At 42.0% G+C, this 72,089-nt stretch overlaps 2 protein-coding genes and 1 pseudogene across 2 annotated transcripts; 1 reads left to right on the top strand and 2 right to left on the bottom strand.

The window, feature by feature from the left end:
• Positions 1 to 16,985: 16,985 nt before the first annotated feature.
• Positions 16,986 to 19,567, top strand: LOC147896083 (putative sugar phosphate/phosphate translocator At3g11320). Its single transcript, XM_087382464.1, has 4 exons — positions 16,986 to 18,099; positions 18,207 to 18,310; positions 18,433 to 18,661; positions 18,965 to 19,567. Exons 1-4 carry the CDS (start codon positions 17,488 to 17,490, stop codon positions 19,109 to 19,111), a joined length of 1,092 nt encoding a protein of 363 aa, XP_087238590.1. The 5' UTR covers positions 16,986 to 17,487; the 3' UTR covers positions 19,112 to 19,567.
• A 4,928-nt stretch (positions 19,568 to 24,495) lies between these two features.
• On the bottom strand, positions 24,496 to 31,654 carry LOC147896082 (uncharacterized; annotated as a pseudogene).
• Positions 31,655 to 51,488: 19,834 nt separating this feature from the next.
• On the bottom strand, positions 51,489 to 53,487 carry LOC147896081 (putative sugar phosphate/phosphate translocator At3g11320). Its single transcript, XM_087382405.1, has 4 exons — positions 53,039 to 53,487; positions 52,813 to 52,916; positions 52,500 to 52,728; positions 51,489 to 51,966 (listed from the first exon to the last, which is right to left on the bottom strand). Exons 1-4 carry the CDS (start codon positions 53,348 to 53,350, stop codon positions 51,814 to 51,816), a joined length of 798 nt encoding a protein of 265 aa, XP_087238531.1. The 5' UTR covers positions 53,351 to 53,487; the 3' UTR covers positions 51,489 to 51,813.
• Between the last annotated feature and the right edge of the window lie 18,602 nt (positions 53,488 to 72,089).

The raw sequence follows: 72,089 nt of genomic DNA, 5'->3' as shown, positions 1-72,089 counted from the left end.
CACAAAGAAAAGTTTGTCCCTTCAAACTTTTTAATACTAAAAAGCTCCTTTTCAGACATGGAAGAGGATGTCATGATGTAAATAAAGAAAAATCCCAAATGCTAGTACCTGCAAGAGGGAAATCACACCAAATACCAGGTACACTTCCTTAATGGAGAATAGTGTCACCTAAACTCAAGGCTCAAAGCATCAAAATGCATCTGACTCATGTGCATATACTATGCATCCATATGAGCAAATCTGGCCCAAAAGAAAATGTCAACCTGCAATGACAAGACAATGAAAAACCCAATGCCAATAAGAGCCAAACGCCTCAAGAATAAACACCATCCATGGGCATATGCATCAACAATATCTCATCCAAGAGAGCATAGCACTATTAGTGCATCAACTACAATGTGTCAAAGCTGTCCCTCAACGAGGATCACAATGCATCCAACAAGACTATAAAGCATCCACTACAACCCAATACAAACCACAAATGATCGCACAAGGCTCAGACTACAACCAGAGTGATCTACATAAGGTATATCCACAAAATCATGACCCCATGACAATGACCGCTACTAGCAAAAATAGAAACTCGGATGCCTCAAAACATGGTTGTCACTACATAATTGGAATCAACAAGACAATCTGCAAATATCTCTCTTCTGTTGGAACTCCGAAATCCCAAAACTGATGAATGGAAAATGGGGAGTCAACTCTTGCAATTGACCTATAATCAAAAAATTAAAGGTTTGAACCTTTGAATGGATTTGTTGACAGAGAAACAAAACAATTCGATGTCTCAAAGAGAGGGAACTTCTCCAAATCTCCATGGAATCATGTAAGGGCTGATAGTTAGGGGTTTTTTGGCCTCCAAAACATAATGGAGCAAACAATTTTGGAAACTGTGGTCCCAATCACCGGGTCCAACACACCGACCAAAAAACATTGTTGTAAATAAATTTGTTTGTAAACACCACCAGAGTGCGAATGATGAGCAATACAAAGGTTTTAGGACCTCCTGAGTCCACCAGAACTAACAGATCTGTGAATGGTAGATTCAAACTTGAGTTCCATCATACTTGCCGAAAAATGTTTAAGCATAGATAATGAGTCAAAAATCCAATGAAATGATCCAAATTCAAGAATGAAGGGGTTTTCAAACTCCCAAAGTGCAATGGACACCAAAAGCAAGCAATGGTTGCCTCTGCAAGTCACTTTGGACTCTTAGTTGTCATCAAAAGGAACATAGGAATCAACAAAAATGTCTTTTTTTCCAAAACCACTTAGAGAACTTTTCAAAGGTTTCTGCAAGGTCTTTGCGCATCAAGATGTAGATAAAGTCACCCAACAATTTTTCTCCTTCCTCCCACAGAGCTATAGCAATAGACTTCAGGCTACAGGCACACACATGGGCTCAGCTAAACTACCCACACTCTGATACCAATTGAGGGAATTCAACAAAGGGAAGCAAAATTGGAAGAGGGTGAGAGAAGGAGAGCCACACAACCAGGGTAAGGTATAGTGGCCTTTAACCCCCATAATTTCTTCACCATCTAGTTGATACATGCAGAGGCATAGGCAAAGGCATATCATTCTCAAGGTGTGGGAAGCCAAAGAAGGTGAATGCACTCAACTTCTAGTGCTTAGCGTATTGAGTAACATGGAAGATGGAAAATCATGGACTGTAGGCACTAAGAGATCAAAGCACAAGCACATGGTATTTACATGGCAAAGAGCCTCATCATGGAAATGTCCCTCTATATCTCACAAAGATGTCATTTTGGCGCTTTGTGAAAGGACTCCTTGTAGATTTTTCCTCACACAATGATAGACATGTAAGGCCTCACATGGATGTCACAATAACACAAGCGATGCTCTCAAATGTGATTATCTGAGCATGAGAGATGATGGAGGAGTAGTTATAGAAGATTTGTGATGAAAATGAAGCGCATTTTGAGAAGATTCAATAGTTGAAGAACATAATGATGAATGAAGTGGCACGTTTAATTTGGTCACATCACAAGCTACATAATTAGAGAGCTTAACTGAATTGAACATGCAATAAGGTAAGAATCTATGGACAAAATAGCTGCATTGCAAGGGGCATAGCCACATGATGTTAATTTTCCACCCTGCAAACCAACCGTGCCCCATGCAGCCATTTTTCGAAGATAGCGAAGATGCACTTTTATGTCCAGTTTGTCAGGCTGTGCCTACGGTTTTTGATGTGTCTAATGGATTCTATGTCACATCTTGCAGGCATAGATTTCATCTTATCTACTTATTACAAGCCATGAAGCAAAAAGGCTATGCTCATTTTATTGGATTGAGTTCCTAGCTTCTTTGTATATGATTTTTAGGCTTGGCATTTTGATGCCCCCGCTATAGTTTTAAGCTCTTGAGTTTTGAAACTACAAAGACTTGCATTTGGCATTTGCCATCTACTTGTCAAATATATGACATCCACATATTTTAATATTGGCTCTTGAGCTTTTAGTATTGAAATGTCTACACAACATATTCCAAGTGCTTAATATTGAAATATCCACACAATGTATGTGCACTTGACTCTCAAATTGTTGTTTTCAAGTTATGTATATAATTGTGCAATAAGCAAACCCATTGTAGCAACACATAGAACGTGAAGCAATAAGTAAACCCATTGCAGTAACTCATTCAAAGTGAAGCAATAAGCAAATCCATTGGAGCAACCTATTCAAGATTTTTTATGTTATTCAAATCACGATGTCATGTGTGTATGTGTGACTCGAGTTCTAGATTTATGGGTCTTCCTTTCCATAGGAGCTTCTATTGGCTCTTTGCAGAATGGTTGCAACTCTCTCTACCAATGGCCCCCCACTCTTCTAATATTGCAGCCGTTCATTGCCCAAGAAGTGCCTACGCATTCTTATGACCGATTCACTATATTCTTCCCTATAAATGTTACATCTCCACTTTCCACCAACTAACATCATAGCAAAATACTATGGCTTTGTAGAATTCAACCTCATCCATCAGCCTCACCTTGGGATTTTGGATATGTTGGGTCAACGTTTGCTTGGGTGTACCAATCACAAAACTATTTAGCCATTTTGGGGCCATGACGTGATGCGCTCCTGGGTGAATATTTGAATTTTGCACGGACCCACGCTCTCACCGAAAATTTTTTTGATGTCATGAAGACACACTGGTGTAATAATGAGATGCAATCTATTTGTTCTAAACACTGCATAGCTCAACACACGGCATCTCTGCACTACTTCGCATAGTGCATTCTTTGGCCTACGCCGCCTAATCACTTATCATCGCACAACCTTTTACCGCAGCTTTGCCACCTTCACTGGGCACCACACCCATGCAAATCATAAAAATTAAAGTTTGGCTTGGACAGACCACCGCGCTTCTAAACACCACCACAATGTAGTCTCTAGCATGCTGACCACCTATTATCGTGTAGCCTTTTGCCACATCTTTGCCTGCACCCCATGCAAATCATAGGTTGTCTTGGAGAGACCATCGCACTAGTTTTTGGCATAATAATGAGATGCAATCTATCATTCTAAGCATCACCTTGGCGCTGATGACCTGTCATCGCCCACAATTCAAGGTTGTCTTAGAGAGACCACCGCATTGGTTCTTAGAGTTATAGCTCTGTTACCTTTTTTTACATATTACAAAAGGAAGTCTATGATGACCAACGCACTAGCAAACAAAAGGAGATCTATAAAAGCCACTGTGCTGGTTCTTTGAGTTATATATTTGTGTACCAAGAAAAATGTATTCCATTGTACAACCAAACAAAATGCAATTGACGATATGGCCCTTGAGGGTTCCCCTATAGGGGAAAGGGCCATACCAACATGCCATTTCTGTCAAGTGGCATCCTGGATATTGTATAATGCACATCGATATGGCCTTTGCCCCTAGAGGGGACCCTTCAAGGGCCGTATCGTCAATTGCATTTTTTTAAATTATAATTGTATTTTTCTAGATGTATCTCTATGCAACACAGTGGTGGGGTCGTTGGAGTTATTTTAGCGCTATTTTGGTCATAAACCAAGGAAATTGTAGTCCTTCTTTCCTGGTATTTTAGTCCTTGTTATTGGAGTAAATATAAATGAGGGCAAAAGTACATTTCTCGAGTGAAAATTGAGCAAAAGCGATTAGAATGTACATCTACGTCCAATAACAAGTTATATGAAAATTATCAACTTATACCGAGCAAAAATTGAATAGAGGATATTACATTTATAAAAACTCAGTAATTTTTGAGAGCCTTAAAGGCCAAAAGATTATAGGTAGTGGCCATAACCATTCAAATATAAAAGTTAACAATATTGCATACTGAGAGCCTCAAATTGAACAAAAAGAGATTACATAAATGCCTTAGAGACCAAAACATTACATCCAATGAGCCAAAAGATCGTTGAGAGCCCAAAAGATTACATCTAGCCATTGGTGAGAGCCTTGTCTGAGCAAGAGGAAATTTGTACAACTCAATTTTTTGCCAGTCTAGCTTGTTGCATTAAAAAATTTTAGGGAGCCAAAGGAGGATATGATGGAGAGGCCGAAGACCATGCACATTTCCAGGACTCAAATTACGGCCCACCCAACAAGTCGAGAGTACTCTGCTCTAAAAATATTGAGGTCTTCATCGACATCTAGGGGGAACCCCTACAGCACAGCCATAAGAGGCCCTCTGCGAGCAAGTCATCTAAGGTGGTGACATGTAGATGTATGGGGAATCGACTATGGGAATGAAGGGTCTCCACTAGTGCTTGCATTTCTACTCTAGGTGAGTGGAACACAATCACCTTATATGAGAAGGCAGATAACATTGGGATCACAAAGCATCGAAGGGGGGTGGTAGTAGGCATGCTGAAGATGAGTGGGTGAGCAACAGATGAGTGACAAGAGTTGAAGGAGGGAGCATGGAGCAAAGTAGAGTAGGGGTGAAAAAGAGCTAGAGGAGGGGTGTGAAGCAAAGTAGCAGAGCATGTGGAGCAAAGTAGCAGAGCATGAACGGATCAGAGCAATGTAGTAAAATTCCAAATGCCACGGATTATATATATATTAGAAAGTCACAGCCACCATGGTGGCTGGAGCCCAAGGTTCCATCCATATTAATTGCAGGCCACCGTGGTGGAATCTTAGGCACCACCCTAGACATGGTAGTAATCATTAAGAAGATGTCATGTGGTGCCACTCCAGTGGCTGGTAATAAACTACCAGCTCAGTGGAATCTTAGCCACGACAGATGTGGCTAATGAGAGCCACCATCACCGTGCAATAATTCCCAAAGGTAAATCACGAAGCTCTAATCACTCATTATCATGAACTCTAGTTCTCTACTGAGCATGCGAGCCCGATGACTGGTAATTTTTACTACACTCGTAGTGATCATGCATGCTTAAGTGCGGTGGTGGGTGAGTGATGGCACGGTGGAATCATAGCCACGACAAATGTGGCTGATGTCAGCCACCATCATTGGGCAGTAATTCCCACAAAAGTAAATCATGAAACCTAATCACCTCTAATCCCTCATTACCATGCACTCTAGTAATCTTATGAGCATGCAAGCCTGGTGACTGGTAATTTATTGCACTCATAGTAATCATGCATGCAAGCCTGGTGGTGGTAGCTGGAAGTTGAGTAATTGTGGGCTGCTGTAGTGGCTAGTAATTAACTACCATTTCGATGGGTCTTAGCTACCACCACAGACATGGCTGAGAATCTTAGATGCCACCACCTCTAATCATTCATTACCATGCAAGTCAGTCATTAGGGGAGATTTGGGGTCTCAAAAGGGCCTCTAATTAGTGTTTCCTAATTTCAAGGGATTAGAGAGGGATTTGAGGTGTACCAATGAGAGTTCTCCTTTGTGTGGGACAATGGTACATTGAGGTGTACAAAAGGACATGCTGTGCATTTATGGGTCGGGAGACCTCTCACCCATGGTCTAGACCCATGGTACTCACTCCTAGCCATTGATCTAGTCTCCAATCCCAAGGGTCACATTCAAATTTATGGTAGATCACTCCCAACCATTAGATCAAGGGGTAGATCCAAGGGAGGGGATGAGAGGAAAGTGTGCTACAATCTAAGCCATAGATCAAGGGGTGGATCCAAGGGAGGGGATGAGAGAAAAAACGCTTCAATCTAAGCCATAAATCAAGGGATGGATCCAAGGGAGGGGATGGATGCAAAATGCGCTTCAATATGGGCCATAGATCAAGCATGGATCCAAGGGAGGAGGTGAGAGAAAGAGGTGCTTCAATCTAGGCCATCCAATATGGCACTTCAATCCGGTCCATCCATCTTGATCTTGTGATCTCCACCCTCCATGGAGCTCCTCAATCCTAGCCCTTCATGAAGGATCTCCATCTCCACCATAGATCTTGAATAGATCTAATGGCCTACAATGAAGCACATTATCCCTCTTTATTAGGCCTTCCCCTTGTCAGATTTGGAGGCCACTAAAGTCAACCTTAGCCCCATCCAAGGCATCCTAGGCCCTTGATCCATCCTCCATCTAAGGGCCAAGATGACCCATGTCAGCTTAGTAAATGCTAGGGGTCCCTTATACCCTTGGGTTACCATAGTAGGTCACTTTTTCTCAACTTAATCTATTTCTTCTGAGGCCCTTTTGAGACCTCAAACCTCCCCTAATGATTGCCACCCTGAATTAATACAAATTCAAGCCAACCACCATGGTGGCTCTCACCTTGACAGTAGTCGAGCTACAACCACCGTGGTGGCTCTCACCTTGATAGTGTAGTCAGGCTACAAAATGCTATTCCATTCCCTTAACCATTTCATCTTCTATCCCTCTCGATCATTTTGTTCTCCCTTGCAATCTCAAGCCTCCACTATTCCATTTCCTTCACTGCTTCATCTTCTATCCCTCTCGACAATTTCTTTCTCCCTTGCAATCGGACTGCGAGCTCAAGCCTCCACTATTCCATTTCCTTCATTGTTTCATCTTCTATCCCTCTCGACCATTTCTATCTCCCTTGCACTCTTCCTGCAACTTCTATACCCTCTCGTAATGGGACCCTACATAGTCCTGGAGCTCCTCACACAATCTTTCCTCCCCCTTTGTGGCACAGTGCAAGAGCCCCTCCTCCCCTGATCTTGAAATCGTGACATATGGGAGCTCCTCTCACTCTTCAAAAGCCCAATTTGGATGCTCTCCAAAACTTCACCAGGTTGGTACAGGAGGTGAACGTGAAGAAGGGGCAACTAGTCTATCAAGGTCAGAAGATTACCATCAATGAAAGCGTGATTGAAAATGCTCTAGGAATTTTTGGAGGCAGTTTGCAAGCACACTTTTTCGAGAAGCAGTGGAAGAGACAGGATATTCTAGACATATACCCCAATGCTTAGATTAGTAAAGATGGTGGAGTCAATATTTCAAGCTTACCAACAGACCTCCAAGATGTGCTGAAGAAGACCATTCACTTCTTTCCTGATACGAGAGGAACCTACAAGTTCTAGCAGGTTTAAGCAGTAGTAGAGCAATTGAAAGGATGTGATGCATCTTTTTCAAGGGTGATCTCCAAGAGCGTTTTAACCAACCTGAAGAATTGTATGGATGGAAAATCCCAATTGTCGTCTCAGTCCACTGGAGTTGCAATGCACCTGATGGCATCTACCCTCAAAGGGAATTTTGAGCAATACGATAAGCAGATGTCTCAGAAGGTGACTTTTCTACAAGAGAAAGCCACCGATATAGCAAAGGCAATGCAACTTGAGAAAAGTCTCAAGGAAGGTGTAGAAGCCAACGTAGAGGAGGCACAAGTGAGGGCCTTGCAGGCACAAGAGCAAGCTGAGGCCACTACAAAATTGGTCAACATGGAAAGGCATAGAAGAGAAAAAGCAGAGAAGCCAATGATGGAGCTTCCAGATAGGCTTGAAGAAGTGAGAAATGACAGGGACGTGGCGAACAAGGAGCTAGAAAAGATGCAAAAGGATCTTGAAGATCAGAGAGCCAAAAAGGAGGGTCTTTATAAATAGATCTACAACATGCAGAATGCATTGAACATTGAAAAAGACCAGATGATGGAGGAGCTAAAAAGGGAGAATGCAAAAACCAGAAAGGTGATGCAGGAACTGCGAGAGAGCTTCAAGGCCAAGAAGGATGGGGCAGAGAGCAACCGGGGTGGAGAAGACAACGAGGCATCTCCCCAAGCCAAGAAGGATGTAGAGAGCAGCCACGGTGAGCAAGTTCCAACCTCCACGGTGGAGCAATTTGCAGCATCCATGGTGAGGGTTGTTCAGGATGAAGAGGACCCCTAGCGAAAGGAGGAGTTACTATGGGGGTATAAGTCAGCCAAGTCAAGCAAGCAGTGTGTAATCTGAGTGTGTGTGCAACAGATTGGCCTCAAGAGCTGGGAGATGCTTGCCATAGAGAGGCTGATAAGATAGTTGGGAGTCTGGAATTTCCTTGAAAAAGCAAAATGCCGTCGTGTTTTGAAATAATAAAAATCTTGCGGACATTTCTTGGACTTGTGGATATTCTCATGGTGCTCCTAATACCTAATTTTGTATCGACCTGCTTCCATGTTAGTACTTAAATTTTTTAAGTAGCCCAGTGGTTAAAACAGTTAACGATAACCAATCTAAAGGGCACTAGGGTAAGGGGGCCGGTACTATGGAGGGCTAAACTTTTCGCACTAATCCATGGTGGAAACAGCCTTCCTAAAATTAGAATTCAGATTTAAAGCTATCACAGTCATCGGCTAGTAATAGGGAGCTAGTTTTTATTTTCAAACTTTTCAAAAAAATTGTGGAAGATAGAAATCTATGAGTGCCAGAGCTTAGGTTAGGTGAGGGCTAGTACTAAGGCACTATGTGTCTAAAAAATGCTAAAAGGAGAGCTTGACACATCATCTTTTTCTATGAAGAGCATTGGGTGGGCCCCTGGCCCCTGCCTCCCTATTGGGGGGGTTGATGACATTTTAAAGGCACTGCCTCTTTATTGGCCCCTTTACCCTAGCAATGTGCAACAAATTTTAGGATAGCACGGCAGTAGTGTAGGGATAGCATGGTAGTAGTGCAGGATAAGTCATCGCCAATGCGGTGGTTGGTTGCATTAGGATATGAACAGCCACCAATGTGGTGGTTTGCTTCTATTACTACAAGATGAATGGATTTTTAGGATGTGTGGATTCATTATGGGAAACTAGCACGGTGGTTGTTAGGATATACTAAAAGCAAGCATGGGATGAAATCTAATGGTTAACGAAATGATAAACAATCTAAAGGGCACTGTTTTAGAATAGCAATGTGCAACAAATTTTACAATAGCACAGCAGTAGTGTAGGATTAGTGCAAGATAAGTTATCACCAGCACGGTGGTTGATTTGCACTAGGATATTAACAGCCACCAATGCGGTGGTTTGCTTCTATTATTACAAGATGAATGGATTTGTAGGATGTGTGGATTCGTTATGGGAAACCACTGCAGTGGTTGTTGGGATATACTTTAAAAAATTACGGGATTTATCGTTTGGGATTTACAAAAACAATTTAATAAAACCAGCATGGTGGTTGTTTGGGATATACTAAAAAGAAGCACTCTCAAATACAATTTCAATTTTGTAGGACAAGTAGACATATTGTTTCCTTGCAATGAGACTATGTACATTTTCTTAGTACTATCTCTATCGTCCTGGTCCACCGCTCCAAGACACCCCAAGATGTGCTCATACGTGTCTCAATTTGACGACACTCTTGCCCTTCTTTCGTTGTGGCATAGCTTGCATCTAGAACTTAATAGCTCTTACTAGATGAGAGTACACACTTGTTTGTGGACTCTCATGTAGTAGTTCATAATTGCGGCCTCTCTTGGATGTTTTTTAATACCAAAAAGCTCGGACTACTACATCCCACTTCTCATAGGTTGTTCCCCAATTATCCTTAAATGTTTCCTCAACCTTGTACTTGGGTTTTGTGCATTGCAAGAGAAACTATGGGTCATCTTCCTTGTTCTCCCTAGAATCTGTGACAACTGCAAAGTTATCCCCCTCTTCCAGATAGTCAGTGAGGTCATCGAAACTCTCCCCAAACTATGGCGACTCGTTTGTCTCTCCATTGTTTGTCACTCCATCTGAACGTAGAGGGAAATCTTAAACTCGCTCCCATATCTTCACAGTTGCAATGTTCTCACAATTGTCATAATCCCCTATGATGCACGCACTACAGAAACAAGAAAGTTATCTTGTTTTAATCAGTTGGTTGTTTGAAAAGCCCCATATGCTATGCAGACCATGAACTCCTTTAATTTTCTCGCAATCATGGTGGCTTCTCCTTTGCACTTCATCCACTTTCACTTCATGGAACGCTCTGCATATTACAGTATTTTTAAGGCTTTGTTTAATATTGTATGTTGAATGCATGCCTATGGAGAGGTTGGTTGTAAGCCATGTTACAGCATCATGGGCATCATTGAGTTTTTCTTAAGGGCATGCTAATTGGTGTTTAAACAGATCTTGCTTAATAGCAGCACCGCATCCATCATGTTCACTATTGCCATGGCTAGACCCAAAGAAATTCCACATCATGTCTAGACCAGTTAGGGATTTGAACCTTGAGACGAAGTAGAATCCACGTGCTAATTTAAATTGAGAGGCAGCACCATGTGACCACACCCAATGTTGTTTTAAATTTTCTGCAAGGGGATTTTCCTTTTTCAGCCATTCCCAATGCAGTAGAAAAGCATGCTGCACAAATAGGGTGTCATGTTCCCTATCATCTGAAATGTAGAAATGGTACATGCATTGCATTGACCTAGACTCCTATGAGTCAACAAGAAGATTGGCATCAGGCGTGGAAGAATCAAGCAAATGACTATATGTGATATGCACAAGAACTATTATCTGCTTGTTGTACCAGTGAGCACTTTGTATCTCATCTTGTTCTTGAAAAGAATAATTTTCTGCAAAAATCTATGACAAAGACAATAGTGTCACGGGGAAAATTGGCAAGGCACGTCCTAAATTGCTTATCTTGCCAGCTGGCCTTGAAATTGTGAAGCACATATTTTGGGCTGGATTGAACCACATGACTTACAAGCTCCCTTGGCTGGGTGCTCTTATATGACAGTAGCCATCTCTTTTTATCGGATCCTTCGACATTGACATTTTCAAATCTCCTCCATTTTAGAGAAAATGGTTGTCTTCCCTCATTTCATTTGGACAGACATTGAATGTCTTCTTCTTCAACTTCAAACTGCTGCATGTGCCACAGATGCATTCAATCATGTGCCAATCACGGTCTCCCTTTGGACAAGCCACTGGCTCCCACAAAGACCTTAGGCTACAAAACCTACCCTCCCTCGCAATACATGATGAGGATCCAGGTGGCCTACAGACTGCACATTCATTGGGGAGGCATGGGCATCAATCCCCATGGAGCAATGCTCCAACACGACCAGATCTCAAGTCATTCATAGCTTGCCGAGCCAGGTCAAAGTCTATGTGTGTTTTGCAACAACAAACATTCATGTCTTTGAGTTTCCTGACATTCCAAGGCTTACAATGCTCAAAGCTCCTCTACCCAATTGAAATGTCTGGATTCTGATCCATAAACTTGAGATATAACTCCATCTGCTGACCCAACATGCGGGAGCAACAGAACAATGAGCCCCCTTTTTGCTACTACTAAAAGAATACAAAACACTGTTTAATTAAACTATATAATGAAGAAAAACAATTTTCAACCACCATGCTAGTTTAGGACACATTTAGGATAGTCACAATTTCAACCACCGAGATAGTTTAGGACATTGTCACAGTTTCAACCACTGGGATGGTTTAGCCTGACGGTCTCAACTTCACATATTAGACAATAACAAGTATATTGCTTTTCATTTCTGAATTTCACCATTAGAAAATAACAATATATTGCTTTTCATTTCTGAATGTCACAATTGAACAGTGGTATATGACCCAAATAGTAGGAAATTAAATTTAACAAATTTAAGTGCTAAGAAACACAATAATTTTAACCTCTGGATGTTCAATAACTAATGTCTATTCAACCACGCTGGTTCAGGACAATCACATAACTAGTGATTGAGCTGAAGCAGCCACGATTGTATGATGTTCCAACCACCGGGCTGGTTTAGTAAAATAACAATATATTGTGATATATATTGCTGTTAATTTATGCTCAACAATGCCACTGGGTTGGAAAACAACTAATGTTTGTTCAACCACGCTAGTTCAGGACAATCACATAACCGGCAATTGAGCTAAAACAGCCTATGGTTGCATGATGTTCCAACCATTGGGCTGGTTTAGGACAATCACATTTAGTCCAAGCCTAGTAAACTATCCCAAAGCTCAATCACAAACAACCACCGGGCTGGTTTAGGCACTACTAACTTGCTTGTATCTAGCATGTGTATGATGTGCTCCTCAAACACCTTGTGTCTCGTCCGCTTCTTACAAATGTCCTTTCTATGGGAGAAAGTCTCGTATTTTCGTGCCAAAATATCATCACTTTAGCAATGACTTTTGCACTTAGGCTGTCTGTCCTTTTCTTGTGTTCTGTTGAAGCCCACAGACTTCTCGGATCGGGATGATCGTGCATCGCTTCTACTCTATGTTCAACCGTTGAAGCCACATTGGTCCTTTTGATTGACAACATCTTCGACATTGTGCGCCCAAGCCGTTTCTCCTTAGTTTCAGGGGACACCAACATAACTAATGTCACCCTCTTTGCAGCTAGTTGACCTAAGCTGTGCACCCCTTTCACTTTCTATAGGCCATTTCTCAGGTTAGAGAGCATCACCTCAGGCGTGCATCTCTCGAGGTGTTGGTAGGGTTGTTACTCTACGAACTTTAGGGTGCAAGCTAAAGCTTGTGAATACTCGAGACTGGTATCACCTGAATGGCCTGATGTTGCTGCCTCAAATGCTCCCACCAATCGTGACACCACATCTGGTGTTCTTCGCTCTGATGGCAATGATTGAATGTGTGCATCTGCAACCACTTCTTGCTGTTGCTCTGTAAGGAGTCTTCTTTCTTCTTGTTGTTTCTCCCTTCGCAGATGTTGCAAAAGTGTCTCCCATTGCCGATTCGATACCGTGCCAGCCCTTTCCTCGACCCGCACTCTGTTCCTTGTGCCTTGACCTGGCTTTTTGGCTTTCCTGTCTCGTAGCCTCTGTCTTCTTCTCTTGTAAGCTATGGCGAGCTGCATGTTGCTATTGACGCCATGGCCACAATCAGTCCAGATTAGACCCAAAGAAGCTAGCTGGTGAGGCAAGCAAAGAATAGAAGACAACTTACCCAAAAGAAGGCAATGGAAAACCAAAGTCTACGCAAGGTCACGTCGAGGTGTGTGCGGGTTGCAGGGCATTTGCAGGGTGTTTGTAGGGCGGGGGTAGGTCGCAAGTACTTAATCTTCCAAGATTTGATGGGTGGGAGGCGTGAAAATTCAAAATTTGTAGGAATAGCAAAATTTCAGCCACCAGCTTTCGGCGATACATGTCAGCAAACTTGGATATCCCAAACAAGTGCAATGTGGCCTAAAATGCTTCAAAACACAGATGGGCCAAAGGGCACACTATCGGATTTGATGCTATATATTATTAAATGCAATGACCTTTGGCATGCTTATGAGCCATATAGCAAGCAAGTGCATGGAAAAAGAAACAATTCAAAATTGTAAATAGTGTTGGATTTATTAAAATATCTTTGCACATGCATAAATTGCACTTTTCCAACTTCTTCCATTTTAGGGTGAATCTAGATACCAATACCAACAACTATCAATGTTTTAAGACCACCATGCACTAGTCCCAATAGTTCGAATTCCAAATTTTCAATCCATTTTGGTTTTCAACGAATCAAAAAAAAGTTATGGAGCGTGCCCTCAAATGGGTATGCATCACTTTAGCACAACATTGGAGGCCCGTTAACCCATGCATAATGATCTCATTTAGGTGTGCCCTCCGGTTGAGGAGAAGCTCACGTAGTGTACTTTAGAATGATTACTTGGTTGCATGTATGTATAGAATAAAATTTTGACGTTTTTGAATAAATTGATATATCCTATAGTCTTTAGGATGCATGCTTCATATGCAACATAGCACTTGTAATAATTTAACAGTCTCATTCCAAATCCTTATTCCATAAATTTTTTCTCTCATGTTCAAGTTGAAATGTGTACTACAACATGAAGACAAAGTTTATTGAATTCCATTGAGCAATGCATAAGTTATGGTTCATGCAATATACCTATATACAGAAAAGTCCCTGAACCTCACCAAAAATGGCTACACCCAAGCAAACAAATGACCCTGTTATTCCATCATCTAGGGTGGTTCCTTGTAGAATGTCTTCAATTCTCTTATCACACAGAGCACATATCTTCTCTTATTCTAAGGTAGATTACATGTGCCATGCTTAGTAAATCCTTTCATGACTACACAATCATTCAAACACATATGCATGGGATCTCCTAGTTCCTAATGCATTTTGGTGATGTGAAGCACACAATTGGTACCAACATGTAGAGAGGCGATGACACTTGTGTTGAAGAAGTCACACTATTTCAACAGAGGATATTTCTCCAGCACGGGCCCATGACTTTTAGAGAGTGAGAAGGTGGCCCATGTCAAGAATACAAGAGTGGTAACGTTGCTCCATCCCATAAGAGTGACCATGACATCCCATGAGAATGTAACACATGTCCCCCCCCACCACTAACACACCCACTCAAACACACATGGGTTGCATCCCCACCCCTGGCCTACATTAACAGGTGGGAGCAGGGGGCTTCTTGATAGTTTCGAATGTGACACCTAGCTATTAGAGGGTTTGCTTTGTTAACGAAGTTGTTTTATGTTGAATTGTTCTAGAAACATGTAAACTCGCAATACATGACTACGACAACGATATGACACTTAGAAACAAGACTAGAGATTCAAAGAATAAAAATATTTGGTATGTACAAGCGAACAATCGTTTGCTCATTTGATTCAATCCTCTCTCTCTCTCTCTCTCTCTCTCTCTCTCTGCAATGGATCATCTGATATGACTGAGCATCCATTGATTCAATGGACCAATATGCTCTTGAAAAACACTATCTTATGTCTCTTGGATCCTCACTCAGCAAAGAGTCATCTAAGAATTGGGATGCTAGGTGTATACAAATTAATGAACCTAAACGGCATTACGATGGTGGGGCATGATGATCGGATATGTTCGAATGCACAGTAACACTAGCATAGGTGAGCAAACGCCCAACCATCTCGGGTGCGGGAGCCCATCTTTAACCTAACCATGGACATGACAGAAAAAAAAGAGAGGACACATGGCATCTTAGAGAACAAGAGCTTGCCACATGCCACAAAGAAGGGGCTCCTAGATGGAGGCTTTGAGAACCAGGAGGAGATGGAAAGACAAGAGGTAGGATTTGAGTGGGGAGGAGGTGGAAAGACAGGAGGCAACTTTGGGAGGAAGGAGGATATGGAATGTCAAGGGAATGAAGGAAGGAGATGGAAGGTCTCAAAGCCTTGAGTTAAGACTTAGCCACAATTTCAAAAGCCAATCCAAGTTTCTAATTATTGATAACACGCATCAAAATTTTAAAGGATGTCAATCAATGCAGATGCCAAAAAGAGTTTCAAGTGTTTATAATATGCATTTGTTTCAGCCTTGGCCATTTTTTAATTAATTTTTTGTTGATCCATTTCCTTGATTCCAGCAAAGTAGACAAACGATATCTCTATTTGATCTAGACAAAGGAAGAAAATTGGATGATTTATGATTACATGTCATGTTGTGCATCTTCCCATCCAAAGATGCCGTCCTTATTGCGGTAATTTGCAAGTTGGTCCTTCACTATTCTTCGAGCATCTGGAGTTGATACCATCTTTTGGAGAGTGAGGTTCCAACCATGCACCACCTCTGCATCACTCTGTTGTGAACTTGCCTTGTGTTGAAACTCCGGGTCCAACACAAAGGCAACTGCATGAATCAAAGAGTAATATTGATTCCACCTACTCACAGCCAACTCTTCCAACTCCCTCAATCTTTGGGGATCTTTCTCTTTCTCTCTAATATTTTCAATCATACGATCCATCCCCTCATATGCCTTACCAATGAAAGGCACATCTCCATCCACCTTTTTTAGCAATTTGACAATAGGCATACACAAATCAATGACGTGTGATGCATCACCCCAAAAATTATCACTGCCAATACACAAATCATAGCAATAATCTAGCATTGACGAAAGAAGCGAGCTCGAAATCATTCAACATTTAGGGGAGGATGAGGCCTACCTTGGAGCATTTAATTTATAAACCACCATTGCAAGATTACTAGAAACTTTTACACTAAACTAACAGCATTATCTCTAGAAGAATGGAATGGCATTTACAGAAGGAGCTGGATGGAGTCATATGTGTGCTTTTGCACAAAGTGCTTGATGTGCTCGGCGTGCTGTTGAGATGATGGTTCTCTTCAAGTGCTCAAAGTGGATCTCTTGCAACCTCTTACATTACTCTTAAGCCACGTCCAGTTATGAAGCATTCACATAAGAAACTCATCGAACGATGGGAGCGAGACTCAAATGATTACTGGCTAGGGAGTGGTTGAGGATGGTCGTGTAATAGTGTGCCCGTGCAAAGCACGTGTGAACAATGGTCTAAGAAGAGAAATGGAAGTCCAACTCTCAACAACCTTGTCTAACAAAAGAAGTGAAAGGCCAACTGCCAACTACCATTTCATCTTCATGGGACTTCCCTTCGTCAAAGCTGGTATTCAAGCACCGGCTATGGCGCCTCTTCCATCGACCTTCGCAATCGCCAGCCATCACCAGCTTCCCCCGCCTTCCCTTTCACGCCCTCCTTGCTCGTCACGCATCTTTTGCCGGGTGTTTTTCCGTTGTGAATCTGTTTGTTTGATTTGATTGCGAACCATCTGATTGAAGAAGCAGCCCCCCCGCGCTGGATGGATCACGAGAAGCCTCGCCTCTCCTCGCTCGGCTCCCTCGGTAGCAGCTCACGCGACGTAAATATGCAAAACTGTGAAGCGAACATTCCGCGTTCTTACCGATGGGAGCTCTTAAACTGCTGCGTCAGAATGGGCTGCGAGAGTGAGGGCTGATCTGCTGCCGGCTATGGCTCAGGAAAACCAGCACGTCCGAGGATGAGACTAAATAGGTGCACTCTAGAGTGCAAGATGCCGAGCACCGTGATTGCTTGCAAGAAAATGGAGCGTTCCGTCGGAGGAGAAATGTGGGCAAGAAGATTGCCACAGCTCGTCAAGGCTAATCCTTTCTTTCTGCCTCAGATCTGGACAGGATCCCGGGGCGTCCGCCATGCCAATCTTGAAGCTCTTCCACTTCTTGGCTGCCGATGGGGCTACAAGGCAGTTACAAGGAGTTAGCTGAAAGTTAGCATCACCCCCTACGCCTGCGGAAGCAGCAGCGCAGGCAAGATTTAAGCAGGCCTGTGCTGCAAGAGCCGTGCGTAGATCGATGAAACCAGGAGCTGATGCTGCGCCGATGCTGCCTGCATGGAGAGGAGAGATTGGCTATGGGAGACTGAGTGAAGCATCTGAATTTCTATCGAAGAGGATGCACGGGAAAGACAAGGCTTCGCGAGGCCTGAGCATCATGAACCATGGAGGATTTGCTTCGGCGATGGCGAGCAAAATCTCCAACAAGCTGCTCAACGCTGGCTTGATCGGCTCCTGGTACTTCTCCAACATCGGCGTGCTGCTGCTCAACAAATACCTTCTCTCCAACTACGGCTTCAAGTTTCCCATCTTCCTCACCATGTGCCACATGACGGCCTGTGCCCTCCTCAGCTACACAGCCATCGCTTGCTTCAGACTTGTGCCTCTGCAACCTGTCCGTTCACGCATCCAGCTCCTCAAGATCGCATCCCTCGGTGTCATTTTTAGTGCCTCGGTTGTGGGTGGCAATATCTCGCTGAGGTTCTTGCCGGTCTCCTTCAACCAGGCCGTGGGAGCTACCACGCCTTTCTTCACAGCGGTGTTTGCTTACGCCGTGACCTTGAAAAGAGAAACGTGGGTAACCTACCTTACGTTAGTCCCGGTGGTCACAGGAGTGATCATCGCCAGCGGGGTGAGAATCTTTCGCACAGTTAGTTTCAGCCGTTCTCCTGTTGTGCTGTTCAAAGCTGAACATCGAATATCATCTTAATGCTCCCAATTTTTTTGGCTTGGGTGCAGGGAGAACCCAGCTTTCATCTGTATGGTTTTATAATGTGCATCAGTGCAACTGCTGCTCGAGCATTCAAATCAGTGCTGCAAGGAATTCTTCTCTCTTCTGAAGGGTATGCACTCTCTCTCCAACGATTTTTTAACGTGTACACAAGACTCTCTTTTGGTTCGGACGTACTCTCTTTTCGTGCCGTCATTGTGGCTAACTTTTTCATGTACTTTTGAGGTGATACAGGGAGAAATTGAACTCTATGAATTTGCTGCTGTACATGGCTCCGATTGCTGTTGTTGTGCTGCTGCCAGCAACGCTCCTTATGGAGTCTAATGTGCTGGGGATCACAGTTGCCTTAGCTAGGCAGGACCCAAAGATCATTTTATATTTGTCAGTCAATTCAGCCATGGCTTACTTTGTGAATCTAACCAATTTCCTAGTTACCAAACATACGAGTGCATTGACCCTGCAGGTAAGCAAAATTACGTCACTATACGTCCCATTTAAGGATAATCAGTTGAATTAATGTATTTCAATAGCGACTCAGATGTAGATTGGGACTGTTCCTTAGGTTCCGTAAATTAATGACTCGTGTGGATGTCTGAAGCTGCAGCTGACCACTAATCTGTGTATGCAGTCGCTTCATATTGCTTTCTAACACAAACTTACGAGTTTCAACGTGGTCCATTTATGTTTGATGACGTTCAATTTCTTTCAGCAAACTATCACATTGTTTCAAATCATTCCCAGGAATTTTCCAATTTACTTTATGCAGGTCCTTGGAAACGCAAAGGGAGCCGTGGCTGTTGTTATTTCAGTGCTGCTATTTCGAAACCCTGTCACTGTGACTGGCATGCTTGGCTATGCACTTACAGTCCTTGGGGTAATATTGTACAGTGAAGTGAAAGCGAAGTATAGGTAAAGGTAGCACTCACGAAAAAATATGATATTTTTGGGAGCCTTCATGTTACAGCCCTCTGGCCAAGATTATTGTGAAGATTTTCAGAAGAGCAGTGGTAAATTCGTGCAGAGGCTTCCCTGCTTAGTCACAATCAGCATTAGGAACATACAATGATTATTCGCGGAGAAATATGAAGCAAATTGTGTATGCAATACTTGTCAGGGATCTCTCATTACGTGCTACAAATTTTAAGCCTTTGTAAAGCACTGCACTCTCTCTCCTGCAACAAATACAAGGATTCTGAGAGCTGATAAAGGTCCAACAGAATGGGCAGCTTCTATCCATGTCAAGCCTCTTTTCTGGATTTTGGTTTCCAACTTGATTTACCGTCTCACTTTGTCAGCTTCTATCCACGTGACTAAAGGCTCTTATAAATGTTTCCATCTCAATTTATTGGTCAGTTTTGCAAAGGATACACACCCGTGGAGATTATGTAACTTTTGTTGAGAACTAATGAAAGAAGATTTTGTCTATTTCTAAGAAATTGTATTCAACATCAGGAATTGGAATATCACTCTTTCAAAGGAAAGCAAGTTGCCATAATTTTTTGCACCTCTTCGGCACTATATGTGTAATTTTGAAACTAAAAGTCCTCTCCATACATGTAGATGTCATAATTGACCACTCCTATCCCTAAACCTCCGGTAAGTCCCCTAAATTTAAGAATCCTCTTCCCTAAACCTCCAGTAAGTCCCCTAAATTTTAAAATCCTCTTCCATTATTATGTTGCATGTTTATATAGTTACCGCCAAGGGATTGTTTATAAATTTCAAGCATGGTCATTTGTGACTATGAATTGCTTTTTGAAGATGTTATAGAATAGTATAAAGCTACACTAGCCCTTTTTCAATAAAATTAACTTGCCATCACCTCTTTGTAGTTCCATGTTACGCCCACAGGCATGCACTGCATAAATACAAAAGAACGCCAGTCATTCCATTCAAATTTTCTTATTTCTATTGCTAGCCTATATTACGAGTCGAGGTTCTTTCTACGATGTTAGTTCATTGATTTAATTTAAGGTTAATTAAATGATTCCAAGGGGTTTTGTTTGTGCTTATTCCATTCACAATGAATCCTCCTCGTGTATTGTTAGACAAGTCCATTAAATAAAAGCATGGAAACTTTTAGTATTATGGACTTAAATTTTTGTGTCGTCAAGCATGGTCCATGACAATATGGTCCCATGTTTTGAATAATCCAAACACCTTTGCCTTAGTTGAGTTCTAAGACTAACATGAAGGGCTATATCATGTGCCAAGTTTCTTATGTATTTCTTGAGTCCCTTTGTCTCTTCTAATATTTTTGTTGCTTGCATGCTTTTCTACTATAGGGATATTGCACCAATATTGATATACATTGAACTACAAAAACTACTTTGAAGATGCATTCTTGATTTAAAAATTGATCAAAAGTTCAAGGAGGGGAATGCATTGGATAGTAGGTTTGTCACGGAGGAGGTCTCTAATTTATCTCCCTACCATTAGGAGAAAATATCCCATTTATGTGCCTATCAACAAGGGAGATTAGGGGTCAAAATGAATGGATTAGGGGATGTGATGAGGTTGGTTTCATGAGTGATGGTGGGTTCAATGGAGGCCTAATCCTTTAATTAAGTCCACAATTTGGCTCACTAGATTCCAAAATTAAAGAGTGAATTTAGGGGTCAGGAGAACAAGTTTGATATACCTTTTCCCATGCCAAATCTTAACTTCAAGAGGATCCTAAGGATTTCATAATTTGGAAATTTGGGCTTCCCAGTAGTTCACATTGCACGTCTGTAATGTCTGATTTGCACCTCTAATATCCTGATTTAAATTTCTATTATTCTACTCTAAACATCTACTGCTTCTACTCTAAACCTATGTCACTCTTGCTCTTGCTATAGGACTTGCATTGCTAATGCTACTACTAACCCCACCCTTGCCGTTGATCATACTCTTGCTCCCCCTCTTGAACCTACTCCTACTATTGAATTGTAACTTTGATAATCCTACTCATGGTGCTTCTTGGTTATTAGGCATACTTCATTATAATCCTATTCATCATGCTTCTTGGTTATTAGACATGATTTAGACATATGAATAAAAAGAGATGTCATTCGAAATTAATCACATTTTTCCATAATTTATTAAATGTTATAAACCATGTAGACATGAGGAAAAAAGAAGTCAACATAGTAGGTGCCCTGATGAGTTTTATTTGGGAAACCATGCAAAATAATTTAATTGAACACTTCCCTCTCTCACCTTCCTCTCCACCCAAACACCGAGGGTTTTTGGCCACGAGAATTTTGTATGTAAAATTAGATTTAATCTAAGATTGGTTGTATGTGGAAATAGTGTTTAGTTTGTAAGTTATAGATTTTTGAAATCAAAGTCAACATATTATGTACATATACACTTAAATCTACATGAGTTTACAGAAGATATTTAATAAAAATTCAAACAGAATATCATCATAAATAAGACCATAAAATGATCATACTCATGGCATAGAAAACCTAGTGTGGGGTCTAGAACATACCTACTTCGATCATTATATGTGGGATTTCAAGTATCCTATAGGCTAGAGACCTTATCAATGTGGAAGGCATGACCCCCCTGCGTCAACCAGGCCGCCAAGTAAACTCTTGGTGGATATTCTGCCTCCACACCACAATCTCCGAAGGGATCCTATCCTTTTGGCACAAGAGCAGCTCCAAGGGTAGTGTGGGATCATCTCCAAGACAATGATCAACCAGAAAAAGTATGAGATCTTCTGGGGTCAAAGGCTGGACCATAGTCGTGTCCAGAACCAAGAGCGAACATCGTGCTGCTCTCCCCAATGTCTCTCTCTTGAAAGAGTCCAGGTCAATGTCTCCATCTATAGTCGCCGTCAAGTCCGTGTCGTGTAGGAGAAGAAGAGTATCTCCTCCATCCTCTCTGTGTGACCTACCCTGGATGGCCAGAACCACTTTCCTGAGGTCCCACTAGATCTCCCAAAGGGGGCAGCCGTCCCAGAACCAAAGTCACCACCGAGGGACCTCTTGATCCGAGATTTTGGAGGGGTTAATAAACCATAACCCTCCTAGACGGCCCACCACCCTGATCAGCTGCTACCATTGCGGTGAGTCTAGGCTCCCATCCATCTATGGGTCTCCCTCTGAGAGATTGAAGAAGTCCCCCCATGCCTACTCTGAAGAAACTAGCTCGACCACTACCTCGCCGCATCATGACCTGCAAAGGGACACTTGTTCTAGAGAACTGTCTCAACTATCTATCATATGCCCGTCTATAGAGCTACCCTTCATGCCTCTAGTATGGCTACATCTATCTTCCTCATTCGGCTGCCCGGCTCCTTGCAAATGAGAGAGAACCCTCAGATGCCCCTCGGGGTCAAAGGGGGTCTGCTCCAAGCCCCAAACGGGACTGGTCCATTGTCCCACTGAGCCCAACCTATATGTGTCCACTATCCAAGCATACAACCATCCTGATCCCGTACCTCCGGATGCCAGATGAGGGGCTGGCGCTCAAACTCCTCTCTGCAACTAGTTGGCGCCCATATGATTCCTCCTACCAGTCTCTGCCAGACCTGAAAAGACATCACATCAGTGGGGATCCCCTCCCTGTGAGAGGGACCCCCGAGAAGAGCAACCGATGGGACTACTTCCACTGACCACGCGAAGGTGTTCCTAAGAAGCCTCTTCTGCAAGAGGAGCTTCCAAGCCTTTGCACCTGTGCTAAGGCCACAAACCACTAGCTTGCCCAAAAGGGCTCTGCTTGGCATATCCAAATAAATGATGCCAAAGCCACCTCGAGCATGTAGCATGATGACTTCCTGACAAGCAACCCTAGCCCTAGTGTTCCTCGTGCCGTTCAAACTGGCCCAGAGGAAATTGCACACCAGGTACCTGAGTTGTCCCATGCAACCCCTATGAAAACACTAGGAGAAAGCGATGTACCAAGCCATGGCTAAGAGAACCTGGTTGGCCACAAGAGCCCTTCCTGCTAGAGAGCTCCAATATAGAAGCTTCGGTAGTAGCTCTTTAGGAACGGGGAAATTTGTTGATCCCTACTTGGCAATCGAAATATCTCATTGTCCGCCCCTACGAGATCCACTGACAACCAAATGCAACACCCCAATCTCTAACCTCCGGTATCTCCTCCATCCCTATGAAGGCCTCGTTGGTGTGGCCACCAATGAGCATCTAGCGAGAGCTCCCTGCGTATAGGGCTGAAATCCCTCGAATCTACCAGTCTAAGAAACCCAATCGACACTAGTGCCCTCCAGGAAGGACCATCCCACCTTATCATAAGCCTTCTCAAAATCCAGGAGAAGGATGGCTAGGGGTTGTGACTCATCCCTAGCCTAGTCTATGGCCTCCCAAAGGTGAAGATATTATCCAGAATGCTATGTTCCTGAACAAAGCCTATCTACATATCATTGTTAATGTCAAAGAGATAAGGACACAACCACAAGCTCAAGACCTTGGCTAGGATCTTGTATGCAATATGAGGAAGGGTGATCGGACTCCACTTGCAAATATTGAACCTGTCTCCTCCCTTCGAGATCAAGAAAATCCAGCCCCGGCAAAGAGTGAGGGAGTGGGAGTCAAAGATCTCCTAACAAGCTTGCCTCAATGAGGTGACAATAAACTCCGAAAGAAGACTAGAATCAGAGCGTCCTCCCAAGGGCACTTCTGGGGAGTGAGGGCCTTGAGGGCCTCCCATCCTTGAACGGTGTCTCTAGCTGTCTGCTCATACTCATCGGGACCACTGATGGAACCTAGTCCCAAACTACCTCTCTGGCTAAAAGGACCAAGGGAGTCTCCTCTGACTCGAACAGCTGGCGGTAGAAATGTGGTCATGTCAAGAATCTCCTAGGGGTCTGAGTGCATCCGTCCATGCTCATCCCGTAGTCTCTAGAGCTGGGTCCCTGTTGATCGGGGCCTGGAGCTCTAGACTCGACCTCTATAGGGTTAATCTAAGTGCAGACCCGTTGGGGAGTGGTCCGATAACGTAGTACCCACCAGAATCCCTGTAAAGCCCCCTCTATGCGGCGTCAAGTCCCCAGCATAGAACCAGTCTAGGCGCTCTAGCAGCCCATCATATCTCCTCTATCCAAAGGAAAAGAGGAGGCTGCCTAGGATTCAATGAACTCCACCTCTCTCCATAGATCTCTGCACTGACCGCGAAGATGAACTACTCCCAAGTGCTCCTCTCTGTTGCCAGCATCTCGGAGTAGGAAGCACCTCCTTGTTTGTCCTTTGCAAACTCTAGATTGTTGAAGTCGCCCCCCACAATCCAAGAGTCTACATCTGGGAAGCACTCTGATAGACATTTCCAAAAGGACGGGCAGTGCTGTTAGTAGGTTGGTGCGTAGACGTCGTGTTCCCCTGATATCAGAAATGGGGCACCATAGCCTGAACTCTTCTCAGATACCACATCCCGAAATCTTAATACAGCAGCTGTGACTCCAATTGAAGGGTGTTTCGTGCTTGCTATCTTTAAAGGATCCCTTGCAAGGAGCTGTAAGCCCTGTAGAAGTTGCACCAAAGTGTGGCAGACATTTTCATCACCAGACTTACTAAAGGACAATGTTAGGTTCCTTGACAATTCCAAAGGCTTGGAGCTTGAGCCTGTGTCTCTGTTCTTCATCCCAGGCTCTATGCTGACATCAGAAAGTACTTTCTTAACCAAACATTGATCCACGCACTTTGTGATTGGAGGTGTGCCTGTGAGCTCACCAGTGATTCTTTGAATACACTCACCAAAATTTACAGATTTGGTAGACCTTTTCATACAATCCAACTGTTGTGAATGTAGAGGATCCAACTGCTTCTCTCCCTTCACCTCCTGCTTAGTCTTAAGGTCCATCACTAGAGTGTGAAACTTCTTTGCATTTGACAACCTTTTCTGACCTTTCCCAGCTATGCCTGCATCAAAAAAGGCTTTAGACTCTGTAGGTAAGATCATGGAATGTCCAGATATTTTGGCCACGTTTACAGGAGATGCATTCGAGACTTTGTGCAGACTTCAGAAGCCTTTCCCAGATCTGGCACAACCAGTGTTGTTAAAGACACATCGCTAGAGACTTTAGCTTGACTCACCAAGGTTTTCTCTGCAGTTTTGCCCAGTCCAGGGATATTCTTGCTGATTTCTTGCAATCCCCTTGCCTTTGGCTTATCAACACTGTCAGTGGACACAGCCATCCCATTCTTGACAATGCCTGCACATTTTCGTTTCCCTGGTTTCTTAAGAAGCTTGGAATTGAAGCCCGATAATGCAAACAAGGTTTTTGCATCATTACCCAAGCTTCTCTTGCTTGCTGCTCCTTTCTCTATGATAGCCTGTGTGGTGTCTCGTTCCAATCGTGGTAAATGACAGCGTTTAGCTTTCTTCCTGCCTTTAAGCCCTTCCATGACCAACACTCATTTGCATTCACTCAAACTGGTGCCCTCTCTGTCTTCCTTCTGACTTTGTTCATCAGTTTTATCTATTGCCCTTTGCTCACAGGAAACCGAAGGATCAGCCTCATTTACCTGAATAAAATCTCTGGTACTCCTCAATGTTGGGGATCTACATCTACTTTCAGATAATGGCTTGCTTAGCATCTCATCTTTCCCTCTGCTGGTCTTCTTTGATTCTTTACTTTTCTCGGCTGCTAACCGACTATTTATTTCAACTGCAGAAAATCTTCATTTCAACTTCAAACTTTATGGTGTTGAAGAAGTCCACTCTCGGCTATCTTGAAGCCCAGTTGATGGATTTTGCAAAAGGTCATAAGAACACATACTTCCCATCCCAGCAATGCCAGTACAAAATCCATAGGCATGTCGAAGCAGTTCTGAGGCTTCAAGGGTAGAGCTCCAAGAACCCAAAGGTGAGCAGGCCAAATTCTTCACAAACAGCAGTGTCTTCTGTGAGTTGAGCATCCCTTTAGTCATTGAAATATCCCATTGGAACTCGATCTTCGTTCCTTTCTGAATTCCTGGGTTTCCATCTAGAAAGATTCCTGCACTATGTAATACTCCCCTGTGACATGAACAATTCAAACCTAACTCAGCACGCCTGCAAACCTCGTCCAAGGCTTCTGCAATAGCTTTGCTAAAGCTTTTCATAGTCGTCTGTTTCACTTTTCCTTCGAAATTTGGTCGAAATGCCAAAAGCGCAGCCAACCAAATGTGCCATCACCAAAGCGACCGGATATGTGGCCTGGAAAAATCTAAAAACATTCAGCCAAGGCGAAGAGGAGGTAGAATTCATGCGTGGGATGAGAATCCGGAGCTTTGCCCGCCGTAGCTAAGAGCTTAGCGTCGCCATAGCTCAAACCACACAGGACATGGCCAATTTGCTCAAAGCCCAGAGAACAAGATGGCCACTTTGCCTAACCAAGGTTGACATTGACTCCATGCTTGAGTTTGCTCACCTACGCCCTTGTCGCCTAACATGCTTTGTCATGCAATGTAGCAGTTCACACCACCCCAACGTCCATGACTCGTATTGACGGCTGCAATTAATTGTCACCAACGTGTAATTGGTGCAATGGTTGAGGGGGCCCCTCGGTGTGTGTATCAGTTCCATACCCAATCCCCACAGTTCATGAGGAGTTGTGTAATCCGACTTGTCCCTCCTATTGGGCCAAGTAAGCCCTTCATAGTTCACACCACCTTTTTTACGCTACGCGTCAGGTATTGTGAACCCAAGTGCCTGCTTCACCTAGTGGCAACCCTTTTCCACCTAAAACTTGAAGTCCGCCAAAGTTCACACGAAGGCTGACTGTGAGAGTTGCAAATTCTTGTATGAGAAACCGCTCAAGTTGCTCTAATTGCACCACACGCAATTAATAGACAGCACAAAACATGAAATGAACAAATCACACCAACGCTGCATGAAACATTACCCCTAAAGAAAGATATGATCATCAAAATATGCACATGCAACAAAGATAAAAGTCACCAAAAGGTCTCAAACTATATCTTGCCAAAAACACACAAACTTTTGGCATCTACTGATTTATGGAAATTGATGACTTGAATTCTAAAAGCTGAGACTCAGGACTCACACCTTGTTCACGAGAGTACACTTCAAAAGTCGACTTCACCAGTCTACATAATTAGCAGGAGCTTAAAAAAGGACACTAGCTAGCATCACCAATATTTAGGTAAATCCCCAAACGGGACATGAGGTGTGTGTCCAACTAGGATGTTGCTGGACGTGGCGTCCATACCATGGGAATGATCTCTTCTAGGTGCTCGTGTTCAACTGGCCCTTGTCTCCTTTTAAGCATCTCAATTGCGATACTTCCCCATTTACGAGCAAAAATAAAAATACAAGTTGGAGAAGGTCTAACTGCCGGACTACGTGGTTGGTAGCAGTGCTAAAATCTCACTCATTACTATGGTTGAACAGGACAACCCGTCGTCGAATTTGGTCGAAATGTGATTGGACTCTAGGGTCGGACTACCAGGTGTCTCAAACCAAAGAACATTAGCTTTCAAAGGTATGGATCTCTATCTTGGAAGCTTTCTTTTGTTGCACACCACTTTACTCATCTATTGTCTTCAGCTCACAGCTATGAGATTTGTTGGTGTTGTCACCATAACACAAGAAGCTCGGGATCGTTGGTCCGCTTAGATGAAATGCAATAGATTGCAAATGGTTTTTGTCACTCAATCCATAGTTGTCCTTGTTTTTCAATCAATTTGTGAGATAGAACTTGACTTGCCCTCTACAAATAATTGTTGTTGGCCTTCTGGTTAATTCCAGCAATTGGCAAGCTTAGAGATGATGCTTGAGCATTGAATGAATGAGGCAGAGGCCCTTGAGACAAATAGCTGCATTAGTTGTATGCAGAGTTTTTGTGAGGAGGACTATTCTTATTTATGAAATGGGCTTTTGGCCTCTTCCCTTCTCGTATCATAATCGTGGAAGCTTATGGCTTGGTTATGGTGAGGCAGGAAACCAGAGGGCTTGATAGCACTTGCATTAGCGAGACCTAGAAGGCTGGAGTCTAGGATCACACCTAGGCCTATGCATTTAGCAAGAGGTGCAAAGGATAACCCAAGAGAGGGCTCTTGTGGTAAGGCCCCTTGTCACAGTGGGACACATGACACCAAAGGGAATGGCCAAATGGCAAGTGTTGGCCATGGGGGAAGACTCTAGAGAGAGATAGGTCCTCAAAGAGGAGGAATGAGGGAACTCAAGAAAGATACTGTTCATGACATGGCTCTCTAGAGTCTCTAGCTCCATTATCTATTGGGGAGGAGCTAGGAGTTTTAAAAAATAAACCATTAGGAGGATTAGGGATCCAATCAGTTCATATTATACTACATAGGACTATATCTAGAGATAGAAAGTAACCTCACAAAAATGGCTAGACAAAAAACGTTAGATTTTATGGACCATTCCTATCTAATTCCATGCTCGATAGGGAGCTAAGATAATGACCAACTAAAAGATATGACATAGCCAACCAAAAGATTAAGAGGAAAAATATAAGAAAAACTAGTACACCTAGATCTAAGGATGCTCAAAGAAAGAAACAATAGAACCAAGAATATGTTGTTGAATTGGCACCTTGCAAGTTAGGAGATAGCCATGATTCCTCAACCTCTAAAAATATTGCTATATGGCAACATCATGGGCATACTATGATATGAGGGAAATAAAGGGGCAACAAAATTGCCCTAGGCTTGTTATCAGTAAATGAGGCCATGTCCCATTATTTGAGTTGTATTATCACTTGGGCCATCACAATAGTTGGCAATGGGACAAGAAAACCCTAGGGCTGGATTTTTGTAAGTGAGGAAAATCAAGAACAAGGGTCTATTTTGAAGACTAAATTTTTAGTTCTTAAGGGCTCACATGATTACAAAGAGCATCTGCAAATCCACCATAAATCCAAGGTAGGGATTGCAATTTAGATTACCTTATATAGATTGTAAGGGAGTGATGAGGTTGTCTCCTAGGTATTGTGGACCATTCACAATACTTAAGAGGATTGGAGAACTTGCTTACAAGTTAGCCTTACCTAAGGGATGTAGAGTACATCCAGTTTTTCATGTTAGTAGGCTAAAAAGAAAATTAGGAGATGACGATAATCTCATTGGAAATGAAGTCCTAGTTGAACTCATTGAACCCGCATCTTTACCACATGAACCATAAAGAATTTTAGATAGACAAGAAAAAAGAACGCGACATACTATATGGCAAGAATCTCTGGTTAATTGGAAAGATCGATATGAAGAGAGTTCAACATGGGAAAGGGTAAGCAGTCTCTAGAGGAGGTTTCCCAAAGAAGCAAAGAGTGAAGTGTATTCCAAATTGAGTGAATTTTTCAAAATGTGGAAAATCCATTCAATGTCTCCACATGGAAGATCAAAATAGGGATGTTTTGAGACTAAAAACTAGTCCATGTTGACACGTATTGAACTCTTGCCCATCTCTCAAATTTTTGTGTTGTCTTCTCCATGATATCGATAACCTTACTAGAGGGCCTGCAATAAAGAAGACAAAAAGGAAGCCAAAATTGCTTCCAAATATATATGTGATATAGGGATAGAAAACAAAAATCTTAGATATATAATACCTCTAGCACCTCTAGTAGCTTAAAATCCAAAGATTCAGTAGAGAGTGAAATGTACACCAAGAAAGCCTCATAATATGGATAATATTCAAGAATGGGGGGGAGGTCGTAAATGGGTACACCAGCAAGTTGAGAAAGGTGAGGAAGTACATGCAAGGGAAGAGAATTAAAGGAGGAAATTCAAGGTAGATAAGAGGCCATGGAGCTGTGGATACCAAGCATAAGGACACTTAAACAAATCAATAAATTGTAGTTAAGTACTAATAATCTGATCCCACGTGCTCCTTTCCAATACCTTGTACATGAGATCACAAAAAAAAACAAGGATGGATGCAATTCAGTATAGGTGTTTTAGGGTCACTCCAAGAAGCTACAAAGCATGTGACAAACTAGACTTTTGAAGATACAAACTTGTGTGCCATACGCATAAAGTGGGTCACAGTTATGGACAAGGATTTGGGTATTACAAAGCACCATAGTCCTATGTGGGCTCTGCTTCTAGAGAGACTATTGGCCCTTAAAATTTGATAGCCTACCAATGCCATGGAGATGTGGGTGAAACATATTGAAAATAGTGGGTACAACCACAACAATGTCTAACCAAGAATTGATGTGTCTCCAAACGGAACATATATTGCATATGAATGAAGTTGCATTGGATAGAACCAAAGATAATCCAAATCTAGGATTGATCGAGGGAAAAAAAGGAGCTCCTAGTGTCCAAAGAAAGCTAGAGAGAAAAGAGAAAGCAAAGATTGAATAAAAGGGCAAGAAGAGGCCTTAAAGGAGAGGAACTAGACCAAGAGAGGAGGCAGAGAGGAGGGGAAGAGGGAAGGCTGCAAGTAAGGCAAGAATGGGAAGGGAGGGCTGGTTTATATTCCTATGTATAGTAATGGCCATATTGTTGATGTCCAGTGTTTGATGTACATGCTAATGTGTCCTTGGGTTTGCAGTTCTAAATTACAAGTATGCCAGGAGCTGGGCTAGAATGTAAGAAACAAACCCTTGGATCTAGGATAGTAGACATCCTTTAAAAACACTTAGCATCCTAACCTACAAACGTTTCACCATGATACGCCTACACCTATTTGCTCAGGGGACTTTGCACAAAGAAAAGGCTAGACAAGATGGACAGCAAGGGCAACTACACCCACGAGCAAACCAGATGCCAAGAGCATGCACGTGTGTGAGAGAGCAGCACATGCTGGAGGGAGGAGCAAACCAGATGAGAGAGCATGCACGTGTGTGAGAGAGTAGCACATGTTGGATCGAGGAGCAGTGAGGAGCAATAGACTGTGATGGGCCAAAACATTTGGGATCTTTCGGCAAATTTGCTGGCTTATGGCAAGTTGCTTGTTCTTCTTCTTCTTCTTCTTCTTCTATTGTCAAGGCTCGAGGTTGGCTAGAATTAAATTTGGACCCTTTGATCAAAAGCAATTCCTACGTAGAATACCCCCTCAAATACTTTACTGTAAAAATCTAGACACGTGTCATTCACAATCGCCAGCACAACCAATCACTGGCCTCCCTCAAGACCTCGATGCTTGGGAAATGCCTGTGGTTGGCATTTCCCAACTGAGAAGTAGTTGGAATGAGGGACCGGTAGCCTCCCCCAGTTAGAGCTGCTTCTTCTTCTTCTATCTTCTATTTAGCAAAGGGTTGTGCCACGTGGTGTGCAAAAGGTTTCTCTCCCCCGTGAGCTTCACATCAGCAACCTTGACAGTAATCCCTGTCTACCCACATGAAAATCTGCACCATGGCTGCCTGCTTCACGAGTACAATCCTTGCCATCACCTTTTGGTTTGTCCCATAGATTGTGTGATTATTTTTGGCATCTCGCCCTCTGAAAATTTCCACCATGTGGTCTCTCGATTCGCCCAAGATCTCCCTCCCCTTGTCCTCTCCTCGTGCTCCCAACTTCCCTCCCTTGGCCATCGCTGGTGCCCAAACTACCTATGTCTTTGTCTTCAGATCCTTCTACCAGCGACTCAGCCCCTCACGTCGCACCACTTGGCCCTTTCTAGGCTAAAGATTCAGTAGTCTTTGATTGATGCCAAGGTTGCTAAAGTGGCGAGGAAGAACCACTTCTAAGAAAGAAAAAGCAAGGAGAGGAGAGGCACATCCCTTTGCAGACCACCATGCAAATCACACCAAAGAGTACCTGCCCATCATAAATGCGGGGAACCAATGAGGATGCTCCATTGGTGTGGATGGGCACCCCCCCTTTTACACACAACAAAAATATAGGGGAGTCCAAAAGCTGAGTCAGCTACCACCTCATGCCCATGGTAAGATATTTCTTGGGTAGGCAACTTTGGCCACCCAAGTTTGGCCACCCATTTTTCAACCAATCAGATTCAAGTACAGGATCATTTCCCATTAAATGCTCCCTTTTTATAAAGATTCTTGCTTGGGCCCCCCTGCCCATTGAAGACTCTCCAAAGCTTTTCTTGGCTACCCACAAGTTGGGCACCTCTGGGGCACCCTTTGGTTGTGTGTAACCACCCTCAAAGTACACTTTGACATGTTCCTTCATGGCTAGAGATTCAGTGGCCCTGGGATTGATGTTATACAAAATTTATGACCCATCAGGCGATCATGCACAAGGCCTGTAGGTCATGAATCATGGGGTGACTCTCTCTGTCATGGGGAGCAGTGTGTGGCTTGAAATGTGGAGTGTTTGGATTTTTCGAGCCTTAGGGGGATTTCACACCCATCCGCAGATGGGTGAGGCCCCAATGCATGTCCGGTGTCTACTTGGAGAAAACCACCATCCATCTGCATCCCTATTCACAAGGGGGTAGATGTATTTTCATTAAGTATTAAATGTGGCCCATGTCTAACACCAAAAGTGGCTTGTCTTGATGGTAAAACTATCAAACCTGCGACTGGGGGTCCCAGGTTTAAGTCTTAGCTAGGATGCTATTGGATAAAATTGCATGGACGCTCTCTTGGGCGGCACTCTGAGGCCGCCTGAGATATTTTACCCGCCTAGGTGTGACTTGGGTTCCAAGTTCTTACATCACCGTAAAGAGGGCTCAACTCGAATTCTCTGCCCAGCCACGATTCCTAGAGTGCTCCTTCTTCTTTTGTACATCAACTCCCCTAGAGTTCCCTTAGTTTTCTTCCTTTATGGAGCCTGTCTCTAGAAATCTCCCCTGAACCTAGTGCATGCCATGTGGACCCCTTTTATGCCAAGTGTTCTTTCAAAGGACCTTACTCTTGTGACCCCTCTTGGCACTCTTCTATAATGCTAGGCATTAATTCGCATGTCCATCGTTGCATTGTTTAGCCCTTTCATTTCCTGCCTCACCATATCCACACTCCCAGGATTATGGCTGATGTAACATTCCCTTCCCCTTAAGAATGGTTTACATCCTGTTTGCATAACTTCGTGCTCTATCCTGAGCTCTTCTTATGCTATCTTTAGCTAACTTAGGCGTTTTATTCATATCTTCAAGAAAGTGTTTGGCCGCTTGAACCTTCTATTTTTCAAGTCCCACTGTCATTGGGGCTCTTGGTTGAAATCCATACATCATCATGAATGGACTAAAACCTATAGCTGAATGTTTGGCACTGTTATATGCAAATTCTAATATGGGTAGATACTGTTCCCAATTAGTTTGCCATTTACTTACATATGCTCGAAGCATATCCTCAATGATCTGATTGACCCTTTCAGTTTGACCATCACTCTGTGGATGATCCACAGTGCTCATATTCAATGAAGTTTCCAACCTCTTAAACATAGCCCTCCAAAAATGGCTATTAAATTTCATATCCCGGTCACTAACAATACTGGCTGGTAGCCCATACAGTCTATAGATATGCTCCACAAATAGCCTAGCTAATTTTAGAGTTTTAACATCTTCACTGACAAGAATAAAATGAGCCATCTTGGTCAATTGATCCACAATTACCCACACAGAGTTGTGTCCCCTTTGTGTCATAGGTAACCCTACAATGAAATCCATGGAGATGCTTTTCCATTTGCCAGAGGGAATCTCCAATGGATGTAGGAGACCTGATACCTTAAGGTGTTCAGCCTTATTGACTTGGCATTTTCGGCACTTCAATACATAATCTTGGATGTCCTTACCCTTTCCAGGCCAAAAGAATTGTCTTTTCAGAAGCACATATGTCTTGTGAATTCCCAGGTGTCCAGCACTCGGACTATCATGACATTCAAAAAGGATTTGGCACCTAATGTTATTATCATCCGAGACACATACTCTACCCTTGTAGAGCAGGTAGCCATCTTCATTAGTATATATTTTCCACTTGAGTCCTTTATCACCAACCCATGGTGTGTTGCCATTTCCATGTGACTCCTCAGTGAAAGCCTCTCGATTAGTTGGATCCCTATTTTTAATTGCTTTCCATATTTTAGAGAAGTGAGGATCAAACTCACATTTCCCCTTTAAGGACTCTAGGAAATCATTCTGAAATTGAGTAAAACTCCATTCATTAACAATTGGCATTCAGCTAAGAGAGTTTGCTACCACATTGGACTTCCCTTTCCTATATGTCGATTGTATATCAAACTCTTGCATTAACTCAGCCCATCTAGCTTTTCTACCTTTAAGCTCTAGCTGATTACAAATTCACTTAATGCTCTCCTAATCAAAGATGATCTCAAAATTTGCACCATATACGTAGTGCCTCCACTTTTTAAAGCATAGACTATAGCATATAGTTCCTTCTCATATGCCGAGTAATTCCATTGGGCACGATCTAACTTTTTACTTTCAAAAGCCACTGGTCGACCTTTTTGTATAAGTACCGCTCCAACAGCAAAATCACTGGCATCTATCTTAACCACGAATGGTTCACTACTTTTAAGATAGGAGCTGCCGCTATAGCTAATTTTTCAAAACTTCTCTTTTGAGGTTCATCCCATATGAATGTCCTTCCCTTCCCCTTAAGCTGGTCCGTCATCGGAACATCAATCCTAGCGTAATCTTGGATGAATCTCCTATAGAATCCTGACAAACCTAAGAATATATGTAATTCTTCTAGATTTGTAGGATGTGGCCATTCCAACATTAGGGAAAAAGGGAACTCATTTTGGGGCCCTGTAAGAAATCCACTATTTTTTGATTTATTTCTCTCCTAAAAGACCTCAAAAATAATAAAATACGGAAACGTGGCTCAGAACTGTCAGTAAGGACTACAGAACTATCAATTCAGAAAGGAATAAGATAATCTTTTGTCTGACTAACACGATTTCGCATTAAATATCTCCTTAGATTTTTTTTTGTTTACCAAAGATTCCGCATCTCTTTTACCGACGTGTGCAGGCCTTTCATAAAGAATCCATCACTGAACTTGGTGATTGCAAGTTTTCAAAATATTCACATGGATACCGCCACACTTCCACGATTCATGTTACAAAACGACTATGAGATTGACAAGCAAACTTCGCAACCTCAGAAGCACAAAAAATGGCTGATACTAGTGAGTCACTATCTCAGAAGAAGCGATTACACCATCTTCACATCGACTTAGAAGAACAATATGCTCCAGCAAAACAAAGAAGAAAGGACGAAAGGATACGGTGCTGAATGCTCAACAGCGGGAAAATATGAGAAGAGAAGGGCTTCAACATATTGACTTATGGTGCGATGGAAGCATATATCCAAAATGTCAAGTAAAAAACTCTACACCATTTGTCAATCCCACCACATTACTGAGGTTTGTCGGCGATGGACAAAATGGACTTCTTGGTTATATTTCAGCGCAGTCTGCATTTGCGGAAACGTATAAAATGATGTACCTACAAGAAAAGGGGGTCAAGATGTAGGAGATAGCCATTCGTGCAAAATTGGAGCAGCAGTTGTAGAATGAAATTGAGGAGCATTCAAAGAGTAAAAAAGAGTTGACAAGAGCAAGAAAGAAGAGAACCGTGCTTGGAGACAGACTACGTAGCAGGAAGATTAAAAACATTGCAAATTTGAAGGCTGGGACTGGTGGATGTAAGCGACAAATTCAGGAAGCAAGGTTAGATTGAAATTTATCATTTTGTATACTCAAAAAGGCTCTCAAATGACTATATCTATTTTGTCCCTTACCGCAAAACAAGAATGGAGGTGCTGAATGATATAGGCATATTGTGTTGTTACTATAGGAAATTATTGGAGCCTGCAAAAGAAAATATGGATCCGAACCTTCTTCCTGTTAAACAAATGAAAGGATTGCTTTCTTGTGGTGCTTGGAGACAGACTACATAGCAGGAAGATTAAAAACATTGCAAATTTGAAGGCTGGGACTGGTGGATGCAAGCGACGAATTCAGGAAGCAAGGTTAGATTGAAATTTATCATTTTGTATACTCAAAAAGGCTCTCAAATGACTATATCTATTTCGTCCCTTACCGCAAAACAAGAATGGAGGTGCTGAATGATATAGGCATATTGTGTTGTTACTATAGGAAATTATTGGAGCTTGCAAAAGAAAATATGGATCCGAACCTTCTTCCCGTTAAACAAATGAAAGGATTGCTTTCTTGTGGTGTAGCAAAAGGTTTGATTGAGGAAAAAAAATACAAAACATTAAAATGCAATGTTGTAGAGGACTTTGTATCCAATAATCAAGTTGATGGCACTACAATCCAAGAGGCTCTTAATGTTAGTGGAGTTAGCAGGAAGGGATATAGTTCGATTTTCCATGCGATATCCTCAACTTTGAAAGATCAAAGGATTAAACGAGTTTTACTACCAAATCCAGCAACCGTGTGGAGGATAAGAGGTCATTTGAATGAAAGTATAGATGAATTTATTGGGCAATATATCCATATTGAAGAAATATTTCATGGTGGTAAAGGAACCACTGTGTATGATCCTTGGAACAATATATTTGTAGATCTACAACTTCAAAGAAGAATGGTCGAGTTTTATGGAATAACATTTGAGGAGTGCAAAGGCATTTTGAAATTTGTTATCAAACTGGATGAGTGTGAGGTTGTAAAGGAAAAGAAAATGGAAAGAGTTACTATTACATTGATGAATGGAGCAATTGATACATCATTGACTGAAGCGAGTTCGAAGTATTTTAGTGTGCACTCAGAGAAACACATATGGTGGTTAGGCTCGTTCTAGGTATGATCATTTTTTGTTTTGTACTTGATTTTGGTCATTGTTTTCAAATCTGTTATAGTAAAACTTTTGTTTTCTATAATCTGGCAGGTGAAGACAGAAACACTAGATTGGATGTTTCACCACACGGAAATACCAAGAATAATCAAAAGACAAGTGCAAGGCGAGAATATCCATGTTGCAGGAAAAGGTGATTTACAAGTAGTCTAGTGGCACATGGCCGGGGATCTTAAAACACTTAAGTGCATGTATAACGTTAGTAAAGGAGGCAACTCAAAGTCTCCTTATCTTTACTGCAAAGAATCAGCTCAAGTAATGGATTCAAAATGGTGGAAGAGAGCACCTAATAGAGATAAAGTTGACCCTGACTTCAAGGCCATTCTGGACATTCCACTATGTAATGTTCACATCTGCACATTGCATGGTCTATGTCGAATTATTAAGAAATTGGTATTTTTATATATTGGATTTGCTTGGAAACTCTGTCCCGAAAAAAATAGAAAGGATGCTCTTTAAGCATTGGAAAAAGTGTTATCCGATATAGGTCTGCATGGAGGAGATGTTTAAATCACAAAGGATTTTAAAAAGTCTACCAATGGCAAGGAGGTACCAATCAAGCCCTCTATTGGTGGTGTTAAGGCAAGAAGATTCTTGTCTCGACCCAAACACAGTAAGCAAGTAAGGCAAGGTAGAACAGTTTCAAAGATTAATTATGGATTGTGGCAGCAAGTCCATAATGCTGTGAAAGATCATGAGGCAAATGGGGAAGCACGAGATAGGAAGGCAGAGGTGTGGAGGTCTCTTGATCAACTCTTCATGTTCTGCGACAAAGTAACATGGACAAAGAGTGATTACAAGAACTTTGAGGAGGCAATTAAACATTTTGGGAAGTCAATGAAAGACGCGTGGACAGCCTGCAATATAACTCACTACATGGTAAGGTTCTGTCTTCTTCTTTTACTTAAGTGTGATCCTCTTTTTTTTATTACTTACTATGCATTCTTATGTCTTACAGCATATCATCTACAACCACCTTCCCTATTTTGTCAAAAAGTATGGATGCCCAGCAATTTGGTCTACCCAAGGCATGGAGAAGTCTCACTACATGGCACGTAATGCATTTTTCAGACACACACAACACTATGGAGGGAGTCAGAAGGCAAATAGTCTGAAGGAAGTCTTCCAATGGTTTTACGAGGCGTACTACAGAGGCTGCATGCTAAAAGAAAAGTTGCTAGCTCCAAAATCAAGCTTGCTTTTCTTCTAGCCCAAAAGCAAAGACGAAGACAAACTCTAGACAATTCAATGGCAGCAGAGAGACATAGACAATGGAGGGAATCGAAGATATTTAGAAACCATAAATGAACAAGTAAACATGAATAGGACTCATTTGTAACTTATTGGTGTTATGTCCACATGTTTTCAAACTCAATCAATAGAATTTTTTTTTGTGGAACAAGTGACTCTTGGTGTTATGCATCAACAATATTTCTTTTGTGAAACATATGATATAAACGTAATACAATTTGTTCACAATTTCAATATATTGTTTGTTTAATATTTAACGACACCACTCTATCTAAATGTACAAATAATTTCATCTTCAACTTATTGTTCATTTATACAAGATCATACTAGACATCAAAGACTTTGTACAAATCAGTTCAACTTCAATATAATGTTTGTGCTATATTTGATGACTAAATCCTATTTCTCCCAGGGCCTGCCGATCGGAACTCTCTTTTTGATCTTGATTGGAGTCTTTTTCTTCTTTATTGGCTTGATGTCGACTGTCTGTTTATCAATGCTTGCCTCTGTTGCTTGTCTGGGAGGGGTATCCTTTTCTTCAGCTGTCTCCACCTGTTCTTCTTCTTGGATTGTGTGGCCTGATGCAATCATGGGTGGCTCTCGAAACCTTATGAGCTTGTGTTTTCCATAGCCCTCCAGACATTTGGGCTCCTTAACACCACATGCTAATGCATAAGAAGTGTAAGACAAAAAGTAAGCGGCCCTAGAGGCCTGCTTATTCACATAATCTTCAAATATATCTATGGCAGACAACCTCTCTATCAAAATTATCTTTTCCTTTTGCCATGAAAGATCATGTCCACCTAAAACCCTGGACAAACATTTTAAGAACTAAACAATGGCTTCTCCATTGTTGTTCAACTGCCTATGGTAGATCATGAATATAATGAGCTAGGCCTGACAGTTTGCGAAACCCAACCGGCCTGCTTCCACTTGATCTCTGGAGGAATGTGTCATCCTCAATTTGTAGCTGCCACGTATCAAAAGATTGGAGTGAGACAATACACAACCTACAAAACAAAGTTAAGCAGAAGACAAAGTATTTGATTTGAAGTACCTTCTCATTTTCATCAGCAACAAGCAGTTCATCTTTCCAAAGATTTATTCCTCTCCCCTCTTGTCTAGCCTCTTCTTTAAGCTTTTCTGTGTATAGTGCTGAGAGATTCATAGCTTCCTGTGTGAGCTGGAAGGCAACTTCATCTGGCTCTTGGAACTTTTCAGCCTCTTTGAAACAAAAAGTAAGGGCCTCTGCAAGATCAAAAATCGTTTCCAAAGCCAGTAGTGAATGGTCATCCTCTATGCCAACCTCCTTGTCAAGCCTTGAAGCCTGGGCAATAAGGGAAATGGCATAGTCCTTCCTCAAATTGAACATACACTCTATATCATGGAGGAAAACATAATCTTTTCCACCAATCAAGACACCTGGAATCATGGGCACTACATAGTTGCTGCTCTGAACATCAAAATCTTCAACTGGCTCTGCTCCCCTAAGAGTTTTTGTCCTCAGTTGTCCTCAGTTGAACAAGGTCAAGAGCAACCACTTGCAGCCCCTCATCCTGAAGGTTGATATCTTCTTCTTGCTCTACCATTTCTGTTACCAAAGAAACATCCTCTTTTTCCTCTGCTTCAGATGTGTCTTCTTCTTCAGTCTCCTGCCCTTGTTCATCCAAAGACTCCTGACTGAAGACAATGTACATAAGGAATGCCATGGTTTCCTCAAGCACTCTGCACTTTTTGGTGTGCAAGTTACAGTTGAATTTATATTGATCAGGCAAGGTGTCAAATCTTCTGTTCACATGGTACCTCAGCCTGTCAATCGAGACAATATGATTTATATGCACAAAAACCTTTTCTCCTTCCACAATTCTTCCTGCCTCTGTCAGTTCTTTAAAGGTATCCCAATGGTCTGAAAGAAAATCTTTGTGATGCTCCAGTACAGAGCTCATTGTGAACTCCATGTTGAAAATACTGTGGTATATGTGGAAGTTACTTTGAGCCTTGCATTTGTGAAGAAACTCAAATAGGAGCAAATCTAGAGACTTGTCCTCTTCTGGTTCCTTTTATTTTGTGATGGAAGAATCAGCATTCTACTCCAGTCTCTTCGTTTTGCCTGTTCAAAAATTTATATACTTTGAATTCTATATGCTGACATATGCAATCAGTGAATGCATAGGATATCACCAGATAATTCCTTCATGAGCTCTCATGACTCACCTGGTGATTGCTGTGGTCTAATAATAGCAGCAGAAAAGTCCAGCTTCCTCTTGAAAGGTGGGGCCTGGGAGTCAACTGTTCCAAAGCAAAAACATTTCTCATCATCAAGGAAGAATTCCACAGGGCCAGAGATAGCAAAACAATGAGGTAGAAGTGAGAACCAAATCAGACACAGGAATTTGCAGCAAAACACAATGGGGGACCATTTGGAAAATATAAAGCACTCTCCTCGCATTTTGTTGCAAATTCTCCAGTTTTGTTGATATGCATGTCAAATCAAACACTAGTTTCATCTCATTGATTCCTGGACAGTATGATTTAATATGCAAGAGAAAGGCTAGAGCTGAGTGAAGCTTTTCATGAGGAATGTGTCAACAGCAGGAATTTGCAGCAAAATGCGATATGGGCTACCTAGAGATGTATAAACCAATCTCCTCGCATTTTGTTGCAAATTTCTAGGTTCTATTCATATCCATCTCCAATCAAATTCCTGGGTGATTTACCACATTCTTGGACAGTATCAATTGAATATGTAACAAGAAGGGTGGAGCTGAGTGAAGACATTTGGACATCAAAAATCCAATGGATGGAAGAAATATATGTCAAAAAACATTGAAAACAATCTAGAATTCTGACCTTTTTTTTCCTTTTCCATGTTGTTGGAGTTGCACTGGTGAATCTCCTGCTCTTTCACTAGCTTGAACTCTGCACTCTAGGTAACTTGGAGATCTGGCAGTGGTAGTACTCTTCAGGTAGGTTCTTCAGGTAGGTTGTAGTCTGGATGGAGTGTGCTAGGTAGGAAAGGATTAGAGAGAGAAGGAAAATGAAGATGTGAGGGTCCTGGCAGGGATGAAAGATTGGGAGGCAAGGGAGGGAAGAGTGGTTGTGGAATTGATTATGAAATCATGAATGGCAGAAGTTCCAAGGCATAAAGTGTACCTTTCACATGTGCCAAATTTCAAACTCCAAGAGATCTGGGTCCCATCCACACGTGTGAAAAACGACTACATTCCACACGTGTGGGATTTAGTAGCTGCCTTATTTGTATTTTGCACTTATTTGTGGTATCCTGTCTCAGCCCTCTTGCCCTCCAGTCTCTGCTCTCTTGCCTCCCTACCTCCATACTTTGCAACAACATCTTGACCAGCAGCACAGGGTACTCATCAGCAGCACAGCACACCCACAGATAGATTTGAGGTCAGTATTAATGGGTTCTTCCCTCAGTCTCTACAATCTTCTTGCCTACCATAGAAACAATCCATCCTGCATGGAAATGCATAGACTCAGTCCATATTTTATTTAGTTGTCAAGACAAAGAAATCACTGTAGGAATGCAGATCTTCAAGTGTGATAATTGCATGTGAGGGTAAAACTGTACTTATGGGTTCTTCCTTCAGTCTATGCATACTTCTTGCCTTCCATAGACTCAATCCATCCTGCATGGACATGCAAACACCTTCAAATGACTGAAGACATATTCTAGCATGCTGCCTCATGAATTTGCAAGAAAACGCGAGGAGAAGGCCTTAGGAATTTCAAACAGCCGAAATCGCGTTTTGTTGCAAATATTGAAATGTTGCTTCATCCAACCCTGTCATTCTGGTTTTGTGACTTCCATAGTTATCCATGGCTGTACTCTTCTTGCATAAACTCCATTGATACTGTATTTAGTTGTAAAGATAGAGAAATCACTGTAGGAATGCACCAGCATGTCACTTCAGGAATTTGTAGGAAAACGCGATTTGGACCTGTTAGGAATTTCAAACTCCTCATATCGCGTTTTATTGCAAATTTTTCAATGTTGCTTCATCCACCCTTGTGATTGCCTTTTTGTGTCATACCATGTTCTCCATGACTGTAATCTCTTTCCATTGCTTTGTATGCAGTTTGTCAGAGTGATGGCAAGAACCAAGTCAATTGCAAGGAAAGCTGGCAAAGGGCCAGGGCTTGCAGCAACAGCAGCTGGGGCAGGTACCAAGAAATTTAGTGTGCCTCCAAAGGGAAGAGCTGCACATGGCAGGAAGGGTAAGCCAATGAGCCTGCTCAAGCAAAAGGCCAAGAGATTGAATCATGGTGCAGGTGTGCTAAGGGAGATCAGGAAGCAACAGAAAGCTATAGGCTTTGCAATCCCCAAGGCACCTTTTCAAAGACTGGTGAGGGAAATATGTGATAGTTGTCACCTTGGTTCAGGTGGAACAGGACTGCCATTCTTTCCTTACAGGAAATGGCAGAGGATTACTTGGAAAAATATTTTGAAGATGCAATGCTGGTAGCAGCCCATGCTCACAGGGTGACTTTGATGGCCAAAGAATTCAACACTTTGTCCAGAGTGAGATGGAGGTATGACAAGCTTGTTCATCCTGTGGAATGGCAGGACATAAAGATGAGAGACATATTATTAATTCCACCTACAAGGAAGTTGAAGGTAGATAAGTTTAAGGTTGTTGAAGTAACCCACTCAAAGAACACCAAAGGGAAGACTGCTTATGAGGAGTCACTGAAGCAGCAAATAAAAGAAACAAAATCTGTTATAGATGTGGAGACTGGAAAGAGGGAGCTGCAAATACATAGAAGGTTGCAGGAGCTGGGCCCTAATATAGTTGTCCATATTGAGGATGAATTTTTAGTGAATGATTTTGACTTGACAAAACCATGCTTGGCAGCATTGGCTCATAAGAATGAGTATTGCTCAGATACTATCATTCTTGCAATGCTCTAGTAAGTGTCTATTATTTTACATTTTTTGCAAAACAATCCTCCTTGTACCTCCTTTATACCCTACCCTAATTATTTTTTGGTCCTATGCAGCATGATGAGAAGCTGGCTTCACCCCTCTGTACAGCATACAATCCATATTATTGATCCTGCCATTTCTTCTAAGTTAAGAGATGCAAAGGAAACTCCCATCAGTATTTCCAAACTGGTCAGACACTGCAATTTTGAAGTAATCGATGTTTTGCTACTTCCATACCATAACAGGTATGTGGGTGACTGCTTCTTTTAAGGTTCTTCTTTAAGATTGAGAACTCTTGTAGCCTTTGATTTCCTAATGCTTTTTTCCTTATGAAGTGACCACTGGAGTTTTGTTTCTATTGACATCCAGCAGAAGTAATGCTTTATATTCAACTCTCTTAAAATCACACACAGAGAGCTGAAATTGTAAGTGTTGTGTGTGCTTTTTGAACTTAAAACTTCTTTATTTTGATATCATACTAACTAAATTATATGTATTGCAGTTGTATTAGAAGGCTTCTAGATGCATTGAATCACTATCCTCCTAATGTCTCTCTTTTGGATTCAATAGAGCCAATAAATCTAGAGGTAAAAAGTCATTCCCTCTACTGATGTCTATTTCATGCTATGCCTTTGAACTTATTGAATTTTTTTTTTTTGTTCAGATGTTAACAGTTTCTAACATATCTTTCCAACTATACAGACACCACAACAAGATGATTCAAGTAGCTATGGATGGAGAGTGCTGGTCAGTGCCAAATATCTACTTTCAAGCTATTTTGAGAAAGAACAGCCAGACCTTCTAAGAAAAAATAATTTTCATTTAGCTTGAAGATAATTCATAATGATACAAAGTGTTCTTAATCATCATATGCCATTGCAGATGAAAGAAGATAGCTTCAGCTCAAACTATGTATATAATTTCAGAGCTCATACAATTTGGAGGTTTTTGAGCTATGCCTCCCCCAAACTTATTGTACCAGCTACTGTCGTGTTGGGTGAGAGCTCTAAAGTACAAGAAGGTGTCATACACCTTGATGCCACAGATGAAGCTGATGTGGTGCCACAGGAACAAGCACCTAGTGCTGAGGAGGAGAAGCCACGGGAGCAAGGACCTACTGCTGATGTTGTTGAGGAGAAGATGGAGCAGTAGCAAACAGATGCTCCTGGGGCAGTAGAGGAGACAACGGAGCAGCACCAACATACTGTACAGGACAGGATGGAGTAGCAGAAAACAGATTCTCCAAAAAATGATGATAGGGAGATCTTGGACCATGTAGAGCAGCCTCTGGATCAAGCTGTACATAAATAGAAAATGGATATCCGGAATATATTATACATGTACAACTAAACACTTCTATACAAAATTTTACTTGATTGAATACAAAACCTTTGTTTATGGAGTCTATGTTATCTCAATTTTCAAATTTTCAATGTCTTTGCATTTTATTGAGCTCTCTCTTCTTTTGAGCAATTGAAAAAAAGAAATATGAATCAGAGGGGTAAAGTAAACTAATAGCAATGCTTAATGAGACTAGGATAAATCAGATGGTGTACCTTTTTATTGTTGTAGATAAATAAAAAATCATTTGAAATAGAACCTTTTGTCTCAAACAGAATGTCATTGCGCAATTGAGCTAGGGAGCAACATTCTCTTAATGAGATATTGACTAGCACATCACCATTCTCCACAACATCAATATCAAGAAGTTTATTTTCTGCACCAAAGGAATCTTCATCTTGATCCATTGGGACTAGTTTTGTGCCTAGCATTCGACTGCGCTTATAATAAAAAGAAAAAATAAAATTTTGTGATGCAACCATGTACTTCAGTTGCATAGAAGGTTGGACAACCTCACAAAACACTGAACTACATGTCTTCTTATCCCAACCTTTATCCAAAAATTGTGGCATGCATGCCGAACTTGTTGCTTTAACTGTGAACATTGTTTTTGAAACCTTCATTGGAAAGGTATTAAACAAGTCCACAAAAACTGTGAGGCATGCATAAAGAAATTTTTATTATCCTTGTGGCAATATTGGGCCTCAGAGCTTTCTGTACTTCTTTGAAAAGCTTGGCCCTATATGCCTCTATAACACTAGAATGTGGGTGAGGCCAATCCACTGAATTCCATGCCAGAAGGTCTTGTTTTCTTAACACACCATGTGTGTTAGCATTGTCCAGCAATTGATAAAAATGATCAGTAAAAAATATACCCGATTGAGCTAGCTCTGTTGCACATCGACCTTGGTATTTTTTGTTCTCCTATCGATCCATGCAGAACATCTATAAATCCCAGAATACAATCGATGTTTTGCCATGTCTCATACGATGAAGGGTATAAATCTGAAATAAAACAACACAAGAATGTCAATAAGCAAAGAAAGAAAGCTTCATCTTAAAAATCCATACACCTCGTAAAGAAAAAAACCACAATAGAAAAATATACAATTAGGCCTGTGCTGCGGAAGATCTTTTGGATAGTCTCGCAAGACAAGTTCTTTATGCATGTACACATGTTGAATCAAAACTTCTTTCACCGATATCTTCCCTCTGGTGATTTTAAAATCTCGTACTCTTCCCTTCCATGATGCCAAGAAAATGTTTTTTGTCTGGGGTCTTTTTCTTTTGCTAGGTTGCATGAGCACCCATGCTCCTTTCAAAACACCAAACCTTTCCCAAGTTCCTTCCATTTTGACTGTACTTGAATTCTCTACCGAAGGAATAGAAGAAGCAGGTCGATGGGGTAAGGATGTGTGGTATAATTCTGCCTTCATAGCATTATCATCCACAGAGCGTCTTCCACAAGAACGGCCATGGTTTTTATTCACCATAGAGATTTTCTGAATCTGTAACAATAGTAAAGTAATGTAAATAAGATAACAAATTGAAGTTTCAAGAAAGAGAAAGTGGGCAGACAGACAGTTGACAAGAAACATCTTACTCTACGCCAAACAGGATCAAGGGAGCAGTTTTGGAAAAGAAGAGGTTGCTGCACAATGAGGCAGTGGTGTAGAATGGTAGACCTTTCGAAGGAAAGGCGGCACAACATTTCAAAGTTCAAAGGAAGGTGGAAGCAGGAAGGCCCTTGTCAGATAAAATGTCAGTTTAGATTCTATCTTCTTGTCCAAAGATCTTGTGAGAATAAAAAACCAATCTCCACATTAATGTAGCACGCTTGTACCTACATAAAGTATTGTTTATTTTTTCTATTTTCTCTTATTTTCATGAATTTCCAACGTTACATTGGCCCTCTATTGATTGGTTGAGAGCTTATTTTTCCAAACTGTAAAAGGCCCCAAAATGAGCTCCCTTTTTTCCTAATGTATGGCCCTTACGTTGTTAGGATCCATACGAACCCCTTCTTGGGATATTATGTCCCAAGTATTTCACTTCTTTTGCAAAGAATTCACATTTGGATGCTTTAGCAAAGAGTGAATTATCTCTAAGCAGTTGGAACACTTTTCGCAAATGTTCCAAATGCTTTTTCCTAGTTTTACTATAAATAAGGATATCGTCTAGAAATACTACAGCAAATTTCCCTAAATATGGCCTTAAGACACTATTCATAAGTGTCATGAAAGTTGCTGGAGCATTTGTTAATCCAAATGGCATTACTTTAAATTGATAATGCCTAGAGCGAGTATGAAATGATGTCTTAGGGACATCCTCTTCCCTAATTCATACTTGGTGATATCCTGATCTTAAATCAATTTTAGTAAAGTATTTTGCCCCTTGCAATTGATCAAAGAGCTCATCAATGTGAGGCATAGGATACTTATTTTTTATGGTGATTTTATTTAGTGCTCGGTAATCTATGCATAAATGCATAGTACCATCTTTTTTCTTTACCAGTAAAACTAGTGCAGACCAAGGTGAACTACTTGTTTGGATTTGGCCCTTCCTAAGATATTCCGTTAATTGTCTTTCAACCTCATGTTCCTTCATTTGACTAAGCCTATATGGGGGTTTACAAACAGGGGTAGATCCAGGAATTAAATCTATTTTATGATCTACTTCTCTGCCAGGAGGTAAACCATCAAGTAAATCAGACAAAAAAACATATTGAAATTCAAACATTAAATCATTGAAAGAAGATTTATACTTTTTAACATGATCAAAAACAACATTACTTCTTTCCGATGTAGAAGACATATAATCACCAATAAAAGTAAGTTCACAAAGATATACCTCACATTCTTCTTGGTGTAGTAGTCATTCCAATTCCATCGAACAAATAATAGGCGAGTTAGGCACATCATGTTCTCCTTGAATCTGGAAGACTCTACCCTCTTTTTCAAACATAATGGAGTTATTAAGATAACTCCTCTGTAAGCTATGCCCAAGACTATATAGCCATTCTCAACCAAGCACTACATCTGTTCGATCGACATGCATGATTTGGAAATCCAAGGCATCCTGATAGCCTTGAATATCCACCTCTACACCATATATCATGGTGTCCCAAACTTTTTTTATCACTGCCCTTTGCCAAAGAGACCACATATTTATGGGCACTAGGAGTCTCATGCAATTTTAATTTCTTAACTAACGAGTAGTTTAAGAAATTAAGTATTGCACTATCATTGATCATCACTCTTACTCTTTGCCCCTTAATTTTTCCATGCATCCTCATTAAATCATGAGGACCAAAGGTGGGCTGCCACATTGCCGATGATAAACAGCACATGTGGGTGCTATCCTCATGATAGACCTCTACCTCACTGTACTTTTCAGTACCATTAAGCGGCAATACTTGCACCGCATGTACTTGTCTTTGTGGAGGTCTATTTGGGGCTTTAGCTCCCACTAGTTTATTTTTAGGACAGTTCCAAGCAGCATGGTCTTTGCCCAAACATTTGAAGCAAAGATTTTCTTGCCCGGCCCTTTCATAATCCTCTTTCTTCAAGAGAGGATAATTTTGTGTTTGAGGTTTCTTAGGTGGTGCCTGAGGAACCTCCTTCTTAAAGTGCCCCTTCCTTTTCAAATTGGGAAATTTATTGAACTTTGGAATAAAACATGTTTGCTCTGAAGTTACAACTCTGAATTTCCCCGTCGTATCATCGTATATTTGGGCATACTTAATGGCTTCCTCAAAGGTTTTAGGAGAATTTCTTTTCACCTCAACCTTATAAGTGTCTTTCAGACCTCTCACGAAACCCCTTATCTTTTGGAATTCATCAATTCCCTTCAACTTAAGGACTGCCTCCCTATAGTTCGCTATGTATTGGACTAGAGTGTTTTTATCCATAGTGCAATTGTCCCAAGCCTCCCACGCTCTTTCTAATTCATTTTTCGGTAAAAACTCTTTTAGGAAGGCTTGTTCAAACTCAATCCAATACCTAGGAATTCTATCACTTTCCTTGAGGCTCATCCACCATTTATAGGCTTTATTTCCAAGGGAAAGACTTGCTTCCACGACTTGATTTTCAGGAGGTGTATTCCTGAGTCGGTGGAAGTCTTGCCACTTTTGCAAGAACGTATTAATCGAATCTTTATTACGTTCCTTTTCTTCCCCATTGAAAATTGGCGGTTTTAAGTCCTTGAGGATGTTCGAGGTTTCTCGAAGTCGAGAGGTGGACCTCTTAACTTGATTAGGAGGAATTGGTGATTTTTCAGTAATAGATACAGCTATCTTAGTTATAGCTTCAGCTAGGGTTTTTAGTGTTTCACTGATAACTCCTAGCTATGTTTGCGTTCGAGTTTCAAGTTTAGTGAATTCCGTATACAGAATTCCATAATCACCGTAATCAATATCCTCCATTTCCACATTATCCTCTTGAGTTTCACTTTGTACCTCCTCATGTGTTTCCTCTCCAACTATTGCTTTTCCCTTTCTAGCCCTTTCCTCGACCTCCCTAATCATATCATCCCGGAGTTGTCATTTCAAAGACGTATATTTTTCAGAAATTATAAAGCGAAACGCTTTATGTTAGAGAAAAATATAATGCCCACTTCCCTGGTATTTGTTCGAGGCGTTGGATTTGTCTTTGAAGCCGACGCGTCCTCTCATGCTTTTAATTCTTGATCTCTCGTCTCGATCCCACTCTTCTTTATACTCTTTGCTTTGAACTTTTCGACCGGTTCTTCAATCTTCTTCTTTGAGTTTGGCGAGGCTAAGGAGATTGGAAAGAAGAAGGGGGTGAAAAGACTTTGAAAAGAGAGGGGGGGCTTTAGACTTTAGAGAGGGGTAGAAATACTCTGATGAGGTGGCCTTTTTCCAAAGGTTTCTCAACCTTTGGATGACGTGGCTACTTTTTTTTTAAATTTTAAATAAAGGTTTTCAAACCTTTCATGACGCGACAACGGCCGCTGTGAGTCTGTGTTTCTCTGCAGCTCTTCACTCAAGAGAATCGTGTACTGCAAGGTCTTCCAGAGAATCATGTACTACAGGGTCTTTCGGAGATGTCAAACAGCCTAGACCTTAGAGCCATGGATCTCCGTTTGTTGCTGCGCGACCGCCGCACGTACAACAGTACAAGATACTCCCAAGTTCCAATGCTTCAACCTTCCATTGCGCATGAGTCGCGGCACGACTGTCGTCTCATGGTTCTAATTCCTGTGAGAGTAGGCTGCAACGCAACAGCAAGCAGTAAAGATGACGGGTCATGGCTCCTTCACAACACTGATCACACAACTCCTAGCTTGGGTTCTGATTTTCGCTGCGCTCATTCAAGGCTTCGACTTGCAGGTGACTTCGTAGACTTGCAGCGCTCTCAAGTCCCGCGGCCCTGCTGTGCAACTGTAGTACTGTAGGCTATTAGTCCTCCACAGTGTCAACGATCTTTGAGTGGACTCCGTAGTTTTGAATCTAAAGATTCTGAGAGGGTCCGAACGAATGCTTAAACAAAGCTTCCCCTCAACATCTGAGAATCCCACAGACTCCTCAAGTCGTTGCCCTACTCTGATACCAAGCTTACATCACCGTAAAGAGGGCTCAACTCGAATTCTCCGCCCAGCCACGATTCCCAGAGTGCTCCCTCTTCTTTTGTACGTCAACTCCCCTAGAGTTCCCTTAGTTTTCTTCCTTTATGGAGCCTATCTCTAGAATTCTCCCCTAAACCCAGTGCATGCCATGTGGATCCCTTTTATGCCAAGTGTCCTTTCAAAGGACCTTACTCTTTTGACCCCCCTTGGCACTCTTGTAAGGTATGTTTTGATCGTATGTTCAGTTTCATGTGATTGAAACACACCGAATTGGAGGACGTGATCCTGCTGAAGGACCTGCCATTGAAGCTTTCAGGACTGAAATCAAGTCCACTTACAGACGTCTCGCCAGGCACTGTCGTGTCTCTGCAAGACACCGAGGAGACCACGCAAGTGTTCTTGCAAATTCACGCAGCTTACATCGCCCTTTCTCAAGTCCAATCCGGACATCCACGACTTACTGCTCCCTACGACCCAGGAAGAGAGAGAAGCTGGGAAACAGATCAAAGAAGGTATTACGCAGCGGCTGCGAACAACGCTTGCACCGTTTGTACAGAACTGGAACTCTTTTATATGCTCTAGATACCATCCTTCTGCGTTCGTAAATTTGGGCTCTTTCTGCGAGCGGTGACTGGCACACCACCAGATCAAAACTGCCTGCAGGTGTTTGTTTGCAGCGAATGCATACGTATGAATCTGTACATTCTGTGGGCATCTCAATTTTAGAGAATAATTCTTCTCAAAAAGCTTGGCACACTGACTGTTCCATGTGTAGCGCTGTGCTGCCTCTCCCAAGAGTGTACGTCATCAATGTCGCAAGAAAGGTTGAGATTCTGAAATTCTTGACCGAACTTTGGTTCATTAGCTTCGTATGGAATCAACTAACTGAGCTCACAACCCACAACTGATCTATTAAGGCTTGCAATTATTTAATATGGGGGCGGTTGGGTTTTGGCCTTTAGGTCAATCGTCACCCTGCGTTTCCCCTTGTAATATGATGGCATTTCTTTGAATTGGGGCTGCCACTGCTTTCTCTCCTCGTTGGGTGGTTTAGTATTGGTCTCTGAGGGTAGCATCCCCTACCCCTCCTCTGATGGTGGCAGACGGGCTGCCATGACCTACTCTAGGGCGTGAGCACGCCTTGCTCTAGTTCCTCCTCTTTACGCATACACTGAAAGTCATCTATGGTCTTGTCGGCTCTCTGATACTAGCAGGTGCTAGTATGTTTGTGCAAGGCATGGTGCCCTCTTGCCGAATGGCAGATGGTTGGGGCTACCCTCTTCTGAACTGCAAGCAGTTTCTCGAGCTACAAAATCCTCCCTTTGGGCCCAGTCCTAGTTTGGCCGCTGCAATGTTGTGGAGGAACAAAGGCACATGCGTAGAGAGAAGGGGTCTGATGGAGGGAGGGGCGACCAGCAGGGGGGTAGGGGCAGCAGGGTAATGGAAGCCCTTGGGGCGGGGTGGGGGGGTTTTGCTTTGTGTAGGAAGAGGGAGCAGGGCTTGAGGGAGAGCAGTAGGACCAGTGTTTTATCAGTGCCATTACGTCTGAGATTACGACTGTTTATCTTCTGTTGGATTTTTACAGGTCTTGCTATTTTGTTGCCAGTGGTTCTCAGTACAGGATGGAAGACTCATCAAAATTATTATTATACATTGCTTCACATAATTAATTCATATGCTGATATGGGCCATTGCTTGATTTCAATAGATTCTGTAATTGGGCATCGTTCTTGGAAAAGGCTTCCAACTGACCCTTGACAAAAGGCCAGACATAAGAAAGCCCAAAATATCCTTCCCTTGCCTGAATTGTTTCACATGCTAGTGGTACCTATACTTGCGTTTTGCTTCAGTGTACAATATCACCCCAGAGACTGTTAGTGCATAGCCAAGCATGCCGGTCGCAGAGACAGGGTTCCGAAATAGCAGCAATGAAACACCAACAGCCACAGCTCCTTTTGCGTTCCCAAGGACCTGCATAGAGTAATGGATTTGGAAGATGGTTAGAGACTTGAGACTCCAACATGCTATAAAACTTTCCCCAGTGATTCAAAAAACTAGAAAGAATTAAAGATTCATCCCTTAGCAGAAGGCCCTCAACCTAAAAATTGTTTGCAATGTATGTGATCCACAGGAAATTAGTCTTTATGAAAGTTGAGTTTTGACTTAGAGCCACTGCATCCATAGATAATGGTCAGCTACACCTTGGGATGTCAAGCATGAGACGGTCAATTAGCAATGGTCCCAATCTTCCTCTAAATCACTATTCAAGCACATTACTTAAGCAGTTTATGTCAAAAAGGGATGTGCAGTTGTCTTTCCAACCAAAACGAACCTTGAATCATATCCTTTAAACAGGGAAAAGCAAAACTGAACGAGTAAGAATTTACACAACGAACCATGGTGTTAGATAATTGCAGAATTGGAAACTTTGGAGCATGTTTAATACGAGAAAACGCATCGTAAGACTAAAGATTTAAATAGTAATAGCATAGCATAAAAGTTACCTGCAGTGTCAATGCACTGGTATGCTTAGTAACCAGGAAATTCGATAGATTCACAAAGTAAGCCATAGCTGAATTAACTGATAGATATAAAATGATCTTTGGGTCCTGCCTAGCCAAGGCAATTGTGGTACTAAGCACATTGGTCTCCATCAGGAGTGTTGCTGGCAGCAGGACAAGAAGAGCGATCGGAGCCATGTACAACAGCAAGTTCATAGAATTCAATTTTTCCCTGTATCACTCAAATTTCAGCCACGGCACAAGAAAACAGTTTTTTGGGTTAAAAAAGAAAACTTAATGTAGAGAAAGTACATACCCTTCAGAAGAAAGCAGAATCCCCTGTAGTACTGACTTGAAGGCTCGGGCAGCAGTTGCAATGATACAAATTATGTACCCATACAGGTGAAAGCTGGGTTCTCCCTGTTCCCAAACCAAGAAATTGAGAATTGGGGCGATCAGCTTTGAATATCAGAATCTAAAGCTACCTTTCTGAGGTTACACTTCAAGCAATATAGGTGCCAAAGGAAGCAAAAGAAACCCACCCCACTGGCGATGATCGCTCCTGTCACCACCGGCACCAGTGTAGCGTACGTCACCCACGCTTCTCTTTTGAATGTCAGAGCGTAAGCAAACACCGCAGTGAAAAATGGCGTTGTGGCTCCCACAGCCTGGTTGAAGGACACCGGCAAGAACCTCAATGAGATGTTCCCGCCCACAACAGAGGCACAAAAAATGACACTGAGAGTTGCAATTTTTAAGAACTGGATGGGTGAATGGAGACGCTGCAGAGGCACAATTTTCAACAGAGCGATGGCTATATAGCTGAGCAGGGCGCAGGCTGTCATATGGCACATGGTGAGAAAGATGGGAAACTTGAAGCCATAGCTGGAGAGAAGGTATCTGTTGAGGAGGAGCACGCCGATGTTGGAGAAGTACCAGGAGGCGGTGGAGGCGACAGTGAGCAGGAGCTTGGTGGAGATGTGGGTGGTATTGGAGGAGGCAAATCCTCCATGATCGATGATGATGAGGCTACGAGGAGACTCATGTGCAGGGAAGATCTGCTCGAGAGGTGGAGATGGATGGTGATGGAGATTTCCTGAGGAGGTTTGGCTACGAATTGGAAGTGTGGATCTCCAAGAAGCAATGGGAGGTGGATGAGCATAATTGTCGATGCTAAGAAATTCGGAGGGATGGCTGATGTTTGAGCAGCGGATCAAGCTTACGAGTGTGGATCTCCATGGGAGGAAAGCAGAGGGGAAGATAACTGATGGTTGTTTGAATGGTGAATCGTATGGGGAAGTGGGAGTGAAGCGTGAAACTATAAGAGTTGCCAGTTTGAAGAAAAGAGTGGATTTGAAAGGCAATGCTTTTGAGAGGTTGCTGTACGTGCTTGTATTTTGTAAGGTTTTGTGGTCTGCATGGGGAGCATCCTTCACGCATATTCTTCCAACCTTCTAAACTATGTCCACATTCATCCCCTCACTCTCTCTCTTTTTTTTTTTCTTTTCTCTTTTTATAGCACTCCCTCCTTAGAGGTAGTGCCTCCTTCCCTCTAGTGCTATCCTCTTTTTTTCGGGAAATTCCACGTGTCACCTTTGAGTCTGGGAGGTATTGCTTCTCTCTTTCGTGAATTTCCACATGTAATTTTCAGAATACTTAACTCTTCCGAATTACCATTTATGGCGATGTAATTCTAATGTTTGCCAGGTCGTGCTTTACTCTTTCGTGAATTTTCACATGTGATTTTTAGCAAACTTAACTCTTTCGAATTGTCATTTATGAAAAGTTTCCCTTTAAACAAATCATGTGCTTTCTCTTTGCATCGTGCTTTACCACTATACTGGAAAGTAGTGCATAGTCGCTCTTATTTTTTAACACACTCACCCACACAAGGCACAGTGCCTTGGACCAATGGGCACAGGGTCCACATTCGGGGTCAAAACAGGCACGTGCACGCATGCACATACACACACACATGGTCCTATGGAGGAGCACCCTACCTTGGACCGGTGGGTAGTGGATCTACACCTCGGATCAAAACTCTCACACACACACACTCACACTTTTTTTGGCTGAAATTACACACCCAACCACCCACCCAGTTTGACCATTGAGAGCTAGAACACCGAGCCCCATGACTCTAGGATTTGAACCCATGACCTAAGCATTGGAAGCTGAATGCCCACACCACTACTTACAGGCAATCTAGATTATTAGTAGTGCCTCCTTAGAGGTATTTACAGTACCTCCTTAAAGGTAGTGCTATAGTGGAGGATTGAGACTTCTTTTACACTTGTAATTTTAAGAAAAATTAAATAAGTTGTGTTCCAAATTGGCGTTTAAAGAGATTATCCTACAAAAATTGCCTTTTAATAGTCCAACAATCTTTTAAAAGTCATTACTTTCTCTTTTCCATCCAAAAGCAAGAGGCAATGCATGTGCACACTTTTTGAATTTCTATTCTTTTCATGGGTAATTCCATATCCTTATTCATTTAGTAGCCTCTCTCTCTCTCTCTCTCTCTCTCTCTCTCTCTCGCGTGTTTTAGATCAACCAATTTGATTCCATGGCATTACTACTGCTACAAAGTAAAAAGCTACTTTCGTGCTTTGCATCGCAAGCATCTCTCGCACATATTCTTCCAACATTTGAACTATGCCCACATTTATTCCCTCCCTAAATTGCAAATTTCCGTTCTTTTCATGCACAATTCCATACCCTTAGGGTCTATTCCCAACACTACTACTTAAGTCTATTAGTGAAGTGTTCACATAAGTGTGCTTTCCCTTGGCATTAGAGAGTCTAGTTAATTTAGATCTCTTAACGGCTTGTTCAAAATGCTTGTAAATTTAATCTCCCCAAATGAGGTACTTTAAGGACTTCTTTGAAGTTGGAATGTAGAAATTTAGTGGTTAAGTTGAAGGTGAGTAGTGGGAATGCCACTTTAAGCAAGATTCTTGTTGAGAAATTTTTATGGTCAAGATTATACAACAAGAGCTTGGTACATTTGCAAAGGTTTAACATTAGGATTAAAAAGACTTCTACAATCAAGTGCAATTTTTAAGAATGGACTTTGGATTGATGAAATAAACCTTTTTGTATGGAAAGAGGCCCTGAAAGTTTTAGTAAAGACCACTTAGAGCATAAGAGAGTGGGTACCAATAGGAATGCAATTACCTTGTTAAGATTATCTTAAACTTAACATAATCGATTATGTTAAGCTCACTCGTGTAACCTAACTATACGTGGGAAAGGGCCCTTGTTCATTTATTAATTTATCGAATAGAGTCTCTCTCTCTCTCTCTCTCTATATATATATATATATATATATACACATATATTTATATTTATATTTATATAGATATTCAACTGATTCAATTCAGCTTGTTGGCATCATTGCTACAAAGTAAAACCTCTCTATCGCTGCATATATGCCACCCACCAAAGTTTCTAAACCCTCTATGGGACTTGGTGGTTACGACTCTGGTTAGTGTCGTTATGTGTGTGTGTTTGATTCCTGGCATAAGATGAGTCAATTTGGCTCCTTGACATTGCTACTGTAAAGTACATCTCTCTCTCTCTCTCTCTCTCTCTCTCTCTCTCTCACACACACACACACACACACACACACACACACACACACCCCAATTTTTTCCAATAGTTTAAACAGGGAGAATAGTAGTTCAATGTGAGAGTTCATAAATGGGCCTAGCACTTAGGGCAATTACAACAACGAGTCATGAGTTATTATGATTTTTCACTAGTCTTAAATATTCATCAATTTTACAATCTTTCGAAGACATTCATGAGAACTATGTTTATAACTTTTATAAAATAAGCATAGTTTCAAACTTCTTTTTAAAAATGTATGTATTGCTAATTTAAAGATGAAAAGTTTCTACTTTTCACATCAAATGACAAATTGAAAAAAAAAAGGGATAAATGATACAATCTACTATTCTTTGAAACTATTAATAATTCATGTATGTCCAAGTAAGTATAACACATTATTCAATTAGAATTACAAAAATGTGAATTTTCTTCTACGAAAACTTCATCCCAATCATTGAAGTTCATCCCAGTCATTGGATTAGGGCATATATTTCACGTTAAGATGAGTAGGTATATGTAGTCCATAGCCAAAGAAGAAGGCTTGTGGAAAGAAAATATTTTGATAGATGTAGAAGAAAATTTTAGATGATTGTGAGTAGTACAATTTAGTGGGTTACTTTATTTGATCTAAAGAAGAACCATGAAGAAGACAACAATTATCTAAAGATGAACTGTGAAGAAGACAACAATTATCGTTTTTAAAAATAATGTAAACCTAGATTTTGGAATCCACTTTGTTGAAAAAGTTGAACAGATAGAAAAAAGGAAAATTTTAAACATGAATAAAAGTGAATTTCATTCCATTAGAAGGCAAAAAATTTTGTCAGCAAAACTTTCATCTCGACGAAAAATTTTCATCGACGGATTTTCTTTTTTTGTCGATGGACATTTATATCCATCGATAAGACTTGGGATTCCAAAATTTAGTGGGATATAATTCGAGATGCTCTCCTTCCCTTGCTGCCCTTTGCATCCTCGCTGCCTATTCTCTTTCTTTCTTTCTTTCCCACCTTGTTAACCCTGTGGCAACAAGGGCCAGAAGTGCAGTCTAGGACAACAACTATGAGAGCATTATGTGTGTAGAGTAGCAGCGAAGCTCCGCTTGTAATATCTTGAGCCTAAAAGATAGTATGATAAATCTTAAGGATGAGGATAGCCAAAACCCTCTCTAGAAAAGATCCAATCATGCTTGCAAAATCAAGATCTAGAGAGAGAAATACTAAAAGCCTACACTTTCGGAGGTCCCTCCACTTTGTGTAGAGACCCAAAAGGTGCCCCCACTTTGTGTAGAGACCCAAAAGGTCCCCCCCAAAAGTGGAGAGACCAACATGTATAAATATCTCTCAATGGAATAAAGCTCCCACTCTTTGGGATTCAGTGTTCAAGCTCACTATTGTGTTCATGCGATTGATTTCCATTGCATCCATGCTCTCTTACACTATTGTGTTCTAGCATGCCCTTACCCTTGCACTCTCTACCCTTGAACTCCCTCCTCCTCCTCCTTCCTCCCTCTTCCTTCCTCCTCCTCATCCTCCTCCCTCATCCTCCTCCTCCTCCTCCTCCTTCCTCCCTCCCTTCTCCTCCCTCCTCCTCCTCCTCCTTCCTCCCTCCCTTCTCCTCCCTCCTCTTCCTCCTCCCTTCTCCTCCATCTCCTCCTCCTCCCTCCTCCTCCTTCTCCCATCTCCTTCTCCTTCCTCTTCCTTCCTCCCTCCCTTCTCCTCCCTCCTCCTCCTCCTCCCTTCTCCTCCATCTCCTCCTCCTCCCTCCTCCTCCTCCTCCTTCCTCCTCCTTTTCCGTTCTCCTCCTCCTCCCTCCCTTCTCCTCAACCCTTACCCCTCTAATCTGTGAAGGAGACTAGCTCTCCACTCCTCAACCTTGGACTCCTCCTAAACCCTACAACCCCGTCTGAACCCTAGAACTCCTAGTTAACTCTCTCTCAACCCTGTCCCCACTTCTAACCCTGAAATCCCCTTCTAAACCCTTGAACTCCCGTGGAGGCGAGAGCCTCCATCTCCACCTCCACCCGCCCCTTTTTCACCCCCCCCTTCTCTCTCTCTTTCTTTCCCCCCATCTCCACCTCCACCCCCCATTCCCTTTCCCTCCACCTCCACCCCCCCCCCCCCTTTTCCCTCTTTCCCCCCCATGTCCACCTCCCACCCCCCCTTCTCTCTCTCTCTCTCTTTCCCCCCCCCCTCCCTCCCCCTCTCTCTCTCTCTCTCTCTCTCTCTCTCTCTCTCTCTCTCTCTCTAATACCCAAGGGCTTGGACAGCCCCACTAGCCAGGTGTGGCGCCCACCAACATAGGCGGTGGCACCCGCGCCAATGACGATGGTGCCCGCCTGAGGCGAAGCCCGCCCACACGCCATGTGGTGACACTCGGAGCCCGCCAGCCTTAGCCTTAAGGCTTTAGGGTAATCCCCCCCCCCCCCCCTCAAAAAAAAAAAAAAAGAACCACCTAAGCCACCACCCACTGACCCCCCCCCCCCTCTCAGGGAAAAAAAAAGAAAAATAGAGGGTTAAAGTACACCTAAAAACTAACCATAGTAAGGTTAGTTGAACTTAGGTTAGGTTATTTTACCACCGATTAGGTTAGTTGTCCATAGGTTGGGTTAACTGACTATAGGGCTAGATTAAGTTAACTATGTATCAATTAGTAATTAACTTTAGTTAATTGGGTTAGCTACAGTCACACTAACTAATTCGATTAGATAACTAGGTTAGGTTAAGGCCTAGTTACAACGACTAAGTCCAAACTAACTAGCAGTTAGTGCACAACCCTAGTTAGCTCAAAGCCCTACGACCATTCACACTTGGCCCTAAAAACAAAAGGGCCCCTAAAAATCCCCTAACTTTGAGGGTCCATATCTTGCCCGTTTGGGACCCAAATTGGACCCAGATTGAGCTAGAACTTCACATATGGAACCATTGAGCTACGAGAAATATTTCCAGCCAATCCCACACCATTTAGGCATACATTAAACACGTTAATTTGCATCCCCGTGTGGGTGAATTTTTCTCACTAATTCGCTCATAAAATTTTGCCGAGACCTTTGATTGACAATCCGTCTGCACTGGCACATTTTCCCACTCACGTGGAACAATCCTAGGCACATTTTTAACACGATGGCCCCTATGACACTAATGCATCTCTAGCCCCCCTAACAATTTTGACTCCTTTTTTGGGAACCCATATCACGGCCGTTTAGAGAACAAATTGCACCCGGATTGAACCCACATTTCATGCATGTAAAGATCTATTGTAAATGAAGTGTTTCGATGTGTTTAACCATCAATTTTGGGCTCCGGTAGTTGCCTCACGTAGGCACTAATTTTGACCCGTCGCTTGCTTATTTTTGACCATTTTTGGGTCCACGAAGATCGAAATCATAATCGGACTTCGCAGTCATATGCACCCACTTGAAAATCACAAACAAGACTTGTTTATGCACCTGAGATTAGGAAAAAGACTAGAACCTGCCTACTTCCAAGAGCTTTCTTCGACCCTAACTGCTCTTCAAGAATTCAACCTCTCACCATCGACAAGCAGCATGGAGGAAATTACAATTGAAGAAGCAATAAGTAGCGACGATCAAAGTCCTTTAGAACACCTTAAAGAATGACGCAACCGCAACAACAACAACAATGGCAGACGACACTTTGGTAAAGTGGAAATGCCAAAGTACAATGGATGAGGGGACCCCGCCAGGTTCCTTCAACTCTTCGATGCAGCATGTGCTGGCGGCGACCAGTCAAATGAAACCAAAGCCGCTTGGTTCCCGATGGCCCTAATCGATGAGGCTTCGGAATGGTACCTCGACCTTCTCATAGAAGAGAGAGCCACATGGGCACTGCTATCTGACCAGTTCAGAAGAAGATTCCAAATAGAAAGGTTGCAAGATGACCCCACATTACAACTTGACAATACAGATATGTGCAAGAAAGAAAAAGGCAGAACATACCTAGGAAGAATGAAAAGATTAATAGCAAAATGTGATCCCCATCTGGACAACAAGTACCTCATAGCATGGTTCATCTCTGGCTTGAAAAAATCCATTCGCAAGGATGTGAAAAAAGTCAATAGCTATGCACATTTCAACGACGCTCATGAAGTTGCAATTGACATTGAGGACGGCATGACCGATTTTGACAGCGACAGTGGTGGCTATAAATCAAGTCATCGCAATAAGAAATCTTCAAAGAAGGGAAGCACTCGCCACAAAGATTGCACCACCGAAGACAGAGTGGAAGCCATGGCCCTAAGAGTAAAAGAAGAAATGATGCAGGCCATCGAGCAAAAGTTGTGTGTCTCTCAACCACCACAATATCCACGGAGAGAAAATATTTGGTGCCCACATTGTATGGCCAACCATACAACCAATGAATGCCGAATCTTGAGGAACAAACTCAACCCACCAGAAGTGGCTTAGCCCCCATGCTTATGGTGCCCCATTTGCAATGCTGCAGGGCATAATGTAAATACTTGCTTCTACAATATGAGGGTAGCACAACCCCGGCCCCAACAATACCAACAACAGCCGCAAATCCCAGTGTACAGACAATCGGGACTTGCACCTAATGCACAAGTGCCACATCTCAACCTACTCTCGGTGAGAACACAAGTGCCTCAACTAATGAGGAATCCCAATCCTCCGCAATATCCACGGGCTCCCAATCTTGCTCCATTAGTTTCGGTGCAACAACTCCAAACTGAAGAGCAAGAACCTCACTATGAGTATGAAACAGAATACCCTATGTACTACATGGATGGTGCTGAAGGACTCATCTCGGTATATGCAAATCAAAGTAAGACCCACCATATATCGACAAGTGTTTTGGTTGTGGAGAAAACCACCGCATAGTAGAATGCCCACATAAGTGTAACCCCGCTTCATTCCAACCTGTGTGCAAGAAACGCAGAGTTGGGCATGCTTGCATGGACTTCCCACTAAGAACAAAGCCTCATCCAACCACGAAAGTAAAACCTGAAGTACCCCTGGGGATGACAAGTGTGGAAAATCACAGTGTGGCAACATGAAGTGTGGCATCACAGCCAGTGTTGATCATAACAAGAAAACAAAAAGAAGCGGCACAGCAAAAACTCCTTTTCACTCAAAAAGCAAAGAGCCCTCTGGCAAAACAAGCCATGCCAATCCCACAACACAGTGAGACCATGCCTAGCACATCCACGGAAAGTGCCACCCAAGGAGCCAAGGAAGCATACCCTAATGCTGAAACTGAAAAGATGCGCTACCAAGCCTTGAAGCAATGGGTTCAATAAGAACAAGAAAAATTTAAGGTAGACAGGATGGCAGCAGCAGAGGTCACAGCACCATCAGCACCTAGCATTGACACAGTGATTGATCCCAACAACTTCCAAGAGGTAATAGAGCAACATGCAAAACATCCCCAATTGGATGGCACCACACTAGCAAGCTTGATAAGTTTCCTAGTCACGATGCCAATTGGGACCTTACTAAGAAATTGCCCTACAATGTGGGAAAGTTTCAAGGGATGGATAGAATCTTCACAATACTTCCCCCCACCTGAAGAAGAGGAAAAGACAATTTCGGTAAAATTCGGTGCTCGGGATGACATAAAAAATGTAACCATCCCGATGGAGCATAAAGCCTTTGGTCAATACCTGACAATAGTGGACAGTGGAGTCAGAGTAAACATTCTGGAAAGAGAGCTATATGAAGAATGGGGCCTACCTCCAATGTAGAAGGCCACATTCAACATCCACCTAGCTGACCACACAAAAATGAAGCCATTGGGTATCGTTGAAAGTGTATCAACAAAAATTGCTGGAGTAAGGTTCACGCTCCAGTTTACTATCTTGGATCTTCCCAACGGCACCACAGCATACTAGATATTGTTGGGAAGACCATGGCTTCGAGAAGCGTCGGTACTCCATGATTGCGGCACCAATAGGATCACTATCCAAAATAGAGAAACCGTTGTAAAGATAAATCTGGGAACGGGGGAAATCAAACCCACTATTCTTAGAAATGTTGAACTTGACCCTTCTTCCACTACAGCCACCATGCATCCCCTAAACCTACCAATGCACAAAAGCCTATAAAAGGGGATACACAAAGTGACATCAACAATTGGATACAGATGTTGGCTACAATAGATAATTGTAAAACAACACATCTAATGTTGCCAGATGTTGATGCCCAAATGATACAACTAGAAACACCAATCTGGGACGATGAATCAGGAGTAGTGGAAATGCCAATCTTCATGATAGGCGTCGAATGGGACAATGACCTTGAAGAGTCCATAATAGAAGGCTACGGTGTCAACATAAAGTGGGATTTGGAAATAGAATCTGATAACGCATCCTTGGAAGGCCAAGTATTTGACAATGACTTGGCAATCCTATAGGCACTCATGGCCATTGAATTCCCCAAGATCGACCCTCCATCATAATCCAAAAGCAACCAGTCCAAGAAAAAGAAGGAGGGTGTATAGCGCCACAAGGCCAAGATAGAGCATTTCAATGAATTCGAAAGAATGCAGACAAGAGTGGTAGAATTGTACTTGACTAAGCCCACAAAAGCACTTGAGTCCCCAAATATTAAATGGGATCCTGAAGGGCTTGAAGGTCTTTGTATGGCCGAAGAACCACTCCTTGGGAGTGCAAGTCCTATTGAAAATCCATCATTGGTCTCACTAAGCAAAAAGCTTAGAAAGTTCAAACCCAATGTGAGAATGAAGAGTGAAAAGGTGAATAGTAACAAAAAAGAACAAGGGAACATAGGTGAATTGGACCAAACATATTCCAGTGGAGTTAGCAGCCAAGCAAGCACCTCAAAGTGCCATGAAGGCCTAAGGGAAGTTCCTAATTACTTCAAAAACTACACTAGAGGAGAAGCAACAATAGCAATGCCTAGGCCAGTTAGGGAATAAGAGCTCAAAGAAACATATAATATTGTGGATACTCCAATTTATGAAGGACCAACCAAGACAAGGAAACTGAATCTTGCCTTGAACGGTGAAGAAGAAAAGCATGTGTACATCGGTGAATAGCTCACTCTAGATGAAGAAAATGAATTGAAAGCATTGCTAATGGAATATAGAGATTGCATGGCTTGGTCCTACAGAGAAATGAAAGGGATTTCCCCAGAAGTTGCAGTACATACTATACCAATAAGGGAAGGATCCAAACCAAAGGTATGTGGACCTTACAAGACAAATACCAAGTATGGCACCCATGTCTATGAAGAACTAGAAAAACTACTGGAGGCTGGTTTCATTGATGAGATCGAGCATACCGATTGGGTGTCACCAATTGTGATTGTTCCTAAGAAAAACAAGAAGCTCATAATATGTGTGAATGTCAAGAACATCAATACAACAACAATCAGAGATCATTATCCCCTACCATTAACTGAAACACTGTTAGAAAGGGTGGTAGGATTTGAAGTGTACAGCTTCTTGGATGGGTTCAGCGGGTAAACCAAGTACAAATTGCAACTCAAGATCAGACAAAGACAACATTTGCCATAGAATGGGGTTTTTTTGCATACAGAGTCATGCCATTTGGCTTATGCAATGCCCCATCTACTTTTCAAAGGGTAATGTACACCACCTTCAAGGAATTTCTCAACAAGTTCCTACAAGTCTTTCTCGACGACTTGTGCGTACACTCAGGAAAAAAGGATCACTTGAAATGCCTTAAAGAAGTGCTTAAAAAATGCAGGGAGTATGGAATCTCTTTGAATCCTCTAAAATGCCAATTCTTGGTCACACACGGAGTAGTCTTGGGAGACATAGTCTCTCGACATGGGATTGCAAATGACATGGACAAAATAAAGATCATCATGGAACTTCCCGCCCTGGTAAATGCCAAGGGAATTCAAGTCTTCATGGGACATGTTGGATACTATAGAAGATTCATACTGATGTATGCCATGATTACAAGGCCCCTATACAAGCTCCTAGTCAAATTCATTTGGATAGACAAATGCGAACAAGCATTCGAAACCCTCAAGTGGAGATTGATCACAACCCCTGTTCTAATGGCACCAAATTGGGACATAGACTTTCATGTACACACTGATGGTTCCAATTATGTAGTAGGGAGTGTGTTATGTCAATTTGGCAAACACAACAAAGACTACCCAGTATACTTTGCAAGCAGACACCTAAATGATGCGGAGGTGAATTACACCACAACAGAAAGAGAAGCCTTGACAATGATCTACAGCATGAAGAAATTTCGACACTATCTATTGGCTACTGACTTTATCTTCTACATAGATCATCAAGCCTTATTATATCTTGTGAATCGGCCATGTACCATAGGCCAGAACACTCCATGGCTTCTACTGCTACAAGAATTCAATTTCAAAATCGTGGTGAGAAAGGGAGCTCAACATTTCACTGCTGATCACATGTCATGATTGAGGACATGAGAAGAGCTGGAAGGAATAGAAGATGACCTACCAGATGCCACATTATTTCAAATAGACGCTATGCCTGATTGGTGTGAAAACATCATTGGGTATTTAATGGCAGGAAGACCACCTCCTAAAATGAAAGCAGTGGATGCTAGGAAACTAATTCTAAAAGTTGCACCCTATCAACTCATTGCAGGACAACTATACAAGATGGGCAAGGACCAGGTTTTAAGGAGATGTGTGATGCCACATGAGGTCATGCCAATCCTCAGTGAAGCACATGAAGGTATTGCATTTCCAAGGGGAAGCAACAGTAAGAAAAGTCCTTGTAGGATACTGGTGGCCAACACTTTGGTCAGATGCCTATGAATATGTCAAAAGCTGTGATGTATGCCAAAGAACTTCTAAACCACAACACAAAGACTTCAATCCCCTAACAACAGTCATTGTACAAAAACCCTTTGAGAAATGGGGGATTCATTTTGTGGGTCCCATCCATCCAGCAACAAAAGGAACATAGGCACGCTACATCATTGTGGCCATAGATTACTTTACTAAGTGGGCTAAAGCTAAAGCCATCAAAAAGGCAGATGCCAAAAGCACAGCAAGGTTCTTGTACGAGAATGTGATCACCCGATTTGGATATCCCATTGAAATTGTGTCACATAGAGACACACATTTTGTCAATGAGGTCATCCAAGAACTCTTGTCTGGATTTATGGTGATCCATAGAAAGAGCACACCTTACTACCCCCAAGGGAATGGACAAACCGAATCCACCAACAAAATCCTATGTATTGTCCTCACCAAGGTAGTAGAACCAAAGCGTTCTGATTGGGCAGAGAAACTAAATGCAGCCTTATGGGCATATAGAACCACACTCAAGGTCAGTATAGGAAATACACCTGTTCAATTGGTATATGGCCTTGAAGCTGTGGTCCCACTTGAATTTGTAATACCTAGTCTACGCATAGCAGTACAAGAATGTATGGGAGATCATGAATCGCTGAAAGAAAGACTCCACCAATTAGAGAAGCATACAAAGACTAGATTAGTTGCCTACCATGCCATGACAATAGAAAAACGAAGGAAGGCATGGTTTGATAGAAACCTCAAAGACAAAGACATCAAAGAAGGTGACCTAGTTCTACTGTACAATACCAAAGTCCACAAGGGCAAGCTCAAATTTCTAGGTCAAGGACCCTATAGAGTCAAAAAAATGAATCCCATCGGAGTTGTGCTGCTAGAAACACTGGATGGAGTCCAGTTCACAACAACAATAAACGGGAGCTGACTGAAGCACTACTACATCAACATGCAAGCCATCCCCGACAATCATGAAGATTTGGGGGTCCCAAGTCTTCCATAGTTAGGACTAGATTGTTTCATGAGCACTCACTAGCATATGTATGCCTTCACACATATAGGTAGTTTCAATCGATTTCAACCTAGGGCTCAGAGGTGATGACTGTGTCCTAGTTGCCCTATGATTCCCTTAGTGAATTAAGCATAAAGGAGGAATGCCTACCTCAGTAGTCATGCATAGCGCACCCACATGTTTCAAGCACCACAAATAAATTGCACAAATAAAAGCCCCAAGAGATAATTGTTTTAAATCCACACACACAACACCCTCATCACAAAAAGAGTAAAATGCATTAGCCACTCACAAAAGAAACATGCACTCTTGGCACTGTCAAACTGGGACCTGATTCATGTGTGCAATGCCAAGGTGAAGACATTCCAATAAGATGGGAAAAAGGCCTACAATGCCATCAACAAAGTGACACTATGCCAAACAGCCTAAGCCTCAACCTGAACAGCCCTCTTCAAATCACCAACCTGAAGAAGGACACGGTGCAGAATCACCTACCCAGAGGTCAACACCAAAATGACCACGACTAGTGGTTCTGGATAGTGACACTAATGAGGAAATAAATGTAATATGCCAAGAATAAATGCCATAGAACCAAGGGATACTAGAGGCAGGAGAAATTGAGCCAAAGCAATTGACTATGTAAGATGCAGGTGCAGAACACCTTGAGGACCAGACCAACAAAGAGCTAGCGACAGATGGAGCAATACAGCTTGTATGGCCACGAGTCTCAACGTTCGCCATGTCACCCAATGCTTACAACTTCTTGCAGTCAAAGGGACTAGGTAGTCTTTTTAAGAAGCTAAAATACTTCTCACCAACACCTGCTATGACAGAATACATTTGTGAATTCATAACATCATATAAAAGCAGAGAGTTGGAGAAAGATAAGTATGGAACAGTAACATATAAAGAAAAGACCTTACAAATCTACCTCAGTAGATCCACTATGCAGGAGTCTTTATAATTTCCAAATGCACAAGAAGAATATCCAAAGAAACATTTGGATGCAAGATTCTCTGAAATTCAGGATTTATTCCCACCTAACACAAAGTCACAAAGCGAGGGAATACGCCATGATATGATTCTATGCCCCATATGCAAAGAGGCAGCTAAGTTTTTGGCTGCCATTTTCAACTATTCAGGAGTGAGAAAAAACTATATGTCAGTAAAAACTCTTACACTCCTTGGTAGAGCAAAACTACAAGATTGGGGGCTCAACACATATCCTTGCTGCTAACCAATTATGTATCCACTACCCATAATGGCAAAAGCTACATTGCCCATCTATTGGCCATAATAATTGGGTTTGCAATAGAGCAAGAAGATGACTCTACATCCCTCTCAACACAAGATATAGAGGACTTTGAAGCATTGATGTTATCACCAGAATAGGAATTAGACCCTCCATCTACTCTTAATGAGGATAGCATGGAAGGGCAACAATCTGAATAGACTCTAGAAAATGACAATGTGGAACTCTGCCAAAGAATACTGCAACTGTTCAGTCTTGCTCCCGCAACAGAAGGACTCGAGCATGGAAATCCAAGAGGACACCATTCCACATAATGACTTTGCAAGAGAGCCAAATAGCATACCTCTCCAGGAATCACAAGTCACCAATGTTGACGACTCCCATGACTCTAGAGTCACAACCTCCAAATGTCTCTAGTGGCACCATACAATAGACTATTGTTCAAGGCATAGATAAAAATTCCACATGGGCACATGGGAATCAACTGTATGTCCAATACAAGCAAGGCCATAGCACATTCCAAATCATACAACATCATAGCCAACAGTTACTACAATGGTCTCAATTATTTGCTACCATGGTGTCAGATGAGCAGGAAAGAGAAATGGAAAGACAGATGCTCCCATCACTCCAATCCAAGTTGCAAAGTGCCGAGACTGAAATTATGAAGCTCAAGGAAAGCATGGCAGAAAAAATACAGCAACAACTCCTTGCACACAATGCTCTAGCAGAAAGTAGAGAGGATGCCCTACAAGCCATGGTTTCTCTCCAAGATAAACACCTACAGCTATCTAAGGCCTTGAACCAAAAGCAAAAGGTCGAGTTATCCCTCTGCCATATGCAAGCCACTTGTGATGATATCAAAAAGGAATTGGTGCAATTAAATGAAAGATTATTACTTAAAGAGGATTAGCTCCATGCCACATTAGACACAAACAATGAGTTGCAAAATAGCCTCAAAGAGGGTGAACATCAAATTAAAGCACTAGAGAAGGGAGGCATGGAATCAAGGGAGATACTTATGCACACCAAAGCAAAACTGGACACTCAAGAACAAGAGATACTCCAACTCCGCATGCTTAATGATCAAGTTCCAGGGCATCCAAAAGCAGCTCAACAATTCAATAGTCTAAAGCTTGCATACAACTCCACCTTCGGTAAGTATAAAGATAAGTGCACGGAGTGGCAAAATCAAAAAGCTATAATTTCTAAGTTGGAAATTCAATTACTGGGTCAAGCCAATGATGATGCAGAGGGGTCAGCACAATATCTTTTGATACAAGGCAGCACTACATTATACCAAGAGCATGTTGCAGTCCTCCACCAGCAAGAGGATCACCTTGAAGGAAGAATACGCATACTCTCGAAACACTTGCAAATCAAAATGTTACATGCAGTATCTGGTCTTGATTGGACCAGACCAATAAGCACAAAGAATCTTCGAGATCTATGCCAGCACATGGATGAAGACAAGAGGAATGTGTTTGTTCTCTCAGTGCATGCAAATCTCATATGGGTAAAAGCTGATGCAATACTACATTATGAATGCTTGACTCATGCTTGATGGGAAGCCCCCCTCTTTGGGTAATAGCTGGACTCCTACCTTTACTACAACAATCACTAGCAACTTCCATGGGATATAACTCCCAGAAAAATCCAAAATTAAAGCTATCAAAATGCCTACTAGAAGTGACAGGGATTTGCCAGAGGAGTATGTGGTCTACCTTCAATCTAATCTCCCCCCTTGAACTCCCTCCTCCTCCTCCTTCGTCCCTCTTTCTTCCTCCTCCTCATCCTCCTCCCTCCTCCTCCTCCTCCTCCTCCTTCCTCCCTCCCTTTTCCTCCCTCCTCTTCCTCCTCCCTTCTCCTCCATCTCCTCCTCCTCCCTCCTCCTCCTCCTCCCATCTCCTTCCCCTTCCTCCTCCTCCTCCCATCTCCTTCTCCTTCCTCTTCCTTCCTCCCTCCCTTCTCCTCCCTCCTCCTCCATCTCCTCCTCCTCCTCCTCCTCCCGGTACCATACGATAAACCGTAGTGGACCCCCCGGGTCCACTCCTCAACCTTGGACTCCTCCTAAACCTTGCAACCCCCTCTGAATATCAGGTTTCATTAACTATTCATTCATTTTGAAGTGTTAAATTCTCTAATATAGTATTAATATGAATATGAATGTCATACAATTCATTTAGGATTCATTGACTATTCATTCGTTTCGGAGTTCACATAGATTTTTGTGACATCACCCCATGTATTTGTGATTCTTTCTGTAACTTCCATGTATGGAAGACATTGATCGCACATTATCTTTGCATATCTTTGCTAGAGTTCCAACATGCTGATAGAGAAGACTACCCACCTCAGCTGAATGATGAGAGGTGGACACTTAAGGGGTTCACCTCAAAAACTTTTAGTGTACCACATGCATTCAAAAGGAGGGGTATTTTAATTAAACTTTTTGAAAAAATTTAACAGGATTACAATAGTAGGAGGGGTTTTTTAATTCAACTTTAGAAAAAAATAACTTAGTTCATAAGTAAAGAGGGATATTTTTATTAGGGAAAAAAAATAAGTCGATGGGTTTTCTAAATACCCCTTGAATGCACGTGATACATGGGGTTTCTTCGGAGTGCACCCCCTGAGGGTGGACATGAAGATCGTATGAAAGAAGAATGAGAAGGCCAAGCTCAATGAACTCTTTCTCTATTTAAGTGTAGTGCAAACACAACTAAGAGCCCATTCTGAAATCTAGCCCCAAAAATCTATAGATGGATCCACCTAGTGCGAATCTATGGCATACCCAAAAGACTTTGGAATGCTCATGCTCTATTTCAGAATACTGTTGGATGACCTCCATGTAGAACCAGACTTGGAGAAGAGGGAGGATAATAGCTACAAGGAGGACATGCTTTACAATTGGTTGTATGACTTGGAGTTGGAAAGGATAATGAATATTGATTTCCTTGGCTATCCATTTTTGTGCTCCTTTAAGGTATTTGTCAATATCATGATGTAGGTTTCTTTTGGCAGAACATGATGGCAAAAGGTTGTATAGAGCACCAAGATTAGGATGAAGAGGATCCTGAGGGAAACGAGGAGTTACTACGGGCATACAATTGGCAAAGGCAAGCAAGCAGTTGTTGGTTTAAGTGTGTAATGAGGTCTATGACCGACAGTGCATCAAACTGGCCTAAAGAGTTGTCGAATTCTTGCTACAGAGAGGTTAATAAGATAGTCAAGAGTTTGGAATTTCCCTGAGCCGCAAAATATCCTTGTCATTTTTTTAAAGTAAAAATCTTGTAGGCATTTCTTTGACTTGTGGACTTTATCACACTGCCATCATTCGTGATCTATGGTGCTTGTAATACCTAATTTTGTGTCAACTTACTTCCATGTTAATACATAAATGCCTCTGGAAAGATAGTTGGTTTATTCTTAGTGTCAATATTATGCGAGTGTAATATTTTGTGAGCATATACAAATTATCTCAAGTTTGCCCGAGTAAACTTTTTACCGATCTTATTTTAGTCAACCAAAGTAAACTCAGATTTAACACATGATTGCTTAATACACGATGTGGATGAAGCAATGAAATAGTAGGACTACTCTAGTATATTAAGTAGCCTAGTGGCTGAAATTCGACAGTTAAAGATAACCAACCTAAAGGGTACTGTTCTAGCATAGCACTTTGTAACAAGTTTTAGGATAGCATGATAGTAATGCAGGATAAGTGGTTGCGAGTGCAGTGGTTGGTTGCACCACTAGGATATTAATTGCCAATAGTGCAGAGGTTTGCTTCTATTATTACAAGATGAATGACATACAATTCATTCGTTTAGGATTTGTCGATTAGTTATGGGATTTAATAAAACCAGTGATGTAGTTGTTTGGGATATAAAGACAATTGTGTCATAGGAATTTTGACAAGGCACGTCCTGAAGTGCTTATCCTGCTAGCTGGCCATGAAATTGTGAAGCACGTATTTTGGGATGTATTGAACCACATGACCTAGCTCCCTCGGCTGAATGCTCTTAGTAGCTATCTCTTTTTATCGGCTCCTTCAACATTGACATTTTCAAATCTTGTCCGCTTTAGAGCACCATGGTTGTCTTCTCTCATTTCTTAAGTCATCTTTGACTTTCCTGATGTACCAGGGCTTACAATGCTCAAAGCTCCTCTGCCCAATTGAAATGTTAAGATTATGATCCATAAACATGAGATACAACTCCGTCTGTTGACCTGACATGCAGAACCAATAGTATAGTGAGTCCTTTTTGTACTACTAAAATAATATAAAACACAAAACTCACAAAAACGCGGTCTAATTAAAGTAATCAACCTAGGGGAAAATAAAACAATTTCAATCCATGGGCTAGTTTAATATAGTCACATATAATGAATCTAAATTGAACTAATATCTAATAATTGAACTAATCAAGCTACTAGTAAAACAAAATAATTTCAACCATCATGCTTGTTTAGGACAGTCACAATTTCAACTATCGGGCTGGTTTAGGATAGTCACTATTTCAATTACACGGTTTGGTTTAGGATAGTCACAATTTCAATCACCAGTCTGGTTTAGCACACAGTCACAATTTCAACCACCGGGATGATTTAGGACACGTTTAGGAGAGCGATAATTTCAAATATTGGGCTGGTTTAAGACACTCACAATCTCAACCAGTGGGTTGGTTTCAGAAACTTGTGAAGAGAGTGGGAGAGAAGGAAGGAGTCTCACTTGTAGCTTTCTCACATACACAATGGGGGAATACACACAAAGGTGGAGGCTGAAAACAGTTTTCCTCTTCTTAGTTGTGAAATCCAAAAGAGTTCTCTAAGTACAAAAGGAATAGGTGAACCCTATATGTGGGTATCAAACCAAACTCAACTAACTAAGGTGGCATACTAACTGAGCCACTAACTAGAGTACATAAAGATAGCTGTCAT

The sequence above is a fragment of the Dipteris shenzhenensis genome, chromosome 12 (assembly GCF_047967505.1).
Source record: "Dipteris shenzhenensis isolate YYH24624 ecotype China chromosome 12, Dip_SZ_1.0, whole genome shotgun sequence".
NCBI classification, from domain to species: domain Eukaryota; kingdom Viridiplantae; phylum Streptophyta; class Polypodiopsida; order Gleicheniales; family Dipteridaceae; genus Dipteris; species Dipteris shenzhenensis.
The sequence above is the reverse complement of the archived record's forward strand: the minus strand, read 5'-3'. Positions and strand labels throughout refer to the sequence as shown.

Coding starts and splice junctions, on each gene's coding strand:
- LOC147896083 (XM_087382464.1), top strand. CDS start 17,488: ATGAAACCAGGAGCTGATGCTGCGCCGATGCTGCCTGCATGGAGAGGA. Junction 18,100..18,206: donor GAGTGATCATCGCCAGCGGG/GTGAGAATCTTT, acceptor GCTTGGGTGCAG/GGAGAACCCAGCTTTCATCT. Junction 18,311..18,432: donor ATTCTTCTCTCTTCTGAAGG/GTATGCACTCTC, acceptor GAGGTGATACAG/GGAGAAATTGAACTCTATGA.
- LOC147896081 (XM_087382405.1), bottom strand. CDS start 53,350: ATGTGCCATATGACAGCCTGCGCCCTGCTCAGCTATATAGCCATCGCT. Junction 52,729..52,812: donor ATTCTGCTTTCTTCTGAAGG/GTATGTACTTTC, acceptor TGAGTGATACAG/GGAAAAATTGAATTCTATGA. Junction 51,967..52,499: donor CCAGTGCATTGACACTGCAG/GTAACTTTTATG, acceptor TACTCTATGCAG/GTCCTTGGGAACGCAAAAGG.